The following is a 72,089-nucleotide window of genomic DNA, read 5'->3' as shown; positions in this document are numbered from 1 at the left end:
CCTGCTCTTATGCTTAAAAATGTCTTCATTTTTGGAGTAATTTTGGACTATATCCTGGGGTATTGTGAATGATATGTTGTGGTTTCTTTTATGTTTCTGTAAAAAAAATTACATAAATAGCAGGCAGTTGATGTAGTTCAATTCAAACGACAAGCTCTGCCTCAGTGCTTGTGAGCAGCAGCTGAACTCTTAGTTCGGTTCTTTTAAACTTAGCTGGGCTGCTTGATATCTGCCTCACACATGTCCGGTTCAGGGGCACCAGAAATGCAGGCAGAGTTTATCAAGTAATTTGAGGCTCTGCAGCTCTGCCTCTCTTTTTCCTGTGTGTACCCCTTACTTTCCAGCAGCTGTGGTTGCCCTGCCCTCTAGCTTCTTCAAGGCAGCCAGAATGTGGTTTTGACACTAGAGTTATAGCTGCCCTGCATGGCACTGCTCTCAGACTAAAGACGAGACCAACAGGAATCTTACCCAGTGCTGTTTACTTTTTCTAAGTGTTGACTCTCCTCCAGTGTCTGCCTATTTTTGTTCACTCTCCAGTGCTTTCAGGTAGCTGTGTTTGTTTGTTTTGTTGCTTGTGTGTCCGTATGTTGATATCTGTGAAAAGTTGTTCAGAGGGAAACTAATCCTGCAATAGCGTTGGTGGGAGTAACCAGCACTATTAGCAGCAGCCACGGAGTTTCTGACTGAGTAGCAGTCAGTAAGAAATGGTTGGCAGTCTCAGCAGCTTCCGGGGCAAATGTGACTCAGTTTTGCATTTTGAAGGACTTAGTGTCATTGTATTTTCTAATTAACACCACTTTCTCCATTTGTTTCTTCTTCACTGGAGAAACAGAAACTCCTGATATTGGGCTGTTGCTTTTTCTCTGCACGTGCTCTCCCAATGGCTTTTCTTCCCCCTATACCATATTTTCTGCTTTCAATTCCCCTGCTTGAAATATCTAGAAATCTTTCCGTTTATTAACTAAACAATAATCCATATAAATTATTGATGAACAATTAATGTGAATAGTGAATAATAATTTTACAAGGCAGGGAGAAAGGAAAGAAGGGAGAGAGGAGTTCAGATAACCAAATCTTTTTTGATTAATTTCTATGTGCCAGGGAAATAATGTCTGACTTGTTTAACACTCTATCTTTTTTGTCTTGTACCTTTATTACTCTCTTAAGTGTTTCCTCAACACATATCTAGTGAATAAATGAAGGAATGACTATACCGTAAAAGATGCAAAAATGAAAAAAATAGTATTCCTGATTTTTGAGTGATTTATAGTTCAGTGAAGTGCTTTTCAAAGTTTTCTCATCTGAAAACAAGGCAGAAGAGCAGAGGAATTAGGACTCAATTATAGGCAGTAACTAGAAGAACAGAGGTAGAAAAAAAGCTGGTGGTACAGGTCAGGGCTCACCCAGAAGGCTCCAGGACCATTAAAGGAGGGGGCCTAAAAGAAACTCAGGATGCTACAAGACCCAAGCGAAAGAGAGCCCATCTAAGTGTGCAGTCTCCTCCAGGGGAGTGGGAGGCTTTTCATACCGATAAAACCACACAAGTTCATTTTGCACTATGATAGGTATAGAATTATGATCAGGCTTGGTTGGTCGTCTAGATGAGACCAGATGATACATTGATTTATGGCTTCTCATTGAAACTATAAACATCTGCATACATAACCAGACACTGATTAAAAAATAATATTAAGATACAGCTATAATGGGAATAGAACCTGTCCACATCCCAATACGCAAAATACTTAATTGTGCTATAACTCCACAAGAAAATAACAAGCATATACATTATTGTTTGATCATGCATGTTCAATTCCTCTAACAATCAGGATACTGACTTGACACAGAGAAAATGAGGAGCATACACTCAAAAATCCATCAAGTTTGTGTATGGTGAAGTAAGGTCTATAATACGAGAGAAGATCAAAAGCAAAGAAATATCTTCTACTCAGTAATAATTTTGGATAGATGTTAAATTGTAAAAGTGTGATAATTATTAAATAAGCATTACATGAAGAAAGGTACTAACATAGATGCTGATTTTAAGACATACAAACCAAATGGGGAGAATACAAACCCAAATGGAAATTTGTTTTGATTTGTAAAAGCAATATGAATTATCATCATTTATGTGAATTACATACCAGTAATGCCCATTTCCATGTAGCACACAACATGTATATTATTCATTACATGTCACATTAACCTTGTGTATATTGTATTTTATTATACCACTAAACTATGCATGCTTGGTTCTCACCTATTGTTGCTCAGTGTTAGGGGAGCATTAGCAATGTATATTTATGCTTCTTAACTCAGACCTTTACTCTCAATCATATATAATAAACACACACTTGCCCAGAAACATATTTAATTGTCGACAAAATTTTTAACTTTGGTTCTTGCATGCTATATTCAAATTAGTATTTAATAAACCCCATTCTCTTCTTTTAGAAAACATGTTTATATAACTCATCTTTGTCATATCATTAGAACCTGAGAGAGCAATGTGTCAGAATACCCTTGATGATGTAATATCTGTATGACAGCCTCAAATTACAGAATTGTGAGAATTTTAGCAGAGGTAAAATTGCTGTAACCAGTTGGAGATGTCCTACAGGTTAACACAGACCTTCTAGTCACTCCATAATATTCATCTTTTCCTCATTCCTTCTCCTGAAGGCCACAGAATATAAAGTTGTCTCTTTGGTGTACATTGGTTTAGCACAATGTCCTGACTACTACACTGTCTTTTACTGTTTTGCAAGGGTTCATTTGCTGGGTTCACTTAGCTCAAACAAGGCCAACATTTCCCTTCTTACTGGTGTAATGGGCTAGCACAGAAGTGTGGCCTGGTGGTCGCAGTTCTTACATGAATCTCAGAGGGCCTATGTCCTTTTTTATAATTTTATTGAATATCTACCTCCTTAGGACCCAGGCATAAACTTAGGTGGCTTCATTTAGAAGTAGTTTTAGAAGTAATTTGAGTAACATACTCTGTGTTGTAATACAAATACAACCCTCTCTTTAAATGTGGCCCCTGATTCTTGTCTTTGGCCAAGCACATGTGTTACCACATTCTACCCTTCTGAAGAGTCGCTTCCTTAAAAGGTAATCTCAAGAACATTGACAGAAATGGATTCATTTGGCTGATCCTTTCAATATCCATGGACCACTGGCAGGTTCCAGAGATTGAAAAATAGGACACCTTTAAGGTATTTATTTGTTTATTGCCCCTTTCCTTAATTATCATCAATCACCTGCTTATAGGAGCAGAAGTTGTTTTTTGTGTCATACCTGTTTTTCCAACTAGAGGATAAACCCTAGGGAGCTGGGATTGTGGCTATATTGTTTACCCAACACTAACCCAAGGCTTAGTACATAAAACTGCTTCAAAAATATATTTTTAATTCTTGGATTAATTAATGATAAATGTAAGTAAAAGAAAACCAACACGTGCACATATTGTGTTTTCTACTCCTTTCAAAGTCCTGTTCCTCTTCTCTGACCTGTGGCATGAATGTTTTTGGAAAGAAGCAGAGAAAGAAAAGAGGAATCAGCAAAAATCCTAATTAGAAAGCATAGAATAGAAAAAATTTGGAGTACTATACATAAATAATTACTCCTTTTCCTTTGACGTTAGTGGCTAGGAAATGCAGCGTCCCTGGTGCAGACTTAGATGGCTTTAGGCGGTGATGTTCTTCTTTTCTGTTCTCTTCTTTAATAGTTCAATGAAAAATCTAGATTGGATGCAGCCATATCACCACCAAATTCTTGTTTCTTACTGTGATTAAGTGACTTTCATTTTGCCACTTCAATAAAAAAATAACTACGTGTTCTTTTTTTAAATAGTTTTCAAATATAGAGACTAAAATGGCTCTACCGTCCTGAACAATGAGGAGATGCTCAATGAGTGAAATTTTTAAAATTCTTAAATAGTCAAATAAAAGAATCTCCCACTGTCAAAAGACAACTGGCTTCTCTTTATAGGTGTTGGTTGCTCTTAAACTGTCCTAAGGTACTGCTACCAATTGAGTTTTGAGTTCCTTAATATACATTAAAAAATACAACTATTTTGACATTTTATGTGCATATTGTCTATAAATTTTATCCTGTAATAATGTTGTGATATTTGCAAAACACATTCATATATTTTATTTTACCTTCCAAAGCTTGAGTGGTCAAGCTAGTTATTTTAGCACCAATCTTAAATGTTTAGCCATAAGACAATTACTACTTGCTATTTTTTGTGAAATAACTTTTGCGATGGTTGCTTGACACGGCACATTACTGCAATAAATTTTATAAATACACTAATTCATTAAGATATTTGAAATTTGAGCCCGCCCCGTGGCTTAGTCGTTAAGTACTCGCGCTCTGCTACTGGCGGCCTGGGTTCGGATCCCGGGCGCGCACCGATTCACCACTTCTCTGGCCATGCTGAGGCCACGTCCCACATACAGCAACTAGAAGGATGTGCAGCTATGACATACAACTATCTACTGGGGCTTTGGGGAAAAAAAGGAGGAGGATTGGCAATAGATGTTAGCTCAGAGCCGGTCTTCCTCAGCAAAAAGAGGAGGATTAGCATGGATGTTAGCTCAGGGCTGATCTTCCTCACAAAAAAAAAAAAAATGATATTTGAAATTAAATAATGTTTCATGTTTTAAGTTTAATAGTTTTTCATTGGCTGAGTTTTATTTTCGTCGCCAGAGATTTCACTTTTAAGTCTTTTTTTTACTCTAGCATTACAATGATGGGAGGAGATAGGGAACCATAGAATAATGGTATCTGTCTACTTTGCCTTTGAAACTACATTGACTATTATGACTAATCAGACCAATAGAATTATGGCAGAAGTATCTGAGGCTACATCATAAAATTGCCATTTGCTTCCAGTTTTTCTCTTGAGATGGTTACTATTAGAACCCAGCTACTGTGGTGTGAGGCCAAGTGGTCACAGGGAGAGGCCTCGGGTAGGTGTGTCAGCTGAGATTCCAGCCAACAGCTACCATTAATAGCCATATATATGAATAAAGGAGCCTTCAAATGACGCCAGCCCCTAGAAATGAGTCACCACCAGCAGTCACCTCTGCTGCATGGAAAAGAAGAGAGCTGTCCTTGCTGAGCCCTGCCCAAATTGCAGATTTATGAGCAAAATAAACTACTGTTGCTGTTTAAGCCACTTGTTTGGGGTGGTGTTTTATGCAGCAGTAAATTACCAGAACAGGTGCTAATATTTCATTTCAGAACATAAAGGATGCAGCTTAGTTTTCTAAATTTGTTTTCTAACATTTAAATATGGGATATTAAAAATATCTATCTGGTAAATATATTCTTTTTTTCTTTTAGGCATTTCACATAAGCCATAATTAATCTGGAGAAAAATATTTATCTACATCTATGTTAGAGGAAGTAAATTCTATGTTAGAGGAACAACTCAAATGTTAGAGGAAGTAAATCCTACTTTATTTAGAGTTCTTTATTTATTTTAGTAGATTTTATAACATTAATTTGAATTCTAATACAAGTTATGAACATTATCCAAGTGAAGGACTAAGTTTTATCTCTTCATTCTTACTTTAAGAAATCATCAGAGTCTATTCAGAGATAAGACACAGCGACGACACTCGCCAGTCATCATAACCTAATTATGATATTGTGTCAGATATGGAAATATCAAACTTTTTTTGGCTATCTTGAAAAAAAAGACCGTACATTATTTTCTACTAGTTGTGTTTATGCATTCAGTGGGGAAAGTGAAATTGCCCTTGGACTGCTTCTTATTTTGTTTTATAATCAATCCCTTTGGTGGACTCATCAGTTATACAGTTATGTATCTGTCACTATTCTTATGAAATTACTGAATGCACAAAATCATACAAATGCGTGATTCAGACTGAAATATTGTTTTCTATTTGGTAGTGTAAACTAAATGTAACTGTGGCAGAAGTATCCCACTCCATACATGGTGGGTTTTTTTTCCTAAATCTGGGTATTTTTGTAATCATTCTTGTAGACTGGTCTACAAAGGAAAGAGGAAACCTTGGATTTCTATTTACTGGCACTGGAAGGAAGACTATGAAAAGAACCAGATTGTATTTAGTGCACCAGAATCCAGACTATTCTCTTTATTGTTGTACAAGACTGAGGATTAAGGGACCCCAAAAAAAACTCAGTTCAAGGGTAAACATATCTCATTTTCAATACACTGGGAATCTCTTACTTAAGACTTATGAAATAGGAAAATATTTGAAATAGTCTAGAACTGTCATAAACTATGCAGAACAAAATATCATAATAGTTATGCCCCCATAATAAATATTTTGACAGATTATCCTAAGTAGATGCATTTCTGTATTTTTATAAATACTTTCAGAAATTAATATATGGCAACCAAAACCAGGTTAGAACTAGAGGAGGGAACTAAGGTACTTGCCTTGGGCATAGAATTTCAGGACTTAAAACTCAGTAATCAAGATAAAGAGTATTTACTGCAATGTTTTATAAAATCAAAATTAGTGCAAAAAATTCATGGTGAACAAAATATCAAAATTTTAAATACAGATCCTACCCTTCACTTGTACAACCCTGCCTCACTCACCTCAACCTGATCCTAGCCCTGGTTCCAAAAAAACTTTGTTTATAATAGCAGACAGTGGACCCTTGGGTGACAGATTGCCAATTTTTTTTTATAGTATTGTATAAACATTACTTACTTTGATTACTGAGTTTTTTGGGGTCCCTTAAATTTTGTATATGACACCGGTGCCTCACTTGCCTCACCACCTCTAGTTGGACCAGCCCCAAAAGATCATAAATAGTGTCCTCAATATACTTTTCTGCTATTTAAATATTTACCACTGAACTGATAAATGAGAGAAAGAGATTTCAACTAATGTAGATCAGAGTTTGGCAAACTATGGTCTGGCCTGTGGTCCAAAGTCAGCCCACCATCTGTTTTTATAAATAATAAATACAGTTTTATGGGAACACAGCCTTGCTAACTTATTTATGTATTGTCTATGCCTACTTTATGCTACGACGGCAGGGTTGAGTAGTGACAGAGACCATAGAGCCCACAAAACATAAAATATTTACTATCTGGCCCTTTACAGAAAACATTTGTAGACTCTTGATGTAGAACATAGAAGATGGGACTAAATTTTAAATTCTATTAGTCTCTTTATCTAATGTAATTCTAATGCCATTATATTTTAACATGAATTTCTCTGGACAAAAAGAGTCATAAATAACTTCCAAGTTAGCATGCTCTCTTTTCTTCCCTTCCCAATTATAACTAGGAAAAATTGAAATAAATTAAAGATATGCTTATGATAGAATTACATAAATAAGAAATGTTGACTTTTAAATTAAAACAGTAATAATACCTCCTCCTCCATGACTACCCAGTGAAAATTACTGATATGATGAAGGTATTCAAATTTGCTTACATGGCTAAATATGTGGAGATACTACTTTTTTATGATTTTGATGCACAATATGCCCTGTAGGGTGGTTATTTTTTCTTTTCTTCCAGAATCCCTAAGCCAAATAATTAATCAATTGTCAAGTCATCTAATGGGGCTGTACTTTAGAATTATTTGCAGAGATTTTTAAAAATCCCCATGTCCAGACATCCCACTCTAATGGGTGAGGGATCTCTCTGGGGTCTCTTTTATAAGGGCACTAATCCCATTTATGAGAGCTCTGCCCTCCTGACCTAATTGCCTCCCAAAGGCCCCACCTCCAAATACCAACACATTAGGGATTAGGTTTTCAACACATGAATTTTAGGGGGGCACAAACATTCAGTCTATGGCACAAACATATGTAAGGTGGTTTGGTTTTTGATAATGTAAAAGTTGAATTTTAGGTCTTTCGTGTTTTACACATAGGATCAGACCCTTGTGAGTAGTTGGAAGTGTGAAAACTTTTATTTAAAATTTAACAATACCTTTGTTTTTTAAAAAAGGAGGTGAATGCCCCTTTAATTCTCAAAAATGAAAAACACATACTTTAAAATGACAGATGTCAAAAAAGTTGTGTTACATAGCACTCTCATTTTTTAAACGTAGAGTACAGCAAGGGTGTATTTGATTCATGGGTGCAAATATGCTGAAATGGTTTAAAAAGAGAATTATAGTGGAGGCAGCATAATTTAATGGGATTTCAGGTTGGAAATTGAAGACTTAATTGCATACACCAAACATGTGTGCCAAAGGATATTTATGATTATAACATAAATGGGTAAGTATAGTCTTTTCACAAAGTGTCAACAACAATCTTGAAGGCACTACAAGCTATGTAATATGAAGAATAATGGAAGAAATTTGGAAGGTAGGACTAATGAAGAAGGTACAATCCTATTTCTTTGTGATTATTTGAAGAACTATCATGCCAAAGAGGAATTATATTTGCTTCTGTTCAACAGAATTAAGAAAAAAGATAGACCATTAGTGGGGAAAAGATAAGTGATCAATAGATGGAAAAGACTTTTAATAAAATTGTTCAAAAGTAGAACCAAAGCCTTGGGACTTGCAATTCCCAAACAAAAGAATGCATAAAAATCAACTATGATACTTTAAAAAAATGCATATTCCTAGGTCCCATTTCTAGATATTCTTATTTGTTAGTCATCCTTGAGCAGAGAAATCTGTCTTTGCACTCCGGCCAGTGATTCTGATGCCAGCGGCCCAACAGACCACGTGCATCCCTCTAGGGAAGGATCTCAATGTACTGATATGCTCCTCCTTAGGCTCTTTCTTTTCAGAGGTATTGCTTTGATAATTGAGATTCTAGGATAATGATTAACATATTTTCTTGCGATAGAACTTTTAAGGTAGTGATGGCAACAAATAATCAATTTTATTTGGAAAAATCTAAAATTTGATAATTTTAGGATTTGAATCTGAATTTCCACAAGTTCCTCAAGCCAGGGTCTCTCTGTGCCTCTGTTTTCTGATGCACGTATCTCAGAGTTTACTTCCTACTCTTTCAGAAACTCAGGATCAAGAAGGGCTTTGGAAAGAAAGGACCTGGAAAATACACCAAACAGATAACATTTCACTTAATGAGAGAGAATGGGTTATGCTCCCATCTCCCACGCTCACAGACTGAGCACACAGTCCTTGGACTACATTTCTAATAAGATATAGGGCACTTGGGTCTCCAAAGTCACCCTATGCCTCACCTCACAGTAGACGTTTATTGGTCACAAGAGGCAAAAATTTTTTCACCTCCGCTGTCTTATTTGAGGTGAATAATCCCATATCTCTTCTAAAGGACTCTCACTTCTGTAATAATTAAAGATTACTTACAACACAATTAGTACCCATAACCATCAGCCAGAAACAATTAGGGGCTTAATTGTTACTTTTTAAGTGTGGCATAAATCGATGTTTATTTGTACAATATCTGCCATTGAGTGTTTACTGTCTTTAGGGACGAGACGACTGTTGGTCAGGCACGAGGCCAGTAGGTTTGATGCACTGATCCACACCCAAGGCAGTACAATAGCTGAACCTGAAGTGGTTCCTCTTCTCTTTATTCTCTCTCTCAATCTATCAATCCCTCTCTCCCATCTTCTCCTCCCTATCTTTCTCTCTCCCATCTTTCTTCTAATTGCTCCCTTGGCCTCCTCCATTTTTTTCTTGATACTTCCATTCAATCACCCTTAACAATCCACCTTTATATTTGAGTAGCAGTCTTTCTCCACCTCGTTTCCCTCTACTTTCCTTTTCTGTGTTACCAGCTCAATCTTTCTATTTACCTTTTTTCTATGTCCTAACTAATGAAAATTAAATAATTAAATATCTTCCTTCCCTTCCTTCCTACAATTAACATTTGATAATCACTACTAGGCTACAAAGACAAAAAAAAAACATTGTCACTGGTCTCCTAGAGGTCACAGCCAAGTGTTTCTCCTTCCTCTATACCACTACTTAAAAATCGCTATATGCAATCAGAAAAAGGAAAAATGTCAGGAAGCTTTGGGTGGGAAAAAGTAGGACTAATGAGACCATAGTAGGAATTATACTTTTCAGAAGTAATATTTAATCCAAATTCTGTCCTATCCAATAACAATTTCTAGACTTTGAGAATTATACACTTAGTCTTAGAAATGCTGAATTTTAAAATTATCCTTTGAAGATACATTTTGTGCTCTATTAACCATATTACTTTAGGGCAAGATCTTTAATTGGTGCTTACTCTGTTCTTAATTTTGGAAATATAACTCAGATATTTTTAAGTCTTCATTAAATTACACATTTAAGTAATTTTCTACACAAAATTAGGGAAAAGATAATTTTGCTGGTTATAAATTTTAGCAAAAGACTAGGTGTTTTCCTTACCTGATTCTCAGGTTCTTTTCAACACAACTCATGAGAAAGGCAAATAAAACATAGAAGACGCATAAAGCTCCTAAGGAGAACAACCTGTATAAACACATTGCAAACAGTTATCATTGTTCTATTAATAATATGCAGTAAGCCTGTTTGGATTCATTTTTAGTCCTTCTTTGTTTTCCTTCTACATTCAATTAGTCAACAAATTCTGCTGTGTCTACTTGACAATTCCTCTGCACCCATTTCTACCTTTTTCACTATTACATTAGCAATTTTGCTTCAGACTCCCATGGTCTTTTTTTCAAATAATGTACTAACCTATAATTGAGTGCAAAATCTAATCTCTCCAATTCACTTTACCCAATCAAGAGAGCTATAGCTCTAAAATATTTAAAATATTTTCAGTTCTCACCAAAAAAAAAAGAAAACCTTTACTTTGATATTTAATGTTTTTCCCTCAATGTGACCCCAAAACTTAATTAATTTATTTAACAAATATCTTTGAGCAAGCCCTGGTAGATATGAGGCTCTTGGCCATGAGACACAAGTAGCCATGTGACTGGAAATGTTCATCATATATTGGCTTCTACCAACATTATTGAGTCATAAAGTCAGGCAGACCCAGTAATAATCCATTGTAAGATGAAAGTGATACATCCATGCTTGAGCACAAGACAGACTAGAAGACACAAGCAAACTGTTTAAGCAGAAGTCCAAACCCATAAAGTATCCTCCATTGTTATACAAGCATTCTTCTCTCATTTCATGCCTATAGCTGTATAGGAGACCTCATATAACCACCTGAAGAAGAACTAAGAATCTCAAGCTTGGTTTATGGAGGAATTAGCTCAGTATGTTAGTGCAAGCTAAAAACAAACGATGGCTACAATAGAGCCTCATTGAGGACTGAAAGATAGTGGTGACAGAAAGTCTTCCCAAATGGGAAGATCTTTGGGCAGTACATCTAATCATCCACCTTGTAATGAAAGAGAAATGATTCTTTGTTCACCAGAGAGCATCCGCTCTGTGAGAGGCACTAAAAAACTACATAGAAAAAATGGCACAGCCAATTGATATCAGCTCACATGAATGAAGTGGCCACAGTGGCAGAGGAGGCTACGCATGGACCCAGCAGCATGGACTTCCAATTACCAAGGGTGCTGCCACATCCAAATGCCTAATATACCAGCAATAGAGACCAATCCTATGTCCCTAATATGGCACCGTTGCTCAAGAAAACCAACAGGCCGCTTGGTGACAAATTAACTACACGGGGCTCCGTCCATCTTAGAAAGACCAGTAGTTCATTCTCAAAGACATGGGATTGCCTTTACTATTCTCTGGGCCTCACTAACATAACTATTTGAGGGCTTCAGTAGTGTATGATCCAATATATTGGGATTCCACACAACATCCTATCTAACTATGGAAACCACTTACAGAAAAGGGGGTACAGGGGTGACTCAGGACAACAGAATCCACTGACCATATCACATATCACATCATCCAAAAGTTATTGACCTAACAGAGCACTGGAAGAGCTTACTGAAGCACTGGCTGGGAAGCGATACTCTGCAAATACAAGTATGCTACCTTTGAGGATGAATTATATTAATTGAATAAAAGACCTATATATTTCCTCTAAGAAGAATACCTGGATCCAGAATCAAGAGATGAAAGTAGACTGGCCTGGATTACTATCAATCCCAGTGATACACTTGAAGATTTTCTACTTCCTACCCCCACAACTCTCTGGGCTCTACAGAATTAGAGGAAGACACTCCAAAAGAGGCATACTTTTGCCAGCAAGAAGCCGACTGCATTATAAATTTTGGTTTCATCTGGGCAATTTGGGTTCTTTCTATATAGGGCCCACCATTTTTGATGAGCAATTGACCCTATCATCAGGAGGAGATAGGGGTCCTTGTATACAAGGATGGCAAAGAGAAATGCATGAAACCAATTTGGTGGCTTCTTCATTTCTCATCTGCCCAATTTTGCCTGTTAAAGGACAAATATAGCAAACCCAGTCTGAATAAGATATGATTGCGAGGGAATTAGGCTACTGGGGGTTGAAGGTCTGGGTCAGGCACCAGGAAAGCCCTGGATGTAAGTAGCATGGTAGCTAAGAGTAAGGGGGATCTATAATGGATAGAATAAGAGGGAGACAATGAGTACTGATTATGATCCTGAGATCAACCATAGTGCAGAGGCTGTAAGTTTTATCCCACAAACTTCTCTCTTCTAAGGTTCCTTTTAGGAAAAGGGCCCATTGGACTACCAGAGGAGCTGGTCCCTGAATGTAATGGAGAAGTGGATCTGCATGGCTTGATGTGTGGACTATGGTGGATACACAATGTACTACTCAGTTCCCCTTTCACAAAGGACTTGTTGCCCAGAAGCAAGGACTGAAGTTAGGAGACTGCCTTCAGCTGTCAGATCGTTCAGCATTTGCCTCATCTGCAAAGAGCTGATTCATCCAAAGTCGTGTACAAAGCCCTGCTCCATAGCTTCTCACCTGGTTGTCTGATGTTTTTTGGGTCCTGCTTCCTATATCAATTTCTTGATGTGTCAAAGCTTGCTTTCTCCACTTTCTCTTCATAGGTTTAAGACTTAGCAAACATCTTTACAACAAACTCTAACTTGACATCTATTCCTAGAGTACCCAGCTTTCTACAGGCTCCCTTTAACTTCTCAGTGAACCATTTGGGTAAAATTTGTTTATTTTAGCAAATGCAATCCTGTAAAACTTTTAAACTTTGAAAATGCAGAAACTTAGCACAACATCTTGAATACGACGGGAATTCAAAGCGTGATGGAAGCAAGGGAAGCACGTCCATGAACTGAGAATCAAATGTAAATGGCCAGACCTCTTCAGATTCAAAAAACTCTTCATCCAAATGCTTAGTACCTTATTTCTAAGAATACAATAGTCTGGAATTTGTAAATATAACATAGTTCAAGCTGACGTTATCCCCACTTAACCCATTATGCTGATCTTACACACAGGGCGCTAAGAAGCATAGGGACCAATCCAGTCACGCAGCTGCCCCAATTCCAAGGAGAAAAATTAAGTTTAGTGAAATTTTTCAGCAGCAAAGTCTCCACTGTTGTCGTCAAAGGTAAATATACTCCTCAATATACCTTATTTTAACAAGGTAAGAGGAAGATCTGAGAATAATCATTGCCAATGTACAAATGAGCCAGGAATCTAAACCCTTAGAGAAAAAGGCTTACCAGGACAAAACTCAGAATTCAAATAAGTTTCAGTGGATTTTAAAGGCCTTACTAAGACAACCAGGACCTAGTAACTGACAAAAAAAAAAAGTGTTATTTATGGATTTATGGCACCATTAACAAAAGAACACAGATTTAGCTTCAAAGAATCTCTTAGGACAAATTGTACTTTACATTTTTTGATAACTTCATACATAATGGTTTTAGGGTCAGTTTCCTCAATTGAGAAATAAGCATACGTCCTTCAACTCAGATTATCCTCCTTAATTCAGGCATACTGTTGTGAAATTAACCACCTTTCTTATATGCAAAATTGGTTGATCGCCTTGAACTTCCTTTGCTAGTTCATTGCAATCAGAATATTTTCTGCAGAAAACATAGAATCACAGCAATCGCAGCATGAAAGATGAAGGAGCTGAACGGCTGGAACAGAAGAGAAGAATTATTTAATACTTAGGAATTTTGGACTTCCATTTCTGGCACAATAGTGTATTAAACCCCATTAAAGATCATCCCCTGAAAAGCTTTTGACAATTCTGAATGAGATAATATATAATGAATATTTTGTATGTACACTGGTGGGAAAAAATAAGTAATTCACAAGAACCAAAAACAACCACATGACCTTGGAGAAGAACACCAAACCTTTGATGAGACTGCAGCCGTAGCTGTGAGACGGCTGAGGAAAGGACCCGATGAAGTCGTGCTCAGACTCCTGACCCACAGAAACTGTGAGGTAATACATAAGGTGTTTTATGCCCCTAAACCTGTGGCAATTTGTTCTGTAGCAACAGAAAACTATTATAAAACTAAATACATTATAATAAAATTATTAGACTTTGGGGACACAGATAGATTCCTTTGAACAAGCAGGTAAAAATCTAAGTCCCTAACAAGACTGACAATATTTTTCCAGAGAAAAATTCAACCTAAGACAACTATGGAATACTATCCACCATTAAAAAAGTGTGAGTCAAGTGGTATGAGCTGGGAATTTCCCCAAGCAAATGGTATAGGCAAATATAAATTCCCTCTAGAGAAAGGAAACTTTGAGCTTGATATAAAGGCAAAGGTTTTTGGATATGTAAGTTCTCAGGGAATATTTCTCCCTTGATAAAATCTTAAAGAAACTACTATAGAATAACTTCAGCCAGCTTAGATGAATTGAGTAAATTATAAAATAGCTGCCATTGAATATTTAATATACGTAGGGGTAGATAAACCTAAGCATTAGGGAAATAAATCTGTCATGTAAATGTTATGTGTCCTGACCCGTTAAAAGAGAACAACAGCAAGCAACCAAAAACAAGATAAATATCAAGGCAAGGATGTCCCTTCTCACCACTCTTATTCAGCATCATATTGGAAGTTCTAGCTAATGCAATAAAACAAGAGAGGAGATAAAAGTTATACAGATTGGAAAAAAAATAAAACTGTCTTTGTTCAGGAATGACATAATTATATATGTATAAAATTCCAAAAGAAATCAACCAAAAAAAAAACCCTGGTGGAACTAATAAATGTTTATAGGAAAGTTGCCAGCTACAAGGTTAACGTTAATCATTTTTGATTAACGTTAATCAAATTGTAATTTGATATTAAATTACAAATAATTGTAATTTGATATTAAATTGTAATTTGATATTAAAACCAAAACACCATTTACATTAGCATAAAAAATAAAATGTTTCGTATAAAATAACAAAATATCTACAAGATCTATAGGAGGAAAACTGCAAAACTCTAATGAAAGAAATCAAAGAAAGTCAAAATAAATGAAAAGATACTCCATGTTCTCGCAAAAGAAGAATCAACATTGGTCAGATGTGACTTCTTCCCAACTTGGTCTATATATTCAGTGCAATTCCAATTCAAATCCTGGAAAGTTATTTTGTGAATATTGACAAACCGATTCTAAAGTTTATATGAAAAGGGAAAAGACCTAGAATAGTCAACACAATAGTGAAAAAGAAAAAAAAAGTGAGAGTACTGACACTACTGACTTCAAGCCTTACTATAAAGCTACTGTAATCAAGGCAGTGTGGTGTTGGTGAAAGAATAGACAAATAACAGATCCGTGGAACAAAATAGAGAGCCCATATATAGAACTATACAAATATAGTCAACTGATCTTGACAAAGGAGCATAGGCAATCTGATGAAGAAAGGACAGGCTTTTCAAAAATGGTAGCAGAACAACTGGACAATAGTGTACAGAAAAAAAAAGTTAACTCAAAGTGGATCATACAGATTATAGACTGAAACATAAAATGCCAAACTATAAGACTCTTAGAAATTAATGTAAGAGAAAATCTAGGTTTGGCTATGTCTTTTTACTTACAACACCAGAAGCACAATCCATGACAGAAAAAAAATTGATAAATGAAACTTCATTAAAATTAGAAACTTCTCCGTGAAAGACAAATTAGGAGAAGACAAAACCACAAGATAATATTTGCAAATACACACCGAATAAAGATCTATCCAAAATATAAGAAGAACTCTTAAACCTTAATAATAAGAAAATAAAAATAAAATCCAACTAAAATGGGCAAAAGACCTCAACAGTCATCTCACCAGAGAAGATATATATATGGCAAATAAGCATATGAAAAGATGCTCAACATCATGTCATTTGGGAATTGCAAATTAAAATGATAATAAGATACCACTATACACCTATTAGAACAGCTAAAATCTAAAATACTGACAACACCAAATGCTGGTGAGGATGCAAAGCAAAAGAAACTCTCATTCATTGCTGGTGAATTCATTCCAAAATGGTATAGCAACTTTGAAAGACAGTTTGGCAGTTTCTTACAAAGCTAAACATTATCTTACTATAAAATCCAGCAATCACACTCCTAGGTATTTACTCAAATGAGATGAAAACTTATGTCCACCAAAAACCTGCAGACAAATATTTATAGCAACTCTATTCATAATTGCCAAAACTTGGAAGCACCAAGATGTCCTTCAATAGGTGAATGGTAAACAAACCGATGTATCCATACAATAGAATATTATTCAGCAATAAAAAGAAATAAGCTATCAACCCACAAAAAAATGGAGGAATGTTAAATACATTTTGGTAAGCGAAAGAAGTCAATCTGAAAAGGTTACATACTGTATGATTCCAACTATATGACATTCTAGAATAGTCAAAACTATAGACAGTAAAAAGGTCAGCGGTTCCCAGGGCCTCAGAAGGAGGGAAGTAGGGATAAATAGACAGAGCACAGAGGATTTTTAGGGCAGTGAAACTAGTCCGATGATACTGTAATGATGGATACATGTAATTATACATTTTCAATACCCATAGAACTGTACAACACAAAGAACGAATCCTAATGTAAACTGTGGACTTTATTTAATAATAATGTATCAATATTAATGTACCACACTAATGCAAGTTGTTAATTATAAAAGAAACTGTGTTCAGGGAGAGCGGTATTATGTGTAATTATCTATACATTCTGCTCAATTTTTCTATAAATCTAAAACTTAAAGTTCATTAATTTTTTTGAAAAATGAGAGAAAGAGGGAAAGAAGAAAAGAATTAGAGTAATATTACCTATTGCTTCATCTGTAAAAGCTAGGTGTGAAAAACCGTTTGACGCTGACAGATCAAGTAGTAGACACTGATTAAGCTTGCTTACAAAGGTACACTCTAAAATATAATTTTCGTCACTAGTACCAAGTTTTGAGGGAAGACGAGGGAGAGGAAAAAAAAAGGAAATGACTCATCTCATCATAGTTTATATAAGGGATTCTTTAGAACAAATACAGACTATGAATTATCTATCTGTATACATGCATATATATACACACACACAATATAAAGGTAATCTTAAAGTTAACCATTAGTATGAATATACGTATTTTCTTAAATATTGGAGGAATCAAACACTTGTGTACATGTACCTGTGTGCATGTGCTCATACACACGCACAAAGAAAGAGATTACCTATGAAAAGATGATAAAAAAATCCAAACCAAAAATATGACACGAAATACAACATCAGAATGCAGATAAAACCCATCTCGTATATCATCTAATGTAAATGGGCTTACCTCTCTAATTAAAAATTGAACCAGAAAACAACGCTCAATTCTTTCCATAAACAAGTGTCACAATCTAAGCAATGTGATTCAGAAAAGTTGCAAATAAAAGGAGAGGCAAGTATACTCCAAGAAAATGCAAATTAAAGTAAAGCAAAGGCAGCAATCTTAATATGAGAGCAGGCACAAGAGCTAATTCAGTTTTTAATGAGAATAACAATGTCGGTAGAACTCCCTATCATAAACAATGATTTATGGTAATTAAGATAGAGTTTTGGCACAAAGATAAACAACCATAGTAATTTAACACAATATATAACCTAGAAACAGATCCATGAGCATATGAAAGCTTAATTTCTAACCAAGCAGCCATCAAAGTTTCTTGGGGAAATGACTGACTCTAATAAATAGTTCTGGGAAATTCTGCTATCTACACGGGAAAAAATAATGCTTCCTTTTCAGGGAATAAACAGTCAAATATAAAAGGCAAATCTATAAACTTTATGAAGAAAATATAAAAGAATATACTTATAAAATTGGATTAGGAAAATGTTTTCTTTCGTAAAGTGAGAAGAGCTTAAACCAATAAAATGAATTAATAAATTAGACTACATTAAAATGAAGAATCTCTATTCATCAAAGGATGAACATAAAAACAAGCCACAATTAAAAGAAGATATTTGAAATTTCTATACCTATCAAAGCATTTGTATCCAGAATAAAATTCAAATTTTTATAAATCATTAGGAAACAAAAAATAAACTCCATTTTTCTAAAATGAGGAAAATATTTCAATAGCATTTCATACAGAGACAACATGAATGGCCAATAAACATATTAAAGGATGATCTACTTTATAAGTGATCAAGGAAATGTAATTAATGATGTACACAATGATATACCCTTCCACTCCTTCCACTTTAACCAAAACTACAAGTCTGACATTACTAATTTTGGGGAAGGATGTGAAAAAAAAATGGTGACTTTTGTTCACTACTGATGTGAGTAAAAGTTTTTTAATTAGTTTAAAATACAATTTTTTTCATTCTTTACTGTTTAGTTAAAAAAATTAAAGGCTACTTTTCAATGTTAAATAAAAACACTTGCATGTTGTATATCTCAGAAGCTGTGATAAATAAAAATTGGGGGGCTTATTTCTGATTTCTTAATCCTCGATGAATAGCTTTGAATTTGCATGCAATCATATCCATTCTACATATGGAAATGCACATTTTCACATAAGCAAAGAAACCATGACTTACCATGGATTGTTCTTGCTACGTGTTAGGAATGCTTACGTGTAAATGGGCAGATGTGAATTTTTTCGAATGTGCAGTTGAAGTCTCTATTTGAGTCTGGTTCCTCCACAAAAAACAAAGCTTTCCCCCTGTTAATATGTGTGTCAAATTCGCAATGGCCACAGGTTCTTTGATGCACCTCCATCAAGTAGTGGGGTCCATTCCCTTTCTCCTTATCTCTGGCTGGCCTCTGATTGCTTTACCAACAGAGTATAGCAGTGACTCTATGAGAGTTCCTAGATTGGCAGCTTCCACTTTGGTCTCTTGTAATCCTGAGATTCCATGTTAGATGTCCAAGTGCATTCCAGGAGAAACCATGGAGAGAGGTGCTAAGACAATAAGAAAAAGGAAAGGAATCCAGACAAGCCCAGTCTTCCAGACATCTCCACCAAGTTGGCAGGCAAGTAAGTAAACCTGTCTTGGAGTTTCCAGCGAGCCCAGCCATCAGCTGAATACCACCGAGTCACCCCAGGTACCGTCATAGAGCAGAAGAACCACCCAGTGGAGCCTTTCCCATATTCTTGACCCACATATCATGATAGATAATAAAATGATTGCCGTTTTAAGCCACTATGTGTCAGGATAGTTTTTTATAAAGCAGTAGACGATGATTACTTCACCTTGTTTAGATTATTTGTTTTTAAAATAAAATTGTAAATTAACTATGAAAATCCATATGCCATAGCAAATCCAGTCTTTCAAAATCTTCAAATTTATTAGCCCTCACAAATGTAATGAAAAGAACAATTCTATAACTTGCTTATTCAACGTATGTGAGGCCTGCATTTTATGCCCAGTACTGGAGGTAGAATGTCAAACAATGGTCTACCTGGTGAGAAAAACTAAACAAGTCAACAATTTTATTTTAAAGAATGATAAATGCTATGGGGGAAAGAGATATGAGACAAAGTGGGCAATGGAAGAGACTTAATTTACATATAGCAGTTGGGAAAGCCTTCCCTAAGATGGTGGCATTTAAGTTGACATTTGACAAGGAAATAAGGAAGTGGGCTCTAAAGAGGAGCAATACAGTACTAGCCAAATCTTTGATGCAGGAAGGAATCTGATACCATGGGAAACTGAAGGGTAGTCAGTCTCTCTGTAGTATATTGATTGAGGACTTGAATGGTCCAAGCAGAGGGTAATTAGGCAGGCATCAATTCATGCAAAATATTTAACCATGATAGTCTAAATGTTAAGATTTTTTTTTTAATATGGGTAATAGATGGTCACTGGGTGATCTCAAGCAAAGGGATGACATAACTCCAAATATATTTTAAGATAACTTTTGATGTCATGTTGAAAACGGATTGGAGAAATGTTATTTACTTAGTATTCACTTAGTCATTCTTCCAAATCTTATAGAAATACCTATGCAAAAATCTATACAAATTGTGCAGAGTGCTGTGTGAGGCTCCATGGGGGATCCAAAGGCCTCAATTCTTTTACTAGTACTTTAGAAGAAGAGAGAAAGAGACTAGAGTAATTTGAGCAATTGTTAAAAAGGAAAAGTCCTCACCAAAGGACTTTGAAAAAAATTTATCTTATGCTAGTTCAGTTATAGAATAAGAATCACTGAAACAATGAAAGTTTCCCACAGCGCAACGTAGTCTGAATTTGGGCAAAATGTTGGTGTATTGCTAAATAGATACAAGCAAGTCCACTGTGCAATGAGACATTCTCTAAAAAGAAGCCATAATGCACATAAAAAGAAAAATGTGGTCTAAATCTCTTTAATGTATAAAAGAGAATATGGGTGATCCGTAGAATTCAATCAGTGTCAAAATACAGATCAAGTGTCATTTATTTACATAATTGTATTTCCTCAACTTTCATTTATAAGTATTTTAGCACAACTTTCAGAATATAACCAAGTTAGTTAAATCATCTTTTGAAATAGTTGTCTTAGTTAACTATGTTTTTAAATATACTTTATAAGCCATTATATTAAGGTGATGCTTATCAGACTAATAGCAAATTAAAATAGGCATTATCATTTTTCATTGTGATAATCAGAAATGTACACATGGAACCCTACTATTTTAACACACAACTTTTCTCCTATTTTTTTTTTTTAATATCATACATATGTTTTGTTTGTTTTTTAACGGAAGAATTGTAGTTAATTCTCAAGGCAGTCTACTGGTAGTGCCAATACATCTGTATTAGTCCTCTTGGACTGCCATAACAAATTACCATAGACTGGGTGGCTTAAACAACAGAAATTTATTTTCTCACAGTTCTGGAGGCCAGAAAGGCCGAGATTGAGGTCTGGCAGGGTTCACTTTCCGGTGAGAGCTCTCTTCCTAGCTTACGGTCCACCACCTTCTCACTGTGTCAGTCATCATGTGGTGGGGAGAGAGGTCTCTCTTCCTCTTCTTATGAAACCACAGTCCTAGTAGATTAAGGCTCCACTCCTATGACCTCATATAACCATAATTACCTCATAAAGGCCCTGTCTGGATACAGTCACACTGGGGGTTAGGACTTTAACTCACGAATCTTGGGGGGACGTAACTTGGTCCATAGCAACGTCCATTTCAACGGTTGAAACTAATTTTTGACCAGGACCCATTTCTGTATTCTAGAAGAGATGAAGATGATTATAACTGTGTTTCTCTTACACCGCACAACTGAATTTGTCTGGAATAGTAGTAAAATATTTACCCCATAGAAGACCTAACACCTGCTGTGTCACTCTTTGCCCTACACCTCTCTCAATATGTTGCCAAATAGTGAGCAGTAACTGCCAGTTTTTGTTCTGCATGACAAATGTATCTATCCAAGCAATTTGAATTAGAGTCAAGTGTGTTCTCATATTGTTGATGTATAGACCTTTTCTCCTTAGCAAGAAAAGAAATGAGTATTAACTTAGGAAAAGTCCTTGAGGGGAAACTGATAAGTATGTTCCTATTTTACAGAAACAAGGAGAAAGTGTATAAGGTGCGTTCCTAATACTATATTGCTCCATGATTTTGTGCCTAACTCTGTTTCTTCCACAGTGGGATTTACAATTAACTCATTCACTCTGTCAGTTTCAAATTTGGATTTTTCTGCTTTATCATCACCTTCTTATTAGCCAGCACTTAAGCTTAAATAGCAATTTGCTTCCAGAGAGAATGTGGCTGCAAAGCAAGTATCAGATGAGCAGTGTTTTGAAGCAGTAACACATATGACCTTTGGAGAGAGAATTTAGGTGTGAACCGTGGCTCCACATTTACTATCTGTGCAAATTTTGGAGAAGTTATGTACTCTCTCTATTCCTCAGTATCTTTATCTGTACAAGAGGTGACAATAGTACCTAACTCATGAGATTGTCTTGAGGGTACATAAAACGCCTGGAACAGGTCAGAGAAGATCGCTGTTTAAGTGCTAGCTGTTACCATCAGCCATAAGGTCACAAAATCACATCTGAAAACTGTCTTTAAATAATTTTATGAATTTTCCTCACAGGATGACCCATATCTCAATTACTACAAAAGTCACTCTGTTTTCTAATGTTGATTGAGAAATCCAACAGGCAAATGTTATTACTAATACTAACTAGTAATCCAAATGGCCTTTGAATGAGAAATACTAAATCCACTGAATTTCCATGTCAATGTTTCTAAGGTAAAGGAGCTATGCATTCTTTTAGAGGGATAGCTCAGGCAAATTTCACTCTAAAACTATTTCTGCATAAGTAGAACGTGGGCTGTACAAGTTCAGCAAAGTCTATAACACATCAAGAATCTAATCACACTTTAAACTTTAGGATCCAATATTACAAGATACATTTTAGTACTCTCTAACTTAGCCTGTAAAATCCTGTTGGAAAGTTTGAAAGGATAAAAAACCTTAGCTCATTTGCGATAATGTTTGTCATCTTTCCATTGTCCAGATGCAGGCATAGTCCTACATTTAAAGGTAATTCTCTAATAAATATGATTTAATGCTTGTCAAAATGTTCTCCTATACAAATTCTTTCCCAATATTTCAACTTGATATCTAGAATTACCACCATTACGTATTGATTTTGATTTTAATTGAGACAGAAAATATGGGACAAAATAGATGTCATCATAAATAGAAGATGTCATCATAAAGATTATAAACTCTTCTACCCGAATTAGTGTACCAGGTAATCATTCACCCAACAATGTCTGAAGGACTAGACACAGGAAATTATGTTTTGCTGGGAACGAAATGGGGAGGAAAATATTTGATTTCGCTAGGGACTATAATGTAGATTATGTTACAGTTAAGGAGACAGAATTAACTAACGGTGTGGAGATATTTAGGCAAGGAATGAATAAGGGGGGATGGTTTGGGGAGGTGAGTCTGGGTGAAGTTACAACCATGGGGTTAAAGAGCACAGAAAGAGAATTGAGATGAGCTTTATCTACTTGATATATTGGCCTAGGACTAGTGCTTTTTTCTTGACTTAGAATGCTGTGAGTTTTTAGGGGATGCGGGAGAATCAGACAAATTCAGAGGGCTTATCGGGGTTATATGACCACAGTCCGTGAAGGCTGACATAAGCAGCACTGATCAGTACTCATAGATTTCAGGTATCTTGCAGAAGCGTGTGGACTGGACCTAGCAGAATCAACTGATCATGATCATAGTCATTAGGAATTGAAAAGAGAGGCGGTATTTTTTAGAGCAGCTGTTCTCAAATTGGCTTCACATTATAATCATCTGGGAACATGTATAATTAAAAAATCCCATTCGAAATAACTTTCTTGGGACAGGAAAGAAACAACTATTTCTTTAATAAACTTTTATTGAACTAGGACATATATATATTTTCATAAATAATAAGTGCAAATATCGGTTTTTACAAAATAAACACATCTATGTCACATACACACTGATCCAGAAGTATAATAGTACTCGCAACCCAAAAACTCATTCAAGTTCTCTATCTCTGTGCTCTTTTCCCCGTTCTCCAACAATAACCAATATCCTGACTTCTTCCACCATATTATATATCCTGATACCACTTTTAACTTTGTCAAAGTGGAATCATGCAGTGTACACTCTTGGTGGTCTGGCCATTTTTGCTCAAAAGAGTGGTTATGAGATTCACTCTATCATTAGCAATAGGTGATCTTGTTTGCTATATAGTATGCCATTGTATGAATATACTACAACTTTCATCCATTCTGCTATTGATGAACATTTGGGTTTATTTCAGTCCAGGATTATTACGAATAATGCTTGTGTGTACTGTCTTTGCTGGACATATGAATGCATTTTTGTGTGAATGTAACTAGAAGTGGTATTGCTGAGACAGATATTGCCAGACAGGTTTCCAAAGCAGTAGAAACAATTTAGACTCTTAAGTTGTGTGAATGTTCCAGTTTCGTTTCATTGTCATCAATAGTAGATATACTCCACAATTTTAATTTTAATAATCCAACTGGTGAATAATGTTTTCTCACTGTGGCTTTAATTTACATTTGCATTTCCAAGATGACTAATGATTGCATTTTCATGTTCCTTGGCCATTAAATAGACTCTATAGTAAAGTATTTGATCAAGTCTCTTTTCTAAATTATTTCTATTGATTTGTAGAAAATCTGTATATATTCTAAATATGAATCCTTTTTTTTATTTTATGTTTTGCAGATATTGTCTCCTATTTTGTGATTTGCCTTCTCACTCAGCTAAATGTGACTTTTGATGAACATAAATTCTTATTTTAATGTAGACCAAAATGTCAATAGTTTTCTTTATGATTAAAATTTTCTTTACAAAACACCAAATCTTGAAGATTTTAAAATATGTTTTCTTATAGAACATATGCGTTGTTTTGTCATGCAAAATAAGGTCTACAATGCACCTGAAATTGCTTTTAGTGTGAGGCAGAGGTTAAGATTCTTTTTTGTCCTCCCTGTGGATATACAAACGACCAAGCACTTTTGTTGAGTAGACCATTCTTTCACTATGGATTTATAGAGCCAACTTTATAACAAGTCAAATGATCATATTTTTATGAGTCTATATCTGGACTCTCTCTTCTTATGATTAGTTTGTTTTGAAGCTTTTACACAATTATCATACCATGTTTATTACTGTGACTGTATAATAAATCTTGATATTCCATAAAGTGATTCCTCCCACTTTATTCTTTAAGGTAGCTTTGAATGATCATAAATTTTAGAAATAGCATGTTAATTATGACAAAAATAAGCATTCTTGAATGTTGGTTACGATTTTATTAGATTTATTGACCACTTTGAGGAGAATTGACATCATCACAGTATTGAGTCTTCCAAACTATAAATATTACACATTCTCTCACTTATTTAAGTAATCTTTAACTTCTCTTAAAAGAGTTTTGTAGTTTTAGATGTAAATGTTCTTTATAACAATCATTAGATTCATTTCAACTCACTTAAGTTTTTTGATATTGTGAATATCTTCATCGATTCATTTTCTAGTTATTTATGCTAAAGTAAGGAAATATAATTGATTTTTGTCTGACATTGAATCCAGCAGTCTTGTTAAATTGACTACAAATTCTACTTATCTGTAGAGAGTCTAGATTTTCTTCATATATTATGTTATATGTGAATAATGACAATGTTATTTTTTACTTTCCGGTCTTTACATCTCTTATTGCTTTCCCTTAGTTTATTAAATTAGCTAGTATCTCCATGTAATGAAGAGTAGAAGTGGAGTAGCTGGCACTGTTGTCTAATTCCCCGACTCAGGTAGTAACTTTTTTACAATACCCTTTACCAAATTAGGAAGTTACTTTATGTTCCAAAGTTGCTAAGATTTTTCTTTTTTTATCATGAGTGGATTTTGAATTTTATTGAAGACTTTTTATTCTAAATCTGCTGATATCTATAATTTTTCTCATTTAGTGTGTTCATATGGTGAATGACGTTGACTGATTTTCAAATATTAAACCAAACTTTCCAGGAATAAATCTATCTTACCTGTAATGTTATCTGTTTTATATTAGACTAGATTTGAGTTAATACTTCATTGAAGATTTTGCATCACCATTCATGAGAGAGATTGTTTCTAATTTTTCTTTCTTGAAACGTCCTTGCGATATAATGTTTATGCTTCTAAATTTAAACATAATATCTGTAGGATCTACAGTGATGTCTCTCTCTTATTCCTAATATTGGTAATTGATACATTCATTTTTTTTTATATTTAATGGTCTTCCCTGAGGTTTATCAATTTTACTAGTCCAGCAATTTTCAACATGTGGTTGCAGAACTCGAAAGATTCCCGAGACATATTTGATGGATCTACAAGGTCAAAAGTATTTTCATAATAATACTATGTTGTTATTGGCCTTTTTTACTGGTTTCACTGTCTTGACATTTTTGTGTATGTATAAAAGTAATGGTGAGTAAGGAAGTAAAAACTGTTTTTTATTAAATCTGAACTCTTGAGTACACATCTTTATAATTTTCTGTATGATAAAGTACTTGAAAAACCAAGTGACAGGAAAATATGATTACTCACACTTGGATACTTTGCAAATATTTTCCCAAAAATTAAAACAGTGAACCTATAACTTCAAGGAAAACAACTAATAGTACTTATTACTAATAATAAAATTTGAGCTTTTGAGCAAAATTTAGGATTTTGGAATAGGTATATCTGCCACCCTGAGCTTGATGGTTTCTCAATACTTAAAAATTCTACTTACTGATGAGATGTGTAGAGATATTAGTAAATGTGATATATTGGTATCATATAATGACATGTATCAGCATTTTTAAGTTATATATAACTCATTAAACAAATATTTCCCAAATGAGCAATGAATAATGTTACAAAATCATGTATGGTAAAAATCCATTCAGTATTCAAGATAGTTCCACAAGTTTTAACGTAAGAGAGCACAAAAATTCATTAGTCAGGTTTCTAATTCCATATTTAAGAAACTGCCAGTTGTTAAGTTTGGGTACAATAACAAAGAAGAATATCGACAATTATCTGAAGAGGCTTAAATTAAAACAGTCTTTGTCTTCCAAATACATATCCATGTGAGGCCAAATCTTCTTTATATACTTCAATCAAGAGCATATCAAAGCAGATTGAATGCAGAAGAAAATATAAAAATTCAGCTGTCTTCTATTAAGCCAGACATGGAAGAGATTTTCAAAAATATAAAAACAATGCTAGTCTTCTCCCTACATTTCTTTTGTTTGGGGACAACTTAAATACTAAAATAAAAGCATATGATTTATAGTAATATGTAATCAATTTTTATAGATACTTTTAAACAATTTATTAAATAACTATTTTTTAATTTCTAGCATGCTAAATATTCATAGATACATTTTACATAAACAAAATTCTTTGGAGTCTTTATAATTTTTAAGAGATTAAAGGGGTCCCAAGACCAAAGTAATTGAGACATCTTATATTAGTGTTTTCAAATAACAAACTACCGGTTTTATTAATTCATTACATGGCTTTTTTTTTTTTTAGCTATTTCATTATTTTTGCTGAAATCCACATTACTTCCTTTCTTCTACTTTCCGTGTCTTTAATTGTTTTGTTTATTGTTTTTTTTCCCTAACTTCTTGGTATAGATAATTAGGTTACTAATTGTGAGCCTTTCTTCCTACCCAGCACATGCATTTAAGGCAATACATTTTACTTTGAGTATGACTTGAGTGATATCCAATACGTAGTGTTATGTCATTTTCATTATCATTCAGTTAAAAATATTTTCTAATTTTCATTGTGACTTTTTTCTTTGTCTCATGGGTTATTAGAAATATATTCTTTATTTCCAAAACTTCAGATAGCTTTATTTTTATTGATCATATTACAATTTATTTTAACTTAATTCCATTGTGATGAATCATACTGTGTAGGATTTCAGTCCTTTAAAATTTTTGAGACTTTCTTTATAGCCCCACATATGGTCAATCTTGAAAAATGTTTTATGTCCTCTTGAAGAGAATGTGTATTCTTCAATTTTTGGATAAGTATTTTATATATGTCAGTTAGATCAAATGAAATAATCATAGTTTTCAAATATTTTATATCCTTTACCAATTTTTTGACTGTGTGTTCTATTACTGATTAATAATCTTTAAACTCTTCTGTGATTAAGGATTTGTCTATTTTTCATTTTACATCAATTTCTACTTAATACATTTTGAGATTATTTTACTAGGTGCACATTAAGTTAAATCATTTAGCTTTCTGATTGACTTATCTTTTTTCATTACAAAATGTCCTTTATCTCAAGTTATACTTTTAGTATTCAAGTATGATTTTGATTATTTTTTTGCATATATTTTTCTATTCTTTTATGTTTTATCATTCTCTATCTTTATATTTAAGTTTTTATTGTTGTTGTTGTTTCTCTACCTATGTCTTGATTTCCCTCTCATTTTCAAAGGACATTTTGCCAGATATAGAATGCTAGGTTGAGAGGGGTTTTTTTCTTTCCACATTTTCAATATTTCTTCCCACTGCCTTCTCGCCTCCATTGTTTCTAACGAGAAATCAGTTGTTAAATTTATTGAGGATCTTTTGTATGTGATGAGTCACTTCTCTCTTACTGCTTTCAAGATTTTCTCATTTTTCTTTGACTTTTGACACTTTATGATGTGTCTAGGTGTGAGTTTGTGCTACTTGGATATTGTTGAGCATCTTGTGAGTGTAGATTAACTTTTTTACAAAACTTGGGAAGGTTTTGGCCATTATTTCTTCAAATATTATTTCTGCCTCTTTCTCTCTCTCCCCTCTTTTTGGGGGTCCCTTTATGCATATGTTAGTATCCTTGATGATGCCCTTCAGGTCTTTGAGGCACTGTTGATTTTTCATCATGCTTTTTACTTTCTGTTCTTCAGGCTGAATAATCTCAGTAAACCTGTCTTTGAGTTTTCTGATTCTTTTTCTACCAGCTCAGATCTACTTTTGAGCCCCTCTAGTGATTTCATTTCATTTAAGATATCAAATTTATTGGCATATATTTATTAAAATTCTCTTATAATTATTTTTATTTCTGTAAGGTTGGTAGGAATGTATCCTCTTTCATTTATGATTTTAGTAATTTGGTATTTTGTCATTTCCCTTGGTCAGCCTAGCTGAAGGAATATTAATTGTATTGATCTTTTCAAACAGTCAGCTTTTGGGTTCATTGATTTTCTCTATTTTTATTCTCTTCCTCAATAACTTATGTTCTAATACTTATTACGTCCTTCTTCCTACTTGCTTTGAGTTTAGGTTGCTCTTTTTTCCCAATGTCTTAAGGCCTTAAGCTTAGGTTTTTTATATGGGACATTGCTTCTTTGTTAGTGTAGGGGCTTACTGGTATAAATTTCCTCTAAGAACTCTTTTGCTGCATCCCATAAGTTTTGGCATGCTATGTCTCCATTTTCATTTATCTCACAGTGTTTTCTAATTTGCTTTGTGATTTCTTCTCTAACCTATTGGTTATTGAGTTATATGTTTAATTTTAAAATATTTGTGAATTTTCCAATTTCCCTTATGTTATTGATTTTCAATTTCACTTCATTTTTATCTGAGAACATTATTCATTGTTATCTCAGAACATTCTTTGTATGATTTCAATCGTTTTAAATATATTGGGGCTGTTTTATGGCCTAGTATATGTTCTATCCTGGAGAATGCTGCATATGTACGTGAGAAGAACACTTGTGGTATTTTTTCTGTTTCAATTTTTCACTAACATGGCCAGAAAAGAAAGTTATTTTGCCTTCATATTTTAAGGATTTTTTTGATGTATAAAGAACTATAGCCTACTGGTTATTTCTTACATTTTGAAAATCTATTTACATTTTTCACAGTTTTAATCATTTTTATTGAGAGATAAATTTTCAATATTATTGTTGCTCTTTAGAAAGTTATGTCTCTTTTTTCTGGCTGCTTTTTAATATTTTATTTTTGCTTTGTTTTGAGTAGTTTGCCTATAATGTGGTTAAGTTTCCTGGTATTTTTCCTTTGTGAAGTCTGTAGTATTTTGTAAATTAGTGGCTTGATGTCTTTTGCCAATTTTTTAAATTGTTAGTTATTATGTCTCTGGCTAACGTTTTCTCTCTTTTCCGTCTTGAATTCCAATGACAAGTATATAACCACTCTGTTCCATATATCTTTTACATTCTTTTTTGTATTTTTTATTCTTATGCATTTTGCGCTTCTCTCTTGATGGATAGATATACATATAGATATAGATGTTCTAGTATACTAATGCTCTAGTCAGCTATATCTAATAAGCTTGTAATCTATTTATCATGCTCTTAATTTCAGGAATTTTTTCATCTCTATATGATCCATTTGATTACATATACATAAACACATATATTATATAGTCTGCTGAACAACTACTATTTTCTTGAATTGATTAATCGAAGTTAGCATTAAATTCCTGTCTGATAACTCCAAACTCTATATTTTGTTTTATTCTGGCTTGCCATGTAGTTTTGAACTGAATTCCAAATATTGTGTAAAAAAATTATAGAGGGAATTTGAGATTCTGATTGGCATTATCTTTCTTCATAAGGATTGTTATTTTATCCTGACAGGCAGTTAGGATGGAGGCCATTGCATTATTTCAATTTGATGAAGTGTGGTCAAGGCTAGACTTCAGTCTTTGTGAAGACTATTCTATTCCTGGTTACTTCTTACTCCTGGGTGCAGCCCTTCTAGGATCCAGTGGAATGTCTGGCATGCTTTCGAGGCCCCTGCTGCTTGGCAGGTCCTAAACTCTAAGTTTATGTCCTAGTCTTTTTGGAATAGATAAATCTCTATTTATTTCTTCAGCTTCTTATCAGCTGCTTCCTGCCCAACATCTAGACTGTTAGGGTTAGTAATTGGCCAATACCATGATGCAAAACTTTACAGAATATTGGGCTTATCTTTGACTTTTCCTTTTTTAAGGATCTTAGACCTAAAGTCCTCTATCTTGCCTCAATAGCTTTCCAATGCCTTCAAACATCTTTTAAAAATATCTTATCCAGGCATTCTAGTTTTTCTTGATGGAGGGTTGGCCTATTATAAGGTTGTCCACTATAGCCTAAAGTGGAAATCTCTCATAAGTAATTTTTTTTTAGCAAGGAAGATTGGTCCTGAGCTAACATCTGCTGCCAATCTTCCTCTTTTTGTATGTGAGCTGCTGCCACAGCATGGCCACTGACAGATGAGTGATGCATGTCCACGCCTGGGAACTGAACATGGTCCACTGATGTGGAGCACACCAAACTTAACCATTATATCACCAGGGCTGGCCCATGGCAGCTATAGTTTTTAAGAGTTCCCCAAATGATTCTATTATGTAGTCTGGGTTGAAATGGTTCTGTGGAAACAATAAAGAACTTTCAATTGCATAGGCCTAGATCAAGTCTTATGTATCCCAGTGATGATTAATTTTATATGTCAACTTGATTGGGCCACGGCATGCCCAGGTATTTGGTTAATTATTATTCTGGGTGTTTCTGTATTTGGATGAGATTAACATGTAAATCAGTAGACTGAGTAAAGCAAACTGCCCTCCATAATGTGAGTGGGCCTCATCCAATCAGTTGAAGGCCAGAATAGAACAAAAAGACAGACCCTTCCCCAGAAGAGAATTCTTCCTGCTTGACAGCCTTTGAACTGCGACATCAGCTTTCTCCTGCCTTCAAGTTTGAATGAAATATTGGCACTTCCTGTGTCTCAAGTCTGCGAGCCTTCCAACTGAAACTACACCATCAACTCTCCTTGTTCTCATGGCTTCAGACTTAGACTGGAACTATACCATTAGCTGTCCTGGGTCTCCAGCTTGCTGACTTACCCTGCAGATCTTGGGACTTGCCAGCCTCCACAATCAATTGCTTATAGTAAAAAAGTTAATTAATTAGTCTCCTATTGATTCTGTTTCTCTGCAGAATCCTGACTAATACAATCTTTAATTGAGTTACACAGGCCTGACTCGCAGTTCCTTCTACTGCACAAAGCCTTAGCTTCTTTATAGACACATTGTGTGGGGATTATTTAAGGTAAATATTGTGTAATAGCTATCATATAACATGAAAGACAACCAATGTGCAATATTATCTTATTTTACTTATATATCCCTCTCTATCTATCCAAATTTTACCTAAGTATAGAGGCTTCTGTGGTTGTTGAACTTATCAGATAAAAATCTCACTTCAGCATTTTTGCTTTTTCTATTCTTTCTTCCTAGATTGCTCTTTCCCCAAATATATGCATGACTCACCTCATTCGAGTCTTTGTTCAACTGTTCCCTTCTCTTTGAGGCCTTCCCTCATGACCCTCTTGAACATTGCAAAGCCCTCCTGCATCCTTTCTCTCTAGTCTGCTTTGTCTTTCTCTCACAATACTTATCAACTTTAATATGCTTATGGTTTACTTATTTATTTCATTTATCCCTTCCACAACCACCCCACTACAACAAAGCTTCATAGGGATCAATATTTTTATGTCTTGTTCATTTGTTTTGTTTGTATCTGTTTTGTAATTTATCTGCAGTGCATCAGATTTCGTGCCTTTTGTAGTAAACAGTGTTTAATGTTATTTGTTTAATAAATAAAACACTCTGAGAAGGAGATTTAAAAATTTGTCAATGATGTTCTGTCCTGCCAGCCAATGTAGAGAATGGTCTCTAGACTTCATGTGAAGAAGAGCGGGGAAGGGTGATAACTTAGTCAACCAGATTTGGAAGCCTAAAAGTCAGCTTTTAAATATCTGCTTGCAGGATGCATGATTTATTTATTTACTTTCTGATACTAGCAGACTTGGGGGCTTATAAGATTCCAAATGCTCAAAACTGCAAGAATTATTTCTTGTTGCACGCATTACAACTCAGTAAATTAAAAGACTCAACAGAGGACTGATATAAATGTTAAGAGAACCACTTTAAAGAAGAAGAAAATGTTTACTTGACACTTCTGAGACAGTAACGTGGAAGCAATGTTTAAGTGGTGATGATTTCTAAGATGGATATTAGAGCCTTGTGAAGCCACCAGTTTCTTGGCAAGTGTTGTAAATCACAGATTTAAATACAACTTGGAGTACTAATTTTATGCCTGCTTGAACACTATAGGTTCCAGAGAAGATTTAAAAACTTGTTTTTTTCCTTCCAATTCTTTTTAATGTCAACATAATCTTCTTCATTGTCTTTGTAGTTGTAACTAACTCTATTGAGCATTACTATATTCCAAAAGTACACTTAACACTTATTATCTAACTTAATCCTCACAACTATCCAGCATTTATAGATGCAAGAACCAAGGTTTTTGTTTGTTTGTTTTTGATTTTTTTTATTGCGGTAACATTAGTTTATAACATTATATAAATTTCAGGTGTACATCATTATATTTCGATTTCTGTATAGATTGCATCATGTTCACCAGCCAAAGACTAATGATTAGGCACATGTGTATGGTGATGGACTGTAATTAGTCTTTGGGTGGTGTAAAGATCCAAGGTTTTTAATGATTAAGCTTAAACAAGGAATCACAATCCTTATTACACTGTTATGGTTTTATGCAAAAGATATCCTCTAAATATAAACATGCTTTGAATTTCATTTTAATTGTATATGTTATTAAATGTACTTTACTCTTCTCCTTGATTGTTTATTCTGTTTCCAAAAATAATAATATGTGCCAAAATAACATACAGTTATCCAGTATCTACTATTTGCTAGAAAATTTAAGAGATAAAAGAAGTGTCATGCACAGTCCTTACTCTCAGAAATAAAAGAATAATTCACCTGAAATACAGAGCAGTAGTCTAAGTGGCAAATGAGTCTAGAAATGAGAGAACCTGTGTGGGTTACAATGTTTACTGAAGATGCTATGGGGTAATAGGCATTCTAGAATGGGTAGAATTTGAATAGGTAAGAAGAGGGGGTATATTCTAAGCAGTAGCAGCATATTTAGGAAAGAATGAGTAAATCAGGTTTCCTGAAGCAGAAGGATCATTTTAATGGACAGAAGGACAGAAACTTGAGGTGTGTAGGTCAGAGTTAACTCAGAGGAACTAGAAAGCAAAGTTACACAGAGTTGGTTTTGCCTTTAGGCAATGGTGAACCAACAGAGGTTTTTCTGTTATGATAAATGACAGGTCTCTTTGGAAGGAGAAATGAGGGCGGGAAGATCACAGGTTGTAACTATAGTTCAGACATGAGAGAGCTTGTACCTTAACTTGTTGGGAAAGTGAAAATAGAAAGTAGTGAGCAAGTATGAAAAGTCTTACTGAGAAATTCATTTGGCCACAAGGAATTCTAAGGTGAGTATTAGGAAAGAAATATGGACTGCAAAAGGTAAGGTGGAGAAAACTGAGGGGATGATTTCTAAGAGGGATATTAGAGCTTCACGAATCCACCAGTTCCTCTAAAGGTCTTGTAAATCAGATTTAAACACAGCATGTACTACTACTAATTATGCCTGCTTGAATACTACAGAATTCATAGAAAATTAAAGATTTGTTTTTTCTTTCTAATTCCTTTCAATGTCAACATCATAGTGATCTTCATTATCCTGGAAAGATCATTCAGGTTGTTCATGTTATAGAGTTCAACAAGTTGGGAAACAGCAAGTTGGGAAAAGGTAAGTCTGTGGCTGTGAGCATTCTTCCTAGCCCTATCATCTTCAGCTAAGGAACTAGAGTAAGGTACACTCTGTCTGTTGGTCCTCTTAGAAAATACAATCGCAGTGAGCTGAGGACACAAAGGCAAGGATACAAGAAACTCAGACCTGATATGTTCCATGAATTGGCTCAATGACAGAGTCCTGTTAGAGATGGAGAATGGATGGAGTCACCCATTAAACATACTCATATGCATTGAATACCAAAGATGTGGCTGACTCTCTGGGAGGATGGCCCTAGTAAAGCAACTGTCACTTAGCAAACTCTTACTATATAACAGTCATTATGTGAATCACTTTATAAATATTATTTAATTTTCATTGAGACTCTACACATGGGAGGTATCATTATTCTTTTACATGTGAGAAAACTGAGGCTTAAAGACTAGGAATTTACCAAATGTCACAATGTTGTGAAGGTGGTAGCATCAGAAAAATGTGATTCATCTAATTTCAAAGACTACTCTTAAACATTGTACTATAATGTCAACTATAGTTTTGAATCCACGTGATTCAGAAAATGACATTACCATTTGGAAAGTTGAATGGAAGAACCAGTTTTACACACAAAATTGGTTTTGTAAACCAAAGGATGAGTTTAGTTATGAGTTGACTTTGTGGTGACAGTAAACTCAAAACGAACAGTAGGGGAAAATAATTTAAGTTTAGAAAAGATAGAGGGAATGAATGAGAGTACATATTTGTGAATCATCTACATAACAAATAATCAAAACTGTAAGGGTGAATGAAATCCTCAATAGAAAGAGTGTGAAAAGAGGAGGTCAGATGGCTGAAAGCTGCCTTGGGTGTGGTGATAATGTCACCGACTAGGTGCCTCGAGAAACTCAAAGGTGGGTTTGGAAGCAGTTAACTGTTTGTCCAAGTTGTTTCTTTGCTTTTGTATGTTAAGGAGATGTAAACACCAGCCATCCTGCAACTGACCAAGCGAGAAACTCAATGGAGATGCAACCACCAACCATCCTAAAACTGACCAAGCCTCACCACAAGAGCTATGCCCATGACCTTTGCCTTACTTTTAATGCAAAGATCTCTCCAGGAGGAGCTTAGGTCACATTATGTGGAAGCATGTTTTCCAACTGAGCCTGTGCAAGCGAATACCTGCCTCTCCCTTTTGAATATTCATTCCCCAACTGAAATAAAAGTTCCTGCTTCCCTTTGTTCGGGGACACCATGACTTTGGAAATGATTCCTCATGGCCTGCTATTTGCTGCAAATACACTTTACTTTGCGAGACAACTTCCACTGGTGTAGAGTCTTATTTAACTCACCAGGAGTCGAGCCCACTTGGTTCTGTAATAATAACAAAGGAAGCATAAATGGAGCAAGTACCATAGATAGAGCATATTCTGCTTCAAAAAGTCAAGGAAAATTATGGTTGAAGAAAAGCGAGAGAAGAAAGTTGGTGGCTTTTTGATTATTCAATAATGAAAACATTATGACAAAGATTTTAAAAGCATGAAACATTTTTACTAAACAAGTGCACATTGTTGCCCTCGCCTTGTGTCATGAACAGTAAAGAGTTGAGAGAAGAATTATTAGAATTCAGGATTAAGTCTGTGGTCTCAAACTAAGCTAATAACATTAACACATTTTATTTTATTCTTTTGTTGAGTTATAATTGCCATATAACATTGTGTAAATTAAAGGTGTACAACATATTGATTTGATACATTTACATTGAAATATGATTGCCATTGTGGTGTTAGCTAACACCTCTATTATATCACATAATTATCATTTCTTCCAGTGCTGGGAACAATTAAGATCTACTCTCTTAGCAAGTTTAATGTTTACAATATAGTTTTGTTGTCTGCAATCACTGCACTGTGCATTAGATTTCTAGGACTTACTGATCTACTAGTTATAAGTAACACATTTTAGAACATAGAGCACAACTAATGTGATAGCTAATGGACCATATAATATAGAAGTTGATGTTATATTTTATGGTCATACTGTATGAAGTTTTGCTGTATAATGCACGAGATGCTTGATTAAACACATATCCATTTTCGTTTCTTGAATGTCTGTTCTCTATTTTTACTTCTGTGGGAAGGAACTTCTATTTCCAGTGTAATAATAAAAAAGAACATATTAGTTAACATATATTGAGCAAATACTATATGACAGGCATTTTGATGCATCTTATGAATATATGATCCTTACAAAACCCTATCAGGTAAATGCTATTATCCTCATTTTACACATGAGAAAACTGAGATATAGAAAGATTACAGAACTTGTCATTAGGTCACCTACTTAATACATGATGAAGACATAATTCATAACCCAATATGATACTACCCTACCAAGAAAGAAAATCTGTCATGCAGTTGGAGTGGGGATTCACAGTGAATTCCATATATCACAGTGTTCCCATTACTTACTTGCTTAGAAATCCTCACCGAAGCCAATAGCAAAAGAGTTCCTTTTGATGTGAAATAATATTAAAGCAATGATTACTAATGAATGGGGTGAGCCCTTGGGGGCAAAAAGGAAATATGTTCTATACAGAAACAATACAAAACAGAAGTAATTCAATAATATATTGAGTTTTATAGAAGGGTCCTGCTGTATCACAGATATGTGACAGTCACAGAGTGTCATGTTATGTGACTTGAGAAGAGTGTAAGGGCGCCTTGGGTTAGCAAGTGGAGATGGTAGGGAAAACTGGGGGCTCTTGTTAAAATACTTCCTTTCACAAATTCCTCATCACACCTTTCTATCTGGTCTTGATGCCTTTATCCTGAATAAATTCCAATTCTAACTTATAAAAATACAGTTGTAACTATTTCCTACATCAGTTGAAAAATATTCAGCAATCTCTTTCCACTTGCCCTAAAAGTTACCTTTCAAATTCCCAAGCATGGCATAATTCCTCTATTTGAATGTCCTTTCCTCCTTTACCCTATTAGACTCCTACTTAGTTTTCATAACCCAATTTAAATGTCATTTGTTAAAGCTTTGTCCAATTCCCCAGGCAATTCATCACTCCCTCCTGAGTGTTCCTGAAACACTGTGTGCCTTTATCTTGAAATTACCGTGAGGATGAAATGTAAAAATGCATGTGATAGAACTTTGGGGAAAATGTGTAGTGTATATGTATAAGCAGAAGCACATCTCTTTACAAGTAATGAGAGAGTATTTTTGCCCGGGGCAAGGAAGAGAGTGACAGTGGAATTTTGTTTTCAGAGGCATTGCACGGAGAACAGACCCTAAACAACGTTTGAGGAGAGGCAGATAAACACTGTCCAACCCAGAGCTCTCTAGACCATGGCTGTCTGATAGAAACATAATGTGAGCCACATAAATGATTCAAAATTTTCTAGTAGCCACATTTAAAAAGTAACAGGTGAACTTAAAGATGGTAACATATTTGCTTAACTCAATAACCAAAATATTACCATTTCAACCTGTAAAAATTGTTGACATATCTTACATTCTTTTTTTTTTTTAATTTTTTGTTCATTGCAGTAACATTGTATAAATTTCAGGTGTACATCATTATACTTCTATTTCTGCATAGATTACATCATGTTCACCACCCAAATTCTAATTACAACCCATCACCACACATATGTGCCGAATTATCCCTTTAGCCCTCCTCCCTTCCCCCTTCCCCTCTGGTAACCACCAATCCAATCTCTGTCTCTGTGTGTTTGTTATTGTTGTTATTATCTACAATGCATAAGGATACATGCACCCCTGTGTTCATTGCAGTGTTATTCACAATAGCCAAGACTTGGAAGCAACCATAGTGCCCATCAACGGACGAATGGATAAAGAAGATGTGGTATATATACACAATGGAATACTACTCAGCCATAAGAAACGATGAAATCCAGCCATTTGTGACAACATGGATGGACATTGAGGGTATTATGCAAAGTGAAATAAGTCAGAGGGAGAAGGTCAAATATCGTATGATTTTCTTACATTCTTTATTTCATACTAGGTCTTTGAAATCTAGCACCTACTTTTTCCTCACAGAACAACTCAATCCTGACTAGCCACATTTTAAGTGCCCAAGAGTGACATGTGGCTTGTGGTCTCTGTATTGGACGGTGCAGCCCCAAGTGGTGCAGGCAGCGCAAGGGAGAGTGAAGATACGCAGGCGATGTTTCATTTGTCTGACAATTTGCCGCACTGAATGTTCCATTTCTCACCTAATGTGAGCATGACTGTCCTGTATTTTAAATTATGGCAATGTAGTAAAATTAGTTTAACGTACTTCCAGATTAATTTCTCAGATTCACTGAATACATTTCATTGTCTTCTAACTGCATTAATTCATTACAGCAAGTATAGAATCAGTTTGTTTTGAAAAGTTCAAATGTTCAGAATACACAATTTAAGCTTCAGAGATATCTACTATGCTAGCTCTTAGCCACATATGACTATTTAAATTTAAATTGATTAAAATTAAATAAAATTAAAAGTCAGGTTTGTTAATCATGCTAGCCACATTTCAATATTCAATAGCTAAATGTGACTGGCGACAACCATAGCGAGCAGTGCAAGTATGGAACATTTTTATCATCTCAGAAAGTTCTATTGGACAAAACTGCATTAGACAGTCATAGCATAAATTATCTGATGATACAGTAAATTTAGAGACTGGTAAGTTTTTTTCCTGACCTAGATTCACTGTTTTTTTTTATTTTGGAAAGGAGAATGTATATTTTAAATGCATTTTCGATAGTCTCTCTAAAAGAAATAAATTGGCTTATATAACATGGCCTTTCCTGGCTTCCCTGTAATATTGTGTTAGTGTTGCCAAGGGTTTATTTAATCAATTTGTAAATCATGTTGAGAACTCTGCCCCCAAACTTCAATGTGACTGCCAACTCTTTTAGTATTACAATTAAAAAAATCTTTTTTTAATGAATTCAGAACAAAGCAGTAGGGGAGAAGTTGCAACGGGTCAAAATCTTGAAGCTAATTTGATTTACTTGTTGCTTTTTTTTCTCCTGCATTTAGCTTGATTTTAATTGTCTTGAAACCTGCTTTCATTACCTTTTTAATGATTCTGTAAGACCATTACCGAGACTCTCTCTCCCAAGATCCATTAGAAGACATTTATACATGGCTTTTATTACTTTATCGTCTCATGATAGAGCTCCCTTATGGTATAATAGTTAGACTCTATTATTTTTGACCAAGTTTAAATTTATCAATGTCACCGTGATTGAGAAATGAGACCATTTGAAAATGATGCTGGACTGTTTTGAATGGGGAACCCATGGTGGCCACGTGGTATCCTTAAGGATTTCGTTTTCTGTATATGAAATATTGTAACATGAGAAATTTGTTTCATTTTCAACATTTTGTGGCCTGTTCACTTATTTTGTTCCTGCCCAGAGATTCTTTCTAACATATCTCCTGTTAACCATTTTCCGTACTAAATTATGTCCCTTTCATTCTGACCAATCTTTATCTCATATGCAAATAGACGATGAATATCTCTACCGCCATTAAAGTCTTTGAAAAACATAAAATATAATGACAAACAAAAAACCAGTTATTGTAAACTATTTCAAGCAGTAATGATTAAAAAAGAAGATTGAAATAGTAGTCTGTGATTAATTCTATCAGTTTCATAAGTAATGGAATATTTATACATATGGATGCTCTACTTTAGTAGTTTTATCATGGATAGATACACATTTTTCTCTGTCTCTATAATTGTATATATACAGATAACTATGAGAAAATAAACAAACAAATAAAACTTAAAAAATGGAAAACAGAGAAGCTGTGACTAAAATAGTGGTACTGATCAGAACCAGAGGCAGGCAAAATATCCAGACAGAAAATGGGTCCAACAGTGTCATAAAATGATGGCTTTGTCAAAGTCCTGTTGGAACAACTGGCTGTGTGGACTCAACTATTTGACTCCTGGGATATAAACGTCAGGATGACCCTACTAATCATAATGAGAGGCAACTAAAGCATAACTGAATTAATGTAAATGCACAGAAAACACACTGGGAAGAGACAACGTGGACATGGGAGTAGAGAGATGGGTACTTAGGTTAGAAAGTTCCCATTGATATAAGGTCATGTTCAGAAAGAGGCCCTACACAATAGAAGTCTCCATGTATGTGACTCACCTTGAGGTTCTAATCTATGTCCCAATCAAGAATAATTTGATCGTTAATCCAGAAAGCGTACTGTTGACTGCCTTGAGACAATATCTTTTCCTATTTGAACTATAAATATTACTCTAACTCAGGTAGTTACATAAATAAATGTTTCTATAACTCTAATAAAATATAAAATAAATAGGAAATAATGAAATTAATAAAATGTACCAATAATTAATAAAGTAATGATTTGGTACTATGTTAAAAATGAGTATAATAGTGAGTTTTGTAATAGCTAAAATAACGTATGTGTGTCTTAAAGGTGTTTGAAACCTTTTTTAAAAAGTCATGCAAAACTTTAAATTTATTAAAATGTTCAAGCAGTCATTCTCAGTTTTACCCTCATGTTGAAATCACTTGAGAAAGCTGTAAAAATACTAACACAAGGACAAATTAAATCAGAATCACTGGAATTGAGGCTGGGGCTTTGGTATTTTTTTAAAACTTCCCACACAATTTTACTGTGCAATCAGGGATGATAACCCTTTATTTAGAGGGAAATGACTATTAATGCTTGCAGCAAATTTTAAATGTTGACTAGCATTTGATTTATAAAATGTACACTATATTGGATTTGTTTATGAGTGGTAATGTTAAATACCAAAAAAAATGAACAGATGGAGCATAGTAGAGAATGTTGTCCACACACAAAAAGCCTTTTAGATGATTAAAAATTCTAGCCATATGTCCAGGACACAATAGCAAATCTACCTACATTAATCTAGGGTGCCTCCTATCAAGATGTAAAGCCTTAAAACAAAAATTGTGAGACTGCATTTCACAAGTAGATAAAATCACATAGTCTGCGGGTGTGGTTGATATATGATAGATAGACAGATAGATAGAGATAGACATGTAAAGTGTGATTTATTTTACAGAAGACTTTAACTGCAAGTAGTTAATTGAGTGTTAGATGAAGAACCGTAGCTGGATGAAGGGAGCTTTCAATGATGAGAAAAATTTCACAACATTCACTTTGATACTGTTGTTGTATATTGAACTATAATATGTGAATTTTTAAAATTTAAAGTGGTAATATATTTTGGGCAGGAAACTCTCAAGTTGACTTAAGCACATTAAGAGAATAGAATATTATGGAACAGATGTGTGTACATACACTTGTTTTTATGATTATGTGTATAAACGTGTGAGTGTGTTGGGAAGATGGGAGATTTTAAAGTTTCTCTGCGATATCTGGGAAGAAGCCATGACATGAGGAATTAGGGATAGTTAGAGTGTAAAAGAAAAGCACAAAAGGAGTGAAAACCAGTTGGATGAGAAGATAATAAAATAGTAATTACAGGAATAGTATCAATAACATTTGTTGACTCTATTTCAGTTGCTGAATGATGCATAAGGTGTTTCAGAAATGAGATGTTCATATTAGGACAACTAAGAAAGAGATTAAAAGTGACCAGAATCGGGGACAATTGCAAAGTATATTGGACAGGAGACATAAAAAATTTAATTGTGTAGTTAAAGGAGCAAATTAACTTAGAATAAACTTAAAATTTTCACAAGAAAAGATCCAATTTCTACAAGGATCTAAGAATTGTGTGTGTGTTTGTGTACATCAGAGAGAGAGAGATCAACAAGAGGCAGAGATAGAAATAAGGTGTTCCAACAACAACAAAAAAAGAAACTGCAAAAGAAAATTAAAGATGCCTTAAGAGCCTTCATCTTTTAAACCTATGCCAAGTTATGTAAGGAAAGGTTCCATATTATACCTGTGTGCACCTGAAATAGAAACATTTTGTACCTGAAACAATATTATTCTGGAATAAAAATAACTGTGAACCAAACAAAATTCCAAATGCATTGAGCTGTAGAAGATATTTTACCCTGTAGGAGGGGTGTGCTGGAAGAACTTAAAGGTAAGAATATTTAAATCTATGCAGTGAATGTTTAAACCAAAATTAAGTGCGTACTAATAAAGCTCTGTGATTTTTTTCTCTGCTTTTATTAACGGTAAAATGTTTTAGAGAATTCGAATGTATTTTTATATTCTGGATGATGGCAGGAAAATAAATTATTCAAAGTGGATTTTGGTGAGAACCTTTGGCTGCTTGCGGGTACCCTGTTTTCTACTAAGTAATTTCTACTTTATTTGCCTTGTCTTTATGAAATATTTACAAATGTATCATAGCTATTCTCAGTTGCTCAGTAAGGACTTTAGTAAATTTCCAAGCTGCTGGAGTAATATCTCACTATTTGAAAAGAGAGGGCTTATGTCAATGGCATGAATGTCTTAATAACAAATCTATCACTTGTCATATTTTACCAAACCTGAGAACATTTATGAAAGACAAGAATCTTAATTCCTTAGCTATTTGACTTGAAGCTCAAGATAGTTAGAAGAGTTGAAGAATGAGAATTTCAGAGTGCATCAGATTACCTTCTTATCTACCAAACCAGAGAGAAGTTAATACTATTTGCATTATTTGGAAAAGGTAAGTGATTATAGAATACTCAAAGTTGTATACACACTTGCATGCACGTACATACACACAATAAAACAGTAGGAAAGAAATATATTTTAACTAATCAAGATTAAATTTTTAAGTATTTAATTTTTTTAAGCAAATAAGCCTTCAAATAAATTTATTATTAACATGTTCCTGTCATAATGTGACAAGTGTTCAGTTGTTACAACATGTTGGGAGCTATTTTTTGCTATTATTTTGCATCAGGATTAGTGAGTGGCAGAGAAAGCTTTTGCATATATTTTGGTTAGAATTTAGTAGATATTTCTTTAGCCTTGGTTTATCAAGTTCTCCAGAAGATCCTGGTGTGTGAAGCTGAGGGAAGGTACAATTTCTCATTGCAATTCACCATCCCTTACCATTCCCGCCAAATCTGTCAACTTGGCTCTCAAACTTGTAAAATGAGACATGGAAAAATATCTTGTGTGTTCACTTCTCCTCTTTTCCCAGCCCCCCATTACATCATCAGACACGGGTGATTACTATCAAAAAAGCCAAAAAAAAAAAAAAATGAGTTCTTCAACACCAGCAGTTAAAATATGACAGAGTTTTGTATTCCCAAGAAACTTTACCCTCCGAATATATTTCTATTTAAGTAATTATGTGTGATACACAGATCAGCAGAGACTTAAGTTAGGCAAAGTTGTAAGAGCATATGATAGGATATCAATTAACACTAGCCATATTTTAATTAAGTTGAGTGGAGGTTTGAACAAGGATAACTGCAAATGTCTTTTTGTGTGTGTGTGTGTGTGAGGAAGATCAGCCCTGAGCTAACATCCATGCTAATCCTCCTCTTTTTGCTGAGGAAGACCGGCTCTGAGCTAACACCTATTGCCAATCCTCCTCCCTTTTTTTCCCCCAAAGCCCCAGCAGATAGTTGTATGTCATAGTTGCACATCCTTCTAGTTGCTGTATGTGTAATGCAGCCTCAGCATGGCCCGAGAAGCAGTGCGTTGGTGCGCGCCCGGGATCCGAACCCGGGCTGCCAGTAGTGGAGCGCACACACTTAACCACTAAGCCACAGGGCCAGCCCTACAAATGTCTTAATTACATACATTTTTCTGTAGCTCAGTAAAACTTAAAAAGTAAGAAATCACTGCTGAAAGTCCAAATGCTGTAGTAATTTATGATTATATAAAATAATTTTTCTCCCAGTGTTGAGAAAGTCAGTGAATCTTTAGCAGTAATAAAAATATATTAATAATAGAGACTGTGATATGAATGTTAAAAAAAGAAAAAAGTTTAATTCAATTCCTCCTTGCATCACTTTTATGAAAGGCTAATTGATGAAAAAACAAAGCTTGAAAATAACTGCTCATTTTGATTGTAGTTTAAAATAAACTCTGAGTTTATATAATCCTGATTCTTCTACACACATTTGACAGTGGAATTTTTTACTACAATTTAAAGATCATAATCTTTATTTATTTATTCCTAGGCTATCATTTAAAAAAATAATCCAAAAATGCATTTCTCATTTTATTTTTATCTTTAATTTTTTACTTGTTTTTTTCTTTCTGAATTGAAAGGTTAGTTTTGGCTATCTAGACCACACATATTTCTCTTAATTTAAAGTGAACTGAAATATCTGACTAATAATGACAGATGCCCTCATTAAGCCTAAAAACGGCAGATAAATAAGAGCCTATTTTCATTTTATTGGGAAACAAATGCAACTCAGAGCATTCAGGGGCTCTTACTTACATGTGCTTTTGGGAGGAAAGGAACATGAAATTTCTCCTTCAAGGCCTGTCTTTTTCCTTTGTTTTGGGAGCAGAGAAGGACTACCATATCTCCAAGAAGTAATAAAGAAAAAACGATTGATGAGGTAATCATAGCTATTCTCAATGCACAGGTAAGTTCAAGAAAGGCAAATTAAAAAAAAAAAAAAAAGATGATTTTTTAAAAGGGTAAATATTCTACCAAAAAATACACCCAGTTCTCTGACCTACATATACACACACCGGCAGTGGTACGCTGAACCTCGCTAGACCTGACTGTTAAAGGCTTAGACATTTTGGAGATTGGTTGTTAAACTCCTGATAGCTTGAAATTGACCACGGTGAGAATACTTATAACACAGAAGTCATCAAAAGCTACAAAACAGGTTTTTTTTTCTGGTGAGCTAGTTTAACAATTGCCTGGAGGGCCTTTATTTGTCCTTTACTTTCTGTTCTTTAATTTTTTGGTTTGTTCCTTGGAGAAGAAAAGGAAAGTAACTTACTCATTTTCTCCTCCTGCATCTTCACTTCTTGATGGAGACAGAGAGGCTATACATTTATTCATCCTGTTCCATCCCACCCCAACAGAGAAGACCCTTCCAACAGCAGATGAACCAATAACATGTTAACATTTGCCAAATATATAGACAAACCAGAATAACTGGCAGCCATGAACAGAGAGACATTTTGGCCACCAAGGGTCTTTTCCAAGTTGGCCTAAGCTACATGAAGAGTGGAAAATCTTGGACAGGAACAAGAAGAAATTCCTTCTTGACCACACAGTCCCATTAATACTCTCTATAGATTAAAAAAAAAAAAAGAAAAAAGGACTTGGCTAAATATTATATGAGACCCAACTTTCTTCTCCCTTTCCTCTGGCTGGCTCAGCTAGTGCTTGTACCAGACTCTGCAGCAACAGCTGACAGCATGAGCAGTTGGAGTCCCAAGAACCCAACTCTACATGGGGGACGATACTCAGGATGTAGACATAAGTTAAACGGTACCTTTCCAATGCTGGCTGGTCTCTTGAGTTCCTCAGACTATTTCCCAGGATCGTACTCACTAGAGAAACAAGAATGATGTAAAATTAAATAATCAACTGGTGTTTTTACAACTATTAACTATGTTTTCAGAAACTGCAATCAACTTAAAAAAAAAAATGAGAGTAACTATTCTAACTGCTAATTCCAATGTGCCAGATCTTCACTCTACCCAATATCTGTGTAGCATCTGACATTGCTAGCCATCACCTTTCATAAAAGAACCTTGCCCCTTTGTCTTCAGAGGGCCTCATCTTGTACTTCTCTACACTCATGTTGATGGTCCCTGTTTTCCTGTGTTAACTCTTGTTCCTCTATTTGTCCAGTAAGTGCTGCTTTGTCCTGTTTTTATATCTGTCACCTTAACCTTAATTAAACAGTATAGCTAAAGAGTCTGCTGTAGTGTCTTTCATATAATGGATTACAGAGAAACGTCCTCTTCCCTCTGTTTCTCCAGCTCTTAGTTAGTGCTCTTTATCCCATGGTTTCATACTACACCCTGTTAGGAGGCCTTGGATCTCTTTTTCCTGCTCCATTCTCTTTACTGAGCCCCAAACTCACAAAGCCAACTGTCTCCTGGTGATTGTCTCATTATCTTCCCTTGGAAAAACCAAATCCACCTTCGCAAAACTGAAACCACTATCCCCATCTCTTTGAAAGTTTTCTTCCCTCACATCTCCCCATCTCAATGAATGTTATCATCTTACTTGTGATGAAAACAAGAAAGACCAGAGACATCACTGATTCCCTATCTTCTTCATTCAAAACCTCCAATTTAATTTAAATTCTGCTAATTTTATAATAAATGTATGTCTTAAATGCATCCTTTGGTCTTTTTCCACTACTATTAGCCTCTTTACGCTCTTCTTCTCCTGGTCAATGTTAACAGTGCAGCCGTCTAACTGCATTTTCTTAAACCAGCTTCTATGTTTTTCCAATCCATGCCTCATCTTGCTGTCAGAATTATATTTCCAGAATCCTCTCTGGATCCTTCAACTCATTCTGTTGAATATTTTCTATAGGTCTCCATCACCAATGGAAAAAGTCTTAGCAAGGCTTTCAGAGCATGCTGTGTCCTATCTTTTTAGCTTCACTTTCCCAAATTCCTTAATCTTTCCAATGATAACTCCTTCTTTATTAGCTCCTTTTAGAGCACTTCTATTTCCCCGAACCTTTGTTGATACTATTGCTGTATCCTGAAATACCACCCGCTTGATCCCCTGATGAAATCCTTGCGATTGTTCAAATCCCAAGCCCAAAACTTAGCCAAGCCAATCAGACAGCCTTTCTGAGGAATTATCCAGCATTCCTTTCTCTGAATTCTTCTAGCCTGATATTTAGTATTTTAGAACTCTATGTCATTCCAATTTTCTTTTGTTTTAGTTGAGACTTCTACCATCTTTTGTTTCTATAATTATAGGTTGACTGACTATGTTTTTTCTTCTATCAAATTTGAAAGGCAAAATTAAATTCATTTCTGGGTTTCTATCATGTGTCAAAGTACCTGACACATAGGAGACGCTAAATAAATTATAGTTGATAAATTATAGCTCTACTGTTGACATTTCTCTTGGATGAATTCTCTTGTTTCATGTTTTCTTGGAGTATTTGAAGATACCCTCTAGCTTCTTCAACCCCAGGTGAGAAGCCAGTTGAACAATGAAGAAGTTTACTTAATTAGTCTTAGTATTCTGTATCTCTTATTTAGAAGATAGGCTGAAAAAAATACTCTCTTGAGGTGATTTCTGTACTTTTTGTAAGACACTCTATTAGGAATAGACTGGAGTTCAAATTTTATAGATAAACTATATTATTAGTCACCGGCTCCATTTATTTTATAAGGTTTTGCTAGTTTTCTTTGAATGGCCAAATAGCATACCCAGTGTATCTGGTTGGGATAAGTAGAAAATTTAAACAACTCAATCTAGTTATTATAATAATAACAAGCATATACTATGTGACAGACACTATTCTATTTACTTTGCATAAATTTACATATTTAATTCTTAGAACAACCCCATGTGGTAGGCACTATCAATAGACACATTGTACAGAGAAGGAAACTGAGGGAAAGAATGGTTAATTGACTTGGTCAAACACAGAGCTCATCAGCATCTGAACTAGGATATAAACCTAGGCATAGGGGATATGACTCTATATCCCATGCTCTTTCTTGCCGTGCTGCACTGCCTTTCACTAATAGATGAGAGTCATATGCAAAAATACATACAGAGCCAAATAAAACAGGAGCTCAATTGAGGTGTAATGGGTTCAGTAAAAGGGCAAATGAAGGTGCAATTAATTTTGAGTGAGACATCAGAAATTGATTCTGAGATGAGAGGGCCACTTAGAAGATACTCCCTCGTGAGCAGGCTTCTGACTCCCCACCAGCTTAAAGGCAGATCAGGGAGGGCCTTGTGGATCTCCTTGCTGTTCATTTTATGCTCCCTACCGTCCCTGCCAACAGCAATGTCCACATCCTTCTATTTTTGCCCTCCTCTCACAGTATCATAGACTTTCCAACACTCTTCCCAACTACTGCAGAATATAATTATATTAATTATATTGGTGGCACATATAAGAACGTGTATTCCCTTAGCTTTATAAGTAAATGCCATTCACCTAGCATTTCTGAACTCAATGCATTATCAACAGATAACTGGAGAACACGCTTAATATTCATATCCTTTTATAGAGCCACATAGCAACCCTAACTCTCTCTCCCAAAGAAATACTTCAAGCTTTACTACCCATGGTTTTATGAACAAATGTTAGCTTTGATTGACTATTGCTTAAATTCTGAAAATTCTGAGGTGAGATATTTTATTTTAGCTCTAAGTAATGACATTCGGGCAATACACACACACATTTGCTAATTCATTTATTTTAGCTAGACTCTAAATAGACTTCCTTTTCCTTTAATAAATCTCCAAGGATTACTGACCCTTTGCCCTTCTCCACCTGCTATTATATGGCAAAGTGAAAGCACAATTATCCTCTAATGCTGATCTCTTAAGCTATGTAAACAGTAAAATTGATTCATCTTTTATTTAATCAGTACAAATCTAGTATAATATTTTTAGAGGAGGGATATTTAAAGAGACTGTGTTCTGAGCTGATTATATCTCTTCCTCCTCCCTTCTCATCACTTCACAAACCTCTCCCTCATAATCAGTGCATTGGTGGAACCTCAGGTCCAGCATGGAGTAATTCACTAAATCAAAAGAAAACAAAATCTGATCTGCAAAACTCTTGAGTCATTAGGAGAAAAGAAAACAGGGAAAATATGTTGTGCTTTTTGGGTACTTTAGATCAAGGATAATTGATTTGTAGTATCTTTTGAAATGCTAAAAACATTTTCTACATCTCTACTGTATCAAATACCAGTGTGGTTGAAATTCTTCAAAGAGCAGTATCTGAGGTCCCCTCCCCCTCTCCCTCCACTAACTCCCATAAAAGGAAAATTTTCATAAAAGTTAAAAATGTAATAATCTCTCTTACTGGAGGCAATGGAATATTTAATAAAAATGCTCTAAGGATTTCCACCAAACAAGCGTGCCTTTGACTCCCACTTGCTGATAGTTTGTGGTTAAGCAGATAAGCCCTTGAGCCTCAGTTTTTCTCATCCATAATGTGGGCTGATGGTTGATGACACTGATGTCAGGGTTCCTGTGGAAGCATTTAGCATCAGAGTGCCTGCATGTTGAGTTTATGTTACTTAAACTACCAGTTTAGCAATAGGAGTATAAAGCGGTAGATGAAAATAATCATCAGATGAGTTTGTTGTGAGAATTAAATGATTTGACATATATAAAATTAATAAACACCTGGCAAATAAAAATTGCTCAACATAAATTAGGTTGCTTATTTTCCTTTCATTGTTCCCCAGTTAGAAAATAAAGTGTTATTCTCTCATAGACGAACAAAAGGAATTTTCTTTCTAATTCACTTCGTAGCCCCAAACCTTCCTCACTTTCTTGCCAGAAGTGATGGCTAAGACCTTATTAGCAGTGAGTCTCCTACAGGAAAGGCTATTTCCTGATCACCTTTGTATTCCTCTGCTTGCAATAGCATTTGGGAGGTCTTTAATCTTTTTTATTTTGTTATGTTTGGCAAACGTTTAGTTGAGAAGAGGAGTGGCTTCCTGGAGAAAGGAGAAAAAGGAAAAAATAAGAGCTGTTAAAATTGGCTTAGCTTTGAGGGGTTCGCATTAAAAATCAAACTTTATCTATCTTGCATTTTTCCAAAATGCAAGTAACAGAGGAGAGAGTGTATGAGAGTGTGTGTGTGCAGGTGGATAGATGGGTGTGCACGGCATTTTTAAAAAATTTTAGCCCAATGCAGATTTATGGTGCACTATTCTTTCTGCTTCCTCTTTCTGTATCTGGGAAACCAATTAGTCTATAAACTGCAAGCCAAGTTAAAAATCTTCTTTGCAATTTCTTTTGTTCTTTTTATGTAGTTATTTATTTATTTTTTATTTTTTGAGGATGCGTTGTATTCAGACTTCCTCCTGGCTCAGTAACAAAGGGAGCCAATATGCTGACTGTGTCCCTGCTCCTCAGGAGGTTTCCAGTGAGTGAACAGGACACCGAGCTAATGGAATCAATTTTAGTAATATGACCAAAACAAGTAGAGAAAACAATTCAAACTCCACTGACTTGCATGGCTGTGCCTCAGGCCAAGACCAGACAGACAGATCAGAGGTGACGTGAATCCTGAAATCAGAGGAAGAATGGAATCAAATAACAAAGATAATCACAGCATTTAGTGCAGTGATAAGTGGTTCCATTGGAGCACATTGATCTACCGTAGGGTATCTTTTTTCAAAAGGTAGCCAGTTATAAATCATTCTTACAAAGCTCTTATCTGCTTCAAATTCCAATCACTGTGTAGAGGTTTTATGCAAGCGGGCAGTGTGTGATGCTTCAGAGCATAGGCATTAAGGTTTTACATTAACATGCTTAAGATTTTTCACTTTCATATTCTCTGCACATTGTTGAATTTTCTTTGCCAACTGTAGCCAGTATTTCTTTACATTAACTAAAACAACTGTTGACATGCATTTGGCTATTACAGTTATTAAATTCACTTTAACATACAATACTGTATTAATCATCACAGCAGTTCTATAAAGTAACAAAGGCTGGAATTACTATCCCCAGTGATGCACGACTGAAACTCAGATTATCAGTTCCTGTGAAATACCTCAGCCAACTTTTGACATCTTTGTTCTTTCCAATCCTATGTTCTTTCTACTTTGGTTTTGTCCTCAGCATTCCTCTTAACAATCATTCTACCTGTCCTGGCCACCTTCCTTCTCCATTCCCCATACCTACTATATTAAAAATTTTTAACTTTCTTCAAACCTCTAAGATCTCCTCCTCCATCTCAACAGGGTGCCAATTGCATAAAAAAGAAATTAAGGCTTTCAGGCACAAACATACTCAATTTTCCACTTCATCATTTATCTACACCCCCATGCTCATGCTTTTTTACTTTCTTTGCAAAAGAAGTGCACATCCTTCTGATGAACTAATTCTTCTGTCTGTACTTCTAATTTTCTTGCCTTGTGCCACTTTTGGAACCTTGTGCCGATTGTTATTCTGTCTCTTCTCTTCTTTGTCTCCGTCACAGTTTGAGCTTCCCAGGAGAGACTTTGACACCCTGAGATCTGTATTTAGGAGGCTTATTGGGAGTACTCGGAGGATCAGCACCTCCGAGGAGTGAAGGAAGAGAAATTAAACTGCAATGCAGTGGCAACAGAGCCTCAGCACGTCCTACAGTCGCTCTGGAGCTGAGAGCCCTTCAAAGTTGTCTCAGGTGAGGCAAAGTGTTGAACTTTGTACCCTCTTCATCAACCAGTAGTGGAATATGGGCTGCCCCATGGGAATGGATGAAATCTTGTTAAGAAATCTTTCTTCAGCCAACAACGAATCTTGGAGAAAGACTCAGTACTGAACTATAGCAGCCAATACTCCTGACACATGAGGGCACACCACAATGTTCGCTGTACTGTCTACTGTCTAGATCCTTATTCCAATTCAGCCACTCACATGTCACAAAAAAAAGAGGGGAAGGAACCTCCATGTTTTCTAAGTATTATTCTAGTTGCAATGCTATCTTTCTCGTTTCTCAAATAGCCAATTTTAGATCATTCTTTTTTTGTTCCTTTTTTTTTCCTCTCCATCCCTTAACTCTCACAATAATCTTATTCTACAGATTCTCTTAAATACTCTTATGCATGTATTCTTACTGGAATAACTGTCACCTATAGTCTGATGGCTCTCAAACCCATGCCTTTCATATAGATTCTTCCTAAGTAGTCTAGATTAATACCTCTCTAAATGCCAGTTGAGAATCTCTCCCTGGGCACAGTACAGCACTATAAACTCGAAATATCCAAAAATGGAATGGCAGCAGTAATTGTCTATTCCCCCAAGCAAAAGCTCCAAAATATCAAAGACTTCCTTTAATGTCATGATTAACACTTTACTGCATAAAAATAAAACATAGGATGGTGCAGAAACGGCATATATGATTTGTACACAAACATATACATACATACAATATCCAGAACTTAAAGGTGGGATTGGGGAGGTGTTCCATTCCCATTAGCATTAAACTGTATAAGGAGATAGGGTGTGCCTAGAAAACTCCTCCTCCTACGCAACTCAATTGCTTAATACAATGAAAGTTAGTATCTGGTCATGCCGTATGTCCTATCCAAGACGATGGAGGACTCTGCTACATACTCTCACTCAGGAACCTAGGGTGATAAGCCATCAGTATCTTTTAGCTGAAACTACAACCTTCTTGGTCACTATGCAAGGAGAAAGAAGAGATTGGAGAATCATGCATTTTCACTTTTGCAGCCAAGCTGTGGTAAATATCATTTATACTCACATTTTATCACGGATAGAGACTAATAATCACATGATATACTCAATTGCAAGTGGTCTGAGAAATGCAGTTTCCCATGTGCCTGAAAGGGGAAGAGAACCAGATACCAGTGTATGATAGTAACGTGCAGTAATATTTAGTATATTTTATAAGCACTCGTAAGAGACATCCATCTATCTTATCTTCTGGCGTTATTAGAAAACAGGATATGGAAAAGAAAGAGGTAAGATAAATAAAAAGGAAGTTAAACAGTGAGTCTCAAAAAAATAATTGAAATAATTATTCTTCTTGGTATCTACTTCTAAAACCTGCTCATGGAGTCTGTCCACAAGAGGAAACATTCCTATTAGCTGCTACTTTCTAAAGCATCAAAAATGAGGAAGGCATTACAAGGTTTATGTTGTTGTTTTCATACAGAATCAATTTGGTAACAACTGATTCCTGAAAAAAATTATAAAAAAATATTCATTTTTATTGTCCTAACTTGTGTGTCTAAGTGTGTGAAAAATTTTAGCAACCGCAGTCAATCATAAATATACTGTTCACAGTAGCCCTTTTCCTGTGTGTACAAAGGGAAACCAATGAATATGAACTCTGCTGACTTCCTTGCTGCATATGACCTTTATTTCAAGTAGAAACTGGAATTTATGTGAACGCACACCCAGAAACGGACTTGTAAACAGGAGCTAAGTCTACTTTTATATTTTCACAACTAAGCAGCCTAATTCCTAGATGATTTATGTTTTTTGCAGTTTTACTCCATATAAGTAAAAAATTTTAAGATGAATAGGCAAAAATATAATGAACCTCGAAGTCCAATAGGATCTTTTTTCCTTTTGTCTCATGGTTTAATCTTAAATGCTTACATTACTGTTGTCCTTAGCTTCCCCCCTCCAAAAAAAAAAAGCTTAGTGCAGCAACCCCATGAATATTCTAATGTTCCTATACTCTCTGCAGTAATGGTGTCTTAATATCTGAAAATGTATTTCCCCTTCTTTTTTTTTTTCTTTTCTATTTGTTAATGAACTTGAAGATCACACGAGCTTATAAATAATTTATATATATATATATTCTTAATATAATAACTTTTATTCTATACAGTATGAAAATAGAGAATGAAGTTTTTGAGTTACGGATCTGCTGTTACATTGTCAGTGCAGTAAACATTGAAAGAATGAATTTTATGTCGACTGCGGACTTGATGATGTGAGGAACACTGTCCAAAATTATATGTGGCCATTTGTAATATTTAGATCTCATAAATATATGTTTAGTGTCACTACCTAACTTACTAATGTTATATGCCCTTAGCTTAACACTCCCTGAAAAGAAAAAAATCACACTTGTACATGGAAAACCAATTTATTTCTTCAAAGAGATATTCCTTTTGGGGTTTTGGTAATGTGAAATTCTAGCTAAATGCTAAAAGGATACATCGAATGTTTGGATTCGTTAGGTTGTTTTAAGATGCAAGTAATAAGTAACCAAAATAAAATTGGCTTAAATAAGAGAGTACTCTTTATTGTAACTACAGGTGCATGCAGGCATGAACCATTGACTAAATGATATCACCAAAGACCTAGTTTAACTCAGGATCTCTAATCTACCTTCTTCGGAGCTTGCTTATCCTAACAACAGCTAATTTCACTATGTCAGTACGGCTTTCAGCAAGCAAAAGGGCCACAGGCTTCTTACATCACTTTCAACAAGAAAAAGTCCAAGTATTTCCAGCAAAATCACTTCGTTTCCCTCTGATTGGATAGGCTTAAATCATGAGTACCCTCCTGAATTGATCTCCGTGGGAACTGATGAATTGATTGGCATGTCTGTATCAATCATTGTAGCCTGGGAATGTTATTGACTGACTTGTTTAATCTACTCAGGGCCCAACGTAGAAAACAGGGAAACCATCAAAACTCTGTAAAACACATGGCAGAGACTGATGAGTGTAGGGGTGACTGAAACGAGATCAAAGCAGGTTACTCTCAGCAATGAGGAAGCTAAGTAGTATATCTCAAGTAACAAAATGAAAATATGCGCTGAAATGCTGATTCTTTAATATAATTTTATTTGAAGATAGAAATTATTTTTGACTATTTCCATGATTATTCCACGAGCTGATCCTTTTTAGTGCAAGAAGCCCCTGACGTAATATTATTTTCAACCCAGTATAATTTCCATGACAGGGTACACAGTGCTATATAGCCACATGAACTTTCATTTAAGAAAGCATACTATTTCTTGAGAAATGTGCCCACTTAATTGGCAATAAAAGACAGCATTATGATTATTTCTGTTCTACAAAGCTCACAAAATAATTGAAATTCAACGTGTGCTTCCATTAATTTTTAGAAGTTACAATTTTTTTCCGATGACTGTCAGTGTCAACAGCAATCTGCAGATCATTATATTTAACGTAATTTGGACTTGCAAGTTCTATTTTCACATTCAGCAATGCCATTTTAATGATATGTTTGTGCCTAATCTTTTGTGGGGTCTTTTTCACGTTAATCGAACCAAATTTAACATAATGAATTAAAATAGCTGATTGTTCTGTTGACTCTCAAACTTTTGTGTTAGCTCCTATTGTTTTACTCACAGACTGGCTAAGTGTGAGAGTGACATCTCCTATTCCCTCACAGAAAACTTCCTTCCACAAAAACTCAGTAAATCATTATTGGGAAATAAAATTGCTCAGTTTTTGGTGAAATTTCCAGGAATGCTTGAATGTGAACAATGACCAAATCTGAGATTCGTCTTGAAAACTCTGAGATTAACTTAATTAAACACGTTGCCTCGTTAAAGATGGGGGACAGTGGCCCAAAGTACTCAGGAACAATCCAGTTCTTTGTTCAAAAGTAGTAACACTTTATATCTTATAGTAATGCTTTTCTATTTATGAAAAATAACGTTATATGCAAGATAACAAAGTATAAAGAATAAAATAAATGTTGCCATGTGGAAGCAGTCACTGATAGCACATAGGTGCACTTTTTCTTTCTGTCTCTCTCTATGCAAATACGCATACATGCATAAACCTATACACATATTGAGGGAGTGGGATGTCCTTATGAGCAAGAAATAGAGAGAGATCTGTGATAATCTGCCTTCAAAGCCAAAGAAGTCATCTGGTACCATGTGTTCTAAAGGATTCAGTAGACTCTTTTTAAAGGTCTATGAACAGCTTGAGACAGTGCTTTGTAAGGTCTGTTTTTCTTCATTTGTTCACCTCGCCTGCACACCAGTGTTTTGCTTAATTCCTTGAAATATAGAACTTAAAACTTTGTAATCCTTCCTTCCTTCATTCAAAAATACATATTGAAGACTTACTATTTTCTTGCTTTATACTAGGTTCTGGGGGTTACTCTGTTGAATAAAATGGTCAAGCTCCTGCTTTCCTAATGATTACATCTAGCAGGGAAGAGATATGATGAATAAACCACTAATACAAATACAATCTTACAAAAGGGAAATGCAGAGTGCTGTAGAGTTTTGTGGTCATGGGACCAAATATACTCTGGAATGTTACAGAAGACTTTCTTGAGAATATAAAATTTAACCTAAAAACTGAAGGATGAGTAGGCATTAATTACCATCACCATATCTTTTATTATCCAAATTGGACACTTTTGCAAATTACAGGTGACATCATTAATAATTATGTCAAGAAGCAATAGACGTTAATTGCAATGGTCAGAGCAGAGTCAAAAAAAGGAAAGAATGTCATGCTTTTGGGAAACAGAAATACATTTTCAAAGTGTTTTTTTTTAATTCAAGATTATGAGTTCTAAAAGACAGTAAAACTGACAGCCTTTAGTAAAACATACACACCTGCAAGCACAAACTCATATACAAATACTGATTAACATGTTATACTAATCATACTTTGAATCTTAGAATTCATTTCATTAATGTAGATTAATGTGTATAAGTAGACTTTAATGAAACTCCTGGGCTGTGCTTTTTTCCCATTTTGAGGTGTCCTTTACATTCTTTTCAGATCCTCACATTTAACCAGTCAGCCTGACTCCAAACTCTAAATTCTTAACTTCAATTCTGGGTGAAAAAATCAATGAATTATAATATACAGCTATCTTAAAAAAATTAGTGAAAAAGGAAGATAAATAATCAACAAAAATATAGAAAGAAGGAAATATAATGTTAAGATTTATCAGAAAATAACTAAATAAAGAATGCATTAGATAATATCACAAAAAGCAATTAGTTGAACTAACAAAATAAAGGAACTAATAAAATAAACAGTTTTGGATATTCATCAAGCAAAAAAGAAAAAAATAACAGAGATATCCCTACAGATATCATAGATCTTAAAATAATACTATGTACGCATTTTGAACACTTTTTGCCAATTAATTTGAAAATTAGATGACATGGACAAATGTGTAGAATATATAACTTACCTACTCTGACTCAATAATTAAGTAGGAAACAATTGTGTTTTTTAACCATTAAAAGAATCAAATCAATTGTGAAAAAATATATTCATAAGTAAAACTCTTCTCAGTCAACTGCACTAATGAGTTCTAGCAAACATTTAAGGAAAAAAAATCCAAACAAGTTATTCCAAAATGCTAGATAAAAAATAGCAAATGCATCCCAGCAATGAATAAATGTAGACAAAGTATACTACATTATGGCATGTTTGAGTTTATCTCGGGAATAAAAGACTCTTTTAACAATAAAGATCAATTAACATAATCCACCATATTTACTAAAAGGAGAAAAATCATACGGCCACAGCAAAAGATGCAGAAAAAGCTTTTGGTAAGATCAAGCACACTGATCCAGAATATTAATTTTTAACACACCAGAAATTTTCTTAACCAATAATTAATATCTCTAAGTAAAAACAATAGCAAAGATCCAACCTAATGGTGAACTATTTAAGACATCCCCTTTGAGAATTAAATAGCTAATATAGTTAAGAAAGAAATATATTAGAAAGGAAGAAACAAACTGCCATTATTTGCAGATGCACAGGTGATATGATAACATACAGGGAAAAATCCAAAGGAATAAACAGATGAATTATGAGAAATTATAAGAGAGTATGTAAAAGTTTCTTTTTTTTTTTCCTGAGGAAGACCTGCCCTGAAGTAACATCCGTTGTCAATCCTCCTCTTTTTTTGCTTGAGGAAGATTGTCCCTGTACTAACATCTGTGCCAATCTTCCTCTATTTTTTTGTATGTGGGACACCGACACAGCATGGCTGGTGAGTGTAGGTCTGCGCCCCAGATCCGAACCCATAAACCCAAGCTGCCGAAGCAGAGCATGCGGAACTTGAACCACTCGGCCACGGGGCTGGGCCTGTAAAAGTTTCTTGATGCAAAGTCAACATATAAAAATCTGTTTTTTCTATATATCAGCAACAATGAGTTAGAAAATGAAATGTAAAAGGAAAAGGAGACAAAACAGAATTTTAAAAAATCTATCGTTTTCCAAAACAACAAAAATATGAAATATTGAGAGATAAACATAACAAAAAAGTAAAATCTTTATCAAAGAAATTGATAACATTTTATTGAAAGATATTATAAAAAGCTTTAATTAAATGAATAGAGCTATCATTGGTATGTGTTAAAAAAATTTTTTTAAATTTTATTTATTTTTTTCCCCCAAAGCCCCAGTAGATAGTTGTACGTCATAGTTGCACATCCTTCTAGTTGCTGTATGTGGGACGCGGCCTCAGCATGGCCGAACAAGCAGTTCGTCTGTGCGCGCCAGGGATCCAAACCCGGGCCGCCAGCAGCGGAGGGCATGCACTTAACTGCTAAGCCACGGGGCCCCCCTGTATGTGTTAAAATTTTAATATAACAGACCTCCCCAAATTCATTGACAGTATAAACAAAGTACTAATATTTTTGTGGTGGTTCTTGACAAGTTGGTTATGAGACATTTATGAAGATGCCAAGAACCAAGAGACATTAAGATGTTTTTTGAAAAAATTAAGGATGGTGGGAGGGGGCAGTAAATCATGCTACTTAATATGAGGACAAATTATAAATATACAGTAAATAGTTTCGTATATCATAAGTAGTAAAGAATTGTGATAGAATAGGGAACCTAAACATGTACCCATGAATATATGGATATTTGATAAATGACAGAGCTGATGCTGGGGAAAGTAAAGAGAGAATGGACTTTTCAATAAATAGTACCAGATAACTGATTTGACTCTTCAGGGAAAAAGAAATGCATCCTTAAGTGGATTGAACTAAATATAAAAAGTAAATCTGTAACAACATTAGAATATCATGCAAGAGAATATCTTCATTATCTTGGTGTAAGGAAAGACTTCTTAATGGACTAAGGTGAAAATAGATCACATTAACATTAAAAACTTCTTCCAAAAGACATGATAAAAAGAGTGAGAAAACAGGTCTAATCTAGGAGAAGTTTTTTGTTTTCTGTCACTGATGCAATTGACAAAAGACTGGTATACAGAATATACAAAAGGAACTTCTGTAAATCAATAATAAACAAATAACTCATACTAAAATGAATAAAAGTTTTAACAAAAATTTTCACAAAGGAGGAAACTTCAATGGCTACTAAACATACAAAAAGATGTTCAACCTCATTAGTAATTTTGGAAGTGCGAATTAAAATCTTATTGGAAAATAGTTACCAAATCCACTAGTTTGGAAAATGTTAAAATACCTGAAAACTCCAAGTGTTGTTGAGAGTATGGAGGAGGGAACTCACAAATATTGAGGGTAACATGCAAATTTATGTAATTGTTTTTGAGAGCAGTGTGTCATTGCTTGGTAATGTTGAACACTGACAATCAATTTCTCCCAGAGTTGTATATACCTAAAGGATCTCTTCACATATATATCAGCAGACACTAGAATGTTTATATAAGCGATTTTAAAACAGGTAAAACTAGAATCGACCCAAATGTCCAATAAGACAAGGATAGACAAATACACTGTGGTATAGTCATATATTAGAATACTGTAAAGCAATAAAACAACATGAATGGATATCACCAAAAAACATATGAAGTAAAAGAAGCAAGTCACAAAATACTACACACAGAGCATTCAATATGTCTACAACATATGAAAACAGGCGAACTAACTAGTATATGGCTTAATGATGTATATGTAGATTGTCAACTCTGAATGCCAAGGAATGATTTTACCAGCGTCAGGACGGTACCTAGCTCTGGGAGGTGGAGGGTGAGGCTGGGGAGGTGGACATTTCCTTTAGCAAAGGCAATGTTTTGGTTCCTTCTCCGGGTCGGATTACCTGGGCAATTTTTAAAACGTGCATTTATGCTCTATACACTCTTCTTGATGTACTATATATTTCACAGAAATTATTTTTTAGCTTTCTAAGGAGACTACCCAAGTATGCTACCTTTTTGTAGTTTTCACCTAAAGATAAGCAACACACAAGGCCGGAACAGAGGTCTAAATTCTTGTGACGGGAGACCAGGGCTGTGAGGAACCACTGATATTACACACTACAAAGTAAGTAAGATTTGAGTTCTTTTCACTTTTCTGGGACCTATCAGTCACTGGGGATCTGAAGGGCACTGATTTGATTCTACTTCTTATAACCAAGAAGCGCTAAACTAATGTGGACAGTAGGAAACCCGAGTCAGCAGCAGAGGTTCTTAGAGTAGAGCCCTCTTACCATCGCCTGAAATAAGCGCTTTGCCTCTCTCTCTTGTCATCCAAAGGAGTGCTGAGGTTAGGTGTCCTCTGAGCTTGAATGAAACTTCTCTTCTTTAAGTCTTAATACCATTCAGTTTGCCTTAAGAACCACCTGGCTTTGATGATGTTTTCCTGGATTGCAGGAGGGAGGAGGGGAGGCATTTTGCAATTATCTACAACTTTTAATCATTATTCTTTACACATTGTGCGCATCTTCTGGACAGTAAGCAGCCTTTCTGAGACGCTTAAAATCGTCATTAAAGGGATGGCTGAGTTACTGCTTTTTATTCTGTGCAATTCAAATATAAACTGACGATGAATCAACAAGAAAAAGCAGACCTGCAACATTTCCCTGGTATGTGAGGGTGCTGACTGTTTCCTATCCACATGAGAAAATGTGCTCTCGTGAACGATCTTGCAGTGGCGGGGATAAGACGACGTGCTAATGGGCTTGTTTGGACTCCTATTTTCTCTGAGTCAGCACAGTCCCACAGCTAAAGCAGAAGCCAGAAGGGTTTGTTTGCTTATTTGCTTTTAATTATGAAACCAATGAGTGGAGGCCGTACCTTTACTCTAGAATGTAGTCTATTCTATTATCTAACTCTAATAAGAAACGATTAATACAACAATGCTTGACATCACTGAAGCAAAAAGAGGATATAAAAAAGAAATAGAGGGGCCGGCCCGGTGGTGTAAGCGGTTGGGTGCGCGCGCTCCGCTGCAGCGGCCTGGGGTTTGCCGGTTCTTATCCCAGGCGTGCACCGACGCAGCACTCGTCAAGCCATGCTGTGGCGGCATCCCATATAAAGTGGAGGAAGATGGGCATGGATGTTAACTCAGGGCCAGTCTTCCTCAGCAAAAAGAGGAGGATTGGCAGATGTTAGCTCAGGGCTGATCTTCCTCACACACACAAAAAAAGAAATAGAAAGATTATACCGGTTTCACTAAAATGAGTTCCAGTGCCTTAGAAAAGAAAGAAATAAAATTAAAGTAACCTGAGCTGGTGATTCATTATTTTATTTCACTAACATTATATAAAAATAACTTTTTGTACTAGCTTTCCTACTGCATAGAAACATACATAAACTAGTTAATAGTAGATCTGTATGAAGACTCAGGGGCATTTCCTTAATCATTATAAACTAACACTTTGTGACTGGACACTTTCAATTTAAATCAAAAAGTATCTAACAAAGAACATCTCTTTTCCACTGCTCTGGGTACTCTAAAGAAAGTCAATGATGAGTAAATGTCCTGTCAAGGAGATGGAACATAATCAATAAACAAACAGTCCTTTGTTGCCCTTCTTAGACCAAGCACCAAGGCAGACAAATCAGGACTGAAAACAGAATGCACACATACACGTCTGTGTGTGTGTGTGTGTGTGTGTGTGTGTGTGTCTACATATGATATTATGTCCTTGGACAATTTAATATCTAGTAAGGAGAAAAAGTAAAACAGGAAAACTGACTTGTGAAACTAGTAGAGAAAACCAGTTAGCAATCTAGCACTAAATTTTGCAGAGTACAGGCACCTCTGGTTTTTTTTTTTTTTTTTTTTTACCAAAGACATGGTTTATTTGATCAGTACAGTTTTAAAATTTAGTTGACAACTTAAAAAAGTTGGAAGATCTTCACATAAAAATATAGATTTCTGGTTTCTCTTGAAAAGAAAGTCAAACAATTTGGCAACAATTGACTGGAGCTGAGTAGCAGTTGCCCCTTTATACTGGGCGTGGTTACCAGAGGGGAAGGGGCAAGGGAGGAGGACGAAAGGGATAATTTGGCACATGTGTGTGGTGATGGGTTGTAATTAGTATCTGGGTGGTGAACATGATGTAATCTATGCAGAAATAGAAGTATGATGATGTACACCTGAAATTTATACAATGTTATAAACCAATGTTACTGCAATAAACAAAAAATTAAAAAAAATAAATGGCAACTAACACTAAGCCTGTGTTTGGGGGGGATAACAGGGAGTGGTGGGGACTGTGTCCATCAGGAGAGACCTCTGATTTTTAAAAGAAGAAGAAGATGAGTGTGGGCTGAGATATTTGGAAAAGGCAGAAATTTTAATCTGAGTATTGAGGGCTATATAGAATTTACACAGGTGAGGGGAGGATGACAGAAATATCCAGGAAACTGAAAAAACAGGATCAAAGACACGGAAAGAAGAAGCATGGTGTTTGGAGGGAACAATGAGGAGAAGCCTAAGGTTAGAAAGAAAGAGCTTGTGGAGAGAAGCCACAGCAGGTCGTGGAAAGCATCCAAGACTGGGCATCAGGGACTGCGGGGCCAGCCTCCTTTCTGGTGCTGCCCGCTGCCGATTTTCTGGTTTGGTCAGGGCACGTAGCTTCACTGAGCCTGAGTTCAGTCTGCATCTGCTGAGGACAAGCTGAGCCCTACTTCCTCTCTGCATCTGTAGGAATTAAAAGAGACAATCCCTATGGAAGTGTGTTTTATCCTGAAAAGATCTAAATAAAGGGCATATTATTAAGGGTAAAAATTAATATCCTTTCTTTCATTTGGTATGTACCACCACATGTGGAACATATCACTGCAGACACAGAGAGGTTTGTTGTTGTTGTTGTTTGAATTAGCTACACGCGGTAGGTGGAGGCAAAGGTGGGGTAGATTACATAAACTGAATACAATTGTTCTTCCTATGTAGAGGAACATACCCAGATGCCAACACACAAATTAGGCGTTAGTCTTGCTGCAGGGGCTACTGGATCTGTTTGTTGCTTTGTTTGCTTGCTTGTTTTTTGTTTTATTTTCTTCTATATTATTCATTTTTCTGGACACTATGGAGATGTCCAAGAGAGTGTATGACTGATATGGTGGAAAGAAACCTGCATTCCTGTTTATTATGGGTAGAATGGCATCCCCTGAAAATTCATATGGTGAAGTCCTAAACCCCAGTACCTCGAATATGACCTTATTTAGAAATAGGATCAATGCAGATGTCATTAGGTCATTAAGATGAGGTCGTACTGGAGGAGGGTTGGATCCAAATCCAATATGACTGTGTCCTTATAAAAAGAGGCAGTTTGGGGCCGGCCCCGTGGCTTAGCAGTTAAGTGTGCGCGCTCCACTATGGCGGCCTGGGTTCGGACCCCGGGCGCGCACCGACGCACTGCTTCTCCAGCCATGCTGAGGCCGCATCCCACATAGAGCAACTAGAAGGATGGGCAACTATGACACACAACTATCTACTGTGGCTTCGGGGGAGAAAAAAGGAGGAGGATTGGCATGGATGTTAGCTCAGGGCTGATCTTCCTCACAAAAAATAAAAAACCATTTAAAAAAAAGAGGCAGTTTGGACACGGACACACACACTGGGAGAATGCCATGGGAACACAAAGGCAGACAACAGTTGATGCATCTACAAGGCAAGGAAGCTCCAGCAAATCACCAGAAGCTGGGAGAGAGGCACGGGACAGATTCTCCCTCACGGCCCTCACGAGGAATTAACCCTACTGACACCTTGATCTTGTACTTCTAGCCTCCAAAACTATGAGACAAGAAATTTTTGTTGTTTAAACCACCCAGTTTGTGGTACTTCGTTATGGCAGCCCTAGGAAACTAATACAATGGAATCAAATCCAGATTAAAATATTGGCTTTATTCTATACCACTACGTGACCTTAAGCTGGACACACAATATCTTTGAGGCTGTTTCCTTAAACCAATGCCCACCCTTCCTACCCCCCAGCTTTGCATGGACCAAGCATGTTATATGCAAATAGAATCTGTAAATGATAAAGTGTTATAAAAATTTTATGTGGGTATTCATGTGAATAAATGAGAACTGAAATTGCTTGTCAATTAATTTCCATTCCTTTACAATGCTCTGTCACAACTACAGAAGGTGTATATCACGTACAAATGTAGTTTAGCACAATTCATCTTTAAATGTGTGAGACACATTTAGGCACAAATTCATAGGGATTCTGTAATAAGGATTCACATGATAGAGCCATGGATACTTTAAACCTATTTGATCCCTTTTTTACAGATGATGATGTGGAACACGTTACCTTGGCCACTGCATTTGGGTACTGGGGTTGAAGATATTCTTGCAGCTCTATTATATGCTGGACAATTATATAAATATATAATTTACACAGGTGAAGGGAAGAGGACAGAAATATCCAGGAAATTGAAAAAACAGAATCAAAGACATTTGGAGGGGAATATTTATTTATTTATTCATGGTCTGTGGGTTTTTAAAATATATACTTTCATCACAGTACAGATGTCTCTAACTTACAATGATTCGACTTAACGATTTTTTGACTCTACGATGGTGCGAAAATGATATGCATTAGGTAGAAACTGTACTTTGAATTTTGAATTTGGCTCTTTTCCTGGACTAGCGGTATGTGGTGTGATCGTCTCTCGTGATGCTGGGCAGTGGCGGTGAGCCGCAGCTCCCAGCCAGGCCCATGATCACGAGGCTAAACAACCGATACACTTCCATTCATTCTGTATCCAGACAACCATTCTGTTTTTCACTTTCAGTACAGTATTCAATAAATTACATGAGATTTTCAACACTTTATTATAAAATAGGCTTGGTTTTAGATAACGTTGCTCAACTGTAGGCTAATGTCGGTGTTCTGAGCACGTTTAAGAAGGGCTAGGCTAAAGCTATGATGTTCGGTAGGTTAGGTGTATCAAATGCATTTTCGACAACGATATTTTCAATTTATGATTGGTATATCGAGAAGTAACCTCATTGTAAGTCAAGCAAGATCTTTATTTACCTAAGCAGAGAAATCTTGGATTCTTCCTAGAATCATTATATTTCAGACCTTTAATCTGTCTTCTCTTTTAACATTCTTACTGTGACAGGATTCTTCCTTCATTTTCGCATAATCCAATAGAGATTTTTCTTTTTGGCATTAATTCTGTGCTGTGGCTGTTCTAATTCCAACTCCAGTTATACAAAATATCTCATTTCAGAATGTCTAAGGACATCATTGTCCTGATAATGAACATTCCCCAAAATAACCTCTATGAAAACCTACTTCTCAGGTACAGGGCTTGTTATCTTAGTCATCAGTCACAGCTGCTCCGGAGGGATGCTGGCTAAACTCATTAGCTTGCATATCAGGCAAAGGGAAGTCAGCACCCTTTCACTTTTCTTTTTATTGCTGACAGTTTTTTTTAATGCCAGTATAAGGATCATAACACATTACTACATTTTTTTCAGCCAATATTCAGTTGTTTCTGTAGGATACCCCAGTGTTATAACCCCATTTCTCCTTGTGTGGGTCAGGACATGATGTAACAGAAGTGTCTTTTGTAGTCAGTGTTTTCTACTGCTTAAAATCACAGGAACACGTGTCACATATGAAGGTCTAGCAGAGACATGACAACACTGTGTACCCTTAATATACTACCAGATAAATAGTATGTTAGCTCAAAATTAAATAATAAGGCATTAAAAGTATAGTATCAAAATTACGCAAACAAACCAATGCTTAGATGTTCAGGAATTGAATTGTTGGTCTCTAGAAGTCCAAATGAGTTTGTGTATATTTGTATAACAGAACTGATAACTGGGAAATGCTGTGCCTTTTTAAAATGTATACACATTCTGGAAACATTGGTTAGCTAATGATTCTCCTAATAAATACAAGTCCCTCTTTTATCCCCTTCAGAATTTGCTCACTCATTTTTATTGTCTGTTCATCTAGATAATCACTATTTTTTTCCCTTTAAATTTCATAGTGTAACAATTCTCAAGTGTGGTCTGGAGAGCCCAACCACAGAGTACTCAGAAAGTTAAAACTATTTTCATAATAATATTAAAACATGATTCAATCTTTTCAATCTCATTTTCTCATGAGTGTATAGTGGAATTTTCTAAAGGTGACCAAGAACATCACCAAGAACGTAATATTGTAACTGAATAAAGAAGCATACATGAGAATCTAGCTGTGTTCTGTTAGGCCACACACTAATAAAGTTTACAAAAGTATATAATAATGACCTGCTTCTCACTAATTCCTTTTTGTTTTGAAAAACAAGGTTCTTTTTTATTGAAATAGATTAATTATATTAACAAGTAATAGGTTTCATGTTAAATAAATAAATACTAAACATATTTTTTTAATTCTCAGTTTTCATTTCTAATATGGTAAATATCAGTAGATATAACTCAAATAAACTAACATTCTTTGTGTTTCTCAGTAATATTTAATAGTGTAAAGGATACTGAGATTAAAATGTTTGAGAATTGCTGTCATATAATACACCAGAGATGTTTTATTCATTTTTCTTATTGTGTTCCCAGAGACTCAAAAGCTGAGGGACAGTTAGCCTAGAAGAATAAAATTGCCCCCCCAGCCCCACCCCAAAATTGGGAGAAGAGAGTTAGGCACTGACATGTATCTCTGAGAAGGTATCAAGAGACCCACCCCTTTGCTACCATTCCCTTCAGGTAAGATCCAATGGGGGTCAAGGCAATGGTAAAAACTCCAGATAAATTGGAGGGGTGCTGAATTCCACCAAGAGGGTTTCTGTTGTCTTGAGTTTACTTGATTATATTAATCCTCATATCCATCCCTTTATTTTTACTGTCAATGCTACCACACTATTTTGGTGTTGAATTAATGTAATATTCTACTATCTGGTATTCTGGGCTATAATCTCTTTCCTCTAATCCATGCCACCAGGATAATTACCCCAAATTGAACCTTTGTCAGAGGCATCCTCACGCAGAAATACTGGTGTGCTCCCCATAGCCTGAAGCTTAAAATCTAAACACCTTGGAATCTTAGGATCACAGACATTTTCATTTGTAAGACAACACAGAAATCATCAGATCCAAGTCCCACATGTTCTAAAATAAAAAACTGAATTCCACAAATGATGTGCCTTTATCATGGTCATATGAGCAATAGCAACAAAATCAAAATAGGAATTGTAATTGAGTCTGTATCTGACATTTGTGAAACTACAAAATGTCCTATGTGTATTTCCAAATATGTCTTTCTACTTCCCAACATAATATTTCTCCTTCAGCTGTGCTACTCTTGTCATTGTCCTCAAAACATACCATATAAATTGTCACCACTCTTTCCCACTTAATTCTCCCAGGTGTGATGTTCCCCTCTGCTCTCTATACTTACCTTTAAGCATACGTCAAAGTTACATCTTCCCACCTGGACCAATTTAGCTCACATAATCTCTCTCTTCTTGGTATTCTGGTTGTATTTTCCTATGTATAACACTTATTGTATTCCTATAATATATAGCTTTGCACAACACAGTTTTTCTGTGTATTATTTTTTAAGTTTGCATCTTAAAATTTTTGTTTCATGTTGACCACATACAGAGTATTTAAATTTATCAGTTTATTATTATAGGGGTTCTTCTTTGCAACAATAGAGAGTGAATAATATATTGATTACATCTTTTTATTTGTAAGTATATATTTACTGGCCTATTAAAAGAGACTAGATAAATAACATTTAATAAGTCTACAACTGACTTCTTCAAAGATCTCCAAAGCATTTTTCAATCTCATTATCCTTATGTCATTCCTAAGGTTACCTCTACATGCAAAATCAATTCAACTGCAGTGATAATCAATTCAGATATAAAACCATTCACTTAAGCAAATATGAAAGAATTCTGAGTTTACCTGATCTGATTTTTGGAAGATTGTGCCAGTGTGAAGACAGACGGAGTACTTGAAAGTCCAGAGGGGATGGGCACATATATTTATTTTCAAAAGAGAGCAATTGAGAGATCCAAAAATAAGAAGATAAGTAGCTAATCCAAGTTCAATGTATTAAATAACAGTGAGCTATTAGATGAGAATCTTAATCCCTCTGCCTCTTAGCCTCTTTTCCTCCCATTTGGATACACCACAGATGATGACAATGGTCCACATTAGTGCCGCATAGCATCTCAGCTGGTCTGGTGCCCTTGCTGTATGAAGATGCAAAACAAGCTTTGGGGAGCTTGTAAATCCAGTCAAGGGAAGGACAAGACAGGCACTAGTCTTCCCAATCCCTGCCTTATTCTTACCAGCTTTCTCATTGATTTCTTGCTTATTTCAACATATATGCAATTCTTCCTGATTACAAAGATGATGAAATCATTTGCATCATTGAGGGTATAAAAAAGAAATACACTTTTTTGTTCTCCCCAAAAGTTAAATTTTCTAAACATTTTATTGCAATAAATAATGATATTTTACCTCCTAGAGAAAATTTTTACTATGAAAATACAATTGTCATTTCTCTGCAGAACTGATGTGTTGTAGAAGAAAGAATATTGACTTAGGGGCTAGAAAATTCTAAATTTAAAACCCACCTCCTGAACTTGCAAGATGCATTACCTTGGGCACTTTATTGTTTTATTCCCACCAAATTACTTCCTTCTTTATCTGAAATGATGATGATTTCATAAGGTCATTGTAAGGATTGTTTGGAGAAATACGTTCGATAATAAAAGTAAAGCGTGTAGCACAAAGGAGTATTTTTGTAAATATTAATTACCATCCCTTACCCTCATTACCGCCCGTCACCCATAGCCCACACTAAACATAACCTTTCTTAACATTTCGCTATCAAATATATCATATCTGAAAACATCATAGGACATTACATTCATTTCCGTAAGAGAACTAATATCGTGTAGGGAAACTTTGAATCACAGTTCATTAAAACAGTCCAGCCTATTTCTGACAACTTTGAGGGGTGAGCTCCTGCTGCTCTTTTGATTATATAAGATCAATGGAATCTTTAATGTTTGTTTAATATCTTTGGGCTCCTCTACATGTTACCTCTGAAAAAATTGATAGAAGCCATTCATCAAGGCACATAGATGTGTGGTTCCGGAAAGACAAGGAGAGTTCAGAGGGCTGATTCTGACACTAATTCATAATCAATTCTTTCCTTGGATAATGTGGAAATTTCTGACATTTTTAATATTGGCGTAGGTTGGTGTCATTCTTTATGGTTGAGAAGATTATCCCATTAAAAATAAGGATTCCCATAATTTTCAGGAACAGTTGGAGTCCAAACACATATGTTGTTTACATAGACTCTATTTTCTGTTATTTGTGTCCTTAATTAAAGTACTTTTTGACTGTTGTAACAAAGACATTTGTCATTTCTTTCCCTGACCATTTTGAATTTAATTGATGAATACTATAAAATTCAGATTATGTTTCTTCATTATTGTGTGGCTTCACAGTATTTCACTGTACCTTCCGCTGACATTAATTGAATAAAATAACCTTATACAGAGATCTAGGTTCAGTTGAGTCACAATCTGATAATTCAGTTTGATTTTATGCCATTTATTCTTCTGTTTAAAAGAAGTCTTCAGAATTGTGTGATCTGGACTCCAGTGGGCTCGTTATCTGGTATGTTTATCCATGCTCTCTTCTCTTTGATTATTTTCTTCAATTCCTTCTAAAATGTTACTTTTCATGAACATTTCCTAACATTGCACTTGCATTTTCCATTTCACACATGTCTAATCTATGTGCAGTAAGGCTGGTATGCAAATTTATTTAGTTATTCACAGTGTGGTGTTAATGAAGCTCATGTTATAGTTTCAGTCCCTAAACAGAACCTAAAAAATAAAACATCTGTGTTCTAAAGGTATAGACTACAGATGTAACCACAGCCAGACATTTGACATGACAAGAGCTAACACAATGAAAACTTTCACTTTTACCAGGAAAATAACTCAAACATATATTCTGCTGATGCTAGACATATGAGTAGGCTTTGCATAGTGGACCCTTCCAAAGAGGAACAGTGTCCAAATTTTGGGGTGAAGTGTTTCCTCAAAAGGATACCTGAAATTTCTTTCACAGGATGCTGAGGCATTCATTCCAAATTTAAAGGTAAAATTAAAGGGCGGATTCCTTCTGGGAGAACAAGCGCAATGACCAAGTCATCTCACACATCCACTGATTTGAAACATCTGGCAAACCAGAGAAACAAAGCCACTAAGCCAAGCCACCAGATGGACACAGACCAAACTGGAGGTTAAAGATTTTAATGCAAGTGATTTTAAGTGTTTTGACTAATAATCATGAAAGGACATTCGATTTATTGAACAGTGGCTCAATTTGCAATATCAAAACTATTTGGTACTACAGACTAAAGGTTAAGACACACATACCTACGACCTATCAATTGTACTCCTACACATATATCCATTGAAAATGCCTGTGCATGTTCCCTAAAAGACATGTACAAGAATATACCATAGCAACATCACCACATCATAACAAAAAAACTCAAAACAACTAAAATGCCCATCAAACGCAGAATGGCATATTCATAAAATGGGATATTCTACAACAATGAAAATGATCTACAGATACACCTAACAATTTGAAAAAGATCTCATACAGATAATGTTGACCAAAGCAATAACCACATACAATATAATGCATTTGTAAAAAATTCAAAATATCTAAAACTATGCTACATTATTTACGGTTGAAAGCTGAGGAGATAAAACTATGAAGAAATGCTGATGAGTATTTTCTAGAATTTCATTGTCTAAAAATACAGAAGTCAAATTAGTGGTAACCTTTGTGGATGGGAGGGGTAATGATTGGAAGGGAGTATAATGAAAGATTCTGAGATAGTCTGGTGTATTTTTTTTTGTTAGATTTTAATTGTGTCCATGTGGTATTCACTTTGTGATATATCATTGAGCTGGACTTTTTTTTGAGCTGGACTTTTCTAAATGTGATATATTTCACATATCTAAAGCTTAAAGTATTTTCATTGATTTGTTTTCAAAAATCCTTTCAAAGTTAAGGATGGGTCTACAAATGGTTTGCGTTTGCAGAGGGAATGTGAAAGTGAACAAGCACACTCTACAGAAGAAAGGTAATAAAATAAAATCTCCCTTTCTTTTATGTTAATTGCCATCCAAAATTTCAGATAAACCCTGTGTGCATATTTTCATGCACACGTTTGTGTGTATATGAATAGCACTACTTGGTGTCTCAATATGTGAAAAATTTGCAGTGTATTGCAAAACCTGACATTTAGAACTACCATAACTTTACCATATTACAGTGAACTAATGTGACAGGGTCAGACAACAGTCTCACAAAACTTTCCTATGAAGTAATTTTCATATATAAAGAAAGTATGTCACCGTGACCTCACATTTTACTTAACTTGAAATGGAGCTTGATACTATCTGTTTTCCCTCACTGGTATGTGCTAAACTTTGCCAGTGTTCCTTGTCTGACGTGACAGTTGAAATTTATAATTTTATGTTTTTATTTTTATTGTATCTTGATTCTTTGAAAAATAAAGTTGGTATGGCTCAGAAGTCAATTTAATGTCATATGTTTCTTGGAGTAGGAGGTAGAAGAGGGGTGAGTATCACACTGATATTTTACTCCGCTTTGACCTTCCGCTGCTCATCAGTCACATCCATATTTATGTCTGCTCACATCACTTCCTCAGGGGCATCTAATCTCTAAATACGGCCTCCCTATCTCAGCTTCTCTTATTGACCTTTCCTAATCTTATTATTTC

Source organism: Diceros bicornis, chromosome 14 (genome assembly GCF_020826845.1).
Source record: "Diceros bicornis minor isolate mBicDic1 chromosome 14, mDicBic1.mat.cur, whole genome shotgun sequence".
NCBI classification, from domain to species: domain Eukaryota; kingdom Metazoa; phylum Chordata; class Mammalia; order Perissodactyla; family Rhinocerotidae; genus Diceros; species Diceros bicornis.
This window is presented reverse-complemented; position numbering follows the sequence as displayed.